This window comes from Triturus cristatus, chromosome 7, assembly GCF_964204655.1.
Source record: "Triturus cristatus chromosome 7, aTriCri1.1, whole genome shotgun sequence".
Classification (NCBI taxonomy): domain Eukaryota; kingdom Metazoa; phylum Chordata; class Amphibia; order Caudata; family Salamandridae; genus Triturus; species Triturus cristatus.
This window is the reverse complement of record NC_140590.1, coordinates 1,789,276,585-1,789,348,673: the sequence shown is the minus strand read 5'-3', so window position 1 is coordinate 1,789,348,673 and position 72,089 is coordinate 1,789,276,585. Positions and strand designations below refer to the sequence as shown.

General features: G+C 42.4%; 1 protein-coding gene across 1 annotated transcript; it reads right to left on the bottom strand.

Moving 5' to 3' along the window:
- Positions 1 to 36,264: 36,264 nt before the first annotated feature.
- On the bottom strand, positions 36,265 to 56,854 carry LOC146813134 (olfactory receptor 5J3-like). Its single transcript, XM_085615270.1, has 3 exons — positions 56,661 to 56,854; positions 42,305 to 42,327; positions 36,265 to 37,136 (listed from the first exon to the last, which is right to left on the bottom strand). Exons 1-3 carry the CDS (start codon positions 56,852 to 56,854, stop codon positions 36,265 to 36,267), a joined length of 1,089 nt encoding a protein of 362 aa, XP_085471396.1.
- Positions 56,855 to 72,089: the final 15,235 nt, after the last annotated feature.

Genomic DNA, 72,089 nt, shown 5'->3' with positions numbered 1-72,089 from the left:
AGACACTGTGCTTTTATGTCCAATCAGATCAGTGCACACATCATGCCCTTTTCTACCCTCCAGCCCACGATCCCTTCCCAGACTCTAGTCAGCCCTGTCCACTGAATACCCTCCATGCCCCTCGCCCATTTTCCCATTTCTTGGGGCAGCCTCTCATTGTATACACCACGTGTTCTGCCATCTGGCACCAATCCAGGTCTACCTTCCAATCAGTGTTTACACGCATGGTAGTGCCCCCTCTATTCTCTAGTTATATTTGGTTTCACCACTCCGGTCGCCAGTCTCAGCCATATTTCCTTGTACCTGAGCCAATCCTGCTCCTCTTTTATCCCTAAGAGTAACCATTTGGCTTCAAGTGAGACCTCTATCTCCACCATCATCAGCTCCCATTTTTGGAATCTATTCAAGCCCTCTACTTCTGACTGGTATGCGCTACACCAGAGCAGAGTCAAACCAGTACATTTCTCTTCCCAGCCTGCAAACTGGGTGGCCTCCTTCCATACATCAACTACTACCTGTGTGTGTCGTGGCTGGCGACTGCTTCCAGACGCCCCATAGAGAAGTTCCTCATACCCACCCCAGCTCATGAATGCTCTCTCTACCCTGTATGCCGGGTCTTGATGATCGCCAAATATCCAGTCATTCACAACCAGTAGCTGGGAAGCCCCATAATATTTTGGAATATCTGGGACTAGCAGTCCCCCGTCATATACCCCTCTTTGCAATTTGGACAGTGCTACTCTGAGGGCTCCCCATTTCCACAACAGTCTGCAGACTACTTGGTCGATTCACTGCCAGCAGAATCTTGTAGGGTGTGCTATGTACAATATAAAGCAGTCTCAGGAGACTCATCATCTTTCTCTACCCACCAGCATCAGCTAATGGAACTCTCATGATGTAGATCCTTAAGTATCGAAACCCTTCCGATCTCACCAGGGCTAGACAATCCAGAGGCAGACTGGGAGTCTCAACCAGACAGGGGATATATTACGGAATTAGACCAGTTAATCGTGTATCCAGAGTGCTCACAAAAAATGCGAATCACTTGCATAATCCTAACGATGGAACTCCGAGGGAATGCGATATATAACAGGAAATCGTCCACATAAAGGGTGATTCTTTCTTACCATCACCCCAGTGCTTCTACACCTCAGTTCAAGGGATCTAGCCATATCCACTTCACTAGTGGCTCGAGTGTTTGGGGGAACATTATGGGGGACAATGGGCAACCCTGTTGAGTGCCTGCCCGGAGTTCAAAACTGTGTGCTATTGAGCGTTTACCCTGACTTTGACAGTGGGGGCCTAGTAAAGTAATCTGACCTATGCTTTGAACTTTAGACCAAAGCTAAGCTTCTCCAACACCGCAAACATATATTTCCACTCAACCAAGTCGAACGCCATTCTTGCTTCCTGGCACGACTCAGTCAGGTAAAGCACACCATAGAGAAGCCTGAGGTTAAGCCAGGTACTTCTACTGGGAATAAAGTCTGACTGGTCAGGGTGAACAATCAAGGGCAAGACTCCCCGCAATGTGGTCACCATAGATTTAGCCAATACTTTTGCCTCCACATTAAATTGGTCTGTATAACCCGCAGTCAGCTGGGGGTTTACCCTCCTTAAGTATGACCACTATCATCATAATCCTTTGGTCAGTGGGGAGGCAGCCCATGGAGAATGCCTCTCAGTACATCACCAGCAGTGGCCGGACCACCCTTTCCACAGTTTGACCAGTAGACCTTTGGGCCCCTGTGCCTTGCCTGACTGTAGCTCCTGCAGTGCCCACATCAACTCCTCGTTAGTCAAATCAGCTTCTAGGGCCTCCTTTTCCCCCCGTTAGCTTCCAAAGGGCCACATTTGGAAGAAAATCCTTAAAGTCAGCTTCCGTCATAGAGGTTAGGGAGGCATACAGAGCCTCATAATAGGAGGCAAAGGCCTCTGCTATAGCCGTGTTGGCAGAATGGGTATCCCCCGCTCATTTCGTAACTCAAGTACCCATGACCTCTCTCTGTCATGGTTCTCCAGCCACACTTGCAATTTTGCTGCCTTATCCCTAACGTCATAGAGGCGAAGCTGTGTCGCTAAGGCATACTTTTGTGTTAGGTCCTCTATCAAGGCTCGTACGTCTTGTTGGCGCAGCAGTAATCGGTGTCTATTTATCTCTATCCCATCTTCCTGTGCTAAACTTTCAATCTCCGATCTCTCTCTCTCAATGTCCGCACATTGCTAACTAGATTCCTTTTTTCTATCCCCAATTATTGCTTAGACTCCCCCTCTTATCACCGTCTTGAAGGCCTCCGATAAGATCACTGCTGAGTCCACGATCACCGATTTTCTTTGAAGTACAGGCCAGTGCATTTGCGTACTTAATCGCGGGTTCCCATATCTTTTATATACCAGGCCTCTAGCCTAGGCAGGATCTGATGGTATACTATTGGGCCCAACAGCTGGACCTCCACAGGGAAATGGTCCGATATTCCTCTCGCCAGTTGCATGCAGCGGACAACCATGGTACCTGGGTTTGTAACGTTAATATGCGGACGATTCTGGAGAAGCTGCCATGAGGTGCAGAGAAATAGGTATACTGGCGACTCCAAGGTTTAAGTTCCCTCCATAGATCTACCAACCCCATTGCTGATGCAAACTGAGGCAGTGGATCCACTCCTGCCCTCTGTCAGCACCATCTGCCCTGTCCACATTTACGTCAAAGACTGCGTTTAAGTCACTGCCTATCTGGGGGGAGCTCCAACAACACGCTCCCTAGATCGAGGGAAGTCGACCCCCAGAGTCGGGGTAGGAATAGACCAATCATATGATCAGTTCAGTCCCATTCCACGTCACATTGAGGGCCACATAACAACCATGGTCATCCCGCCACACCCTCTGGGAGACGAATGGTAGTGATTTCTTAACCAGGATTCCGACTCGCCATGAGTCAGATGTGTATCCTGCATGTGCCTAAAGCCTTATAATGATGACCCCGGAGGTGTGTTTCATGCAAAACTACTATGTCGGGCGATGGCATTGCAAATGTTGCAAAACCAATGTGCATTTGATGCCACTTCCCAACCCATTGACATTCCAAGACTATATCTTCAGTCCTCAGGGAATATCACGTCTACCCTTTGTCTTTGTCCCTTAGAATGCTCACTCGCAGTTACTGCTGAATGTCAATACCCTCTCTCACTACCTAGGGAAAAACCAGTGTGTCCAAAGCCCCCATCCCCTCACTCCCAAAGTAAGAGACATAGGGCCAGAGATATGAAGAAACCGTTTTGCAATTACCTAATTGTGAATCCTTGAGAGGGACCCCTGCCCATTTGTGAATGGGTTACCACCTACTTGATGTAGGTGATAAAATGTAAATGTTTTGCGACTGCATTCACGGTAACAAAACATTCATACATACCATTACGATTCTCTGTTTGGAAGGAACACCCTAAACACACCCCTTCCAAACACTGAATCACAAACTAATTTTGCGATTCAGTAACAGGTTACTGAACTGCAAAATATGGTTTGAACGATGGAAAAAGCCTTTTTTGCATTTGCAAATGGGCTATGTCAGCTAAACGGACTGTTTATGAATGCAAAACCGGTTGATACATGTGGCCACAGTGCTGCAAAGCCTTAGTAAACATTAAACTAAACAGTAAGACCCCTAACCACCACACCCGGCTCCCCTGCTATGAGGAAATTGAACTACCCACACCTTGTCGCAGCATGCCTGTCAAAGGCATGTCGGATGATCAGCATTAATACAATTGAAACATCCCCCAGAGACATATGCGAAAACCAGCATATCTCAGCTCAAGGTAAGTCTGACCTCTCTGACGGCTTCATGCATGTGATCCGGTATACAATCTTTACAATGCAACTTTTACAACGCACTACACTTACAACGCATTTTTTACAACGCAACATCCACTATAACGCATTCCATTACATCGCAGGACACTACAACGCATTTTCAAAAACTACCTTTACAACGCATTCCATTACATTGCATACTACTGTTACAACGCATACCATTACAACGCATAATATTACATTAAAACCCCTACACTATCCAACACTTACCCTACTGTTGCACCCCCTGGAGTTAGAATAGTAATTTTTACCCCTATACTATCCAACACTTACCCTACTGTTGCACCCCCTGGAGTTAGAATAGTAATTTTTACCCCTATACTATCCAACACTTACCCTACGGTTGCACCCCCTGGAGTTAGAATAGTAATTTTTAACCCTATACTATCCAACACTTACCCTACTGTTGCACCCCCTGGAGTTAGAATAGTAATGTTTACCCCTATACTATCCAACACTTACCCTACTGTTGCACCCCCTGGAGTTAGAATAGTAATTTTTACCCCTATACTATCCAACACTTACCCTACTGTTGCACCCCCTGGAGTTAGAATAGTAATTTTTACCCCTATACTATCCAACACTTACCCTACTGTTGCACCCCCTGGAGTAAGAATAGTAATTTTTACCCCTATACTATCCAACACTTACCCTACTGTTGCACCCCCTGGAGTAAGAATAGTAATTTTTACCTCTATATTATCCAACAATTACTCTACTGTTGCACCCCCTGGAGTAAGATTAGTAATTTTTACCCCTATACTATCCAATACTTACCTTAAATGCAATGTAATATTATGCGTTGTAATGGTATGCGTTGTAAAGGTAGTATGCGATGTAATGGAATGCGTTGTAAAGGTAGTTTTTAAAAATGCGTTGTAGTGTCCTGCGATGTAATGGAATGCGTTGTAGTGGATGTTGCGTTGTAAAAAATGAGTTGTAAGTGCATGCGTTGTAAAAGTGTGCGTTGTAACGACATACATCCATGTGATCACAGCTCAACCCCATCACTTCCCCTTCCAGATTCCTGCATACTGCCATCAGTATCATACATCAAGCCATCCCCCAAATGTCCCCACTCCCAGGTGTTCTTATGCCCCTCAAAAGGGGGATGTGAATCTTGCTGGCTGTGCGGGGGGAGCGGGCCTCCTCTCTCCATGGCCCTTGGATCGACTTTTCTTTCTGTCACCGGCAGACCAATTCCCGGTCCCCCTACAGCCTTCCGGCCAATCCCATGCTTCCGGCCAATCCCATGCTTCGTCAGGTGTGGGAAAGTGCCATGTCTTTCCATCCGTGAAGACTTTCAACTTGAATGGTAGAGCATCAAGTATTTCAGAAGCTAATTGTACAGGTATAGTTCCCCCTGCACACATGTCACCTGCAGTGTTATGTCCCGATCTCTAAAGTTTAGTATGCGGGCAATTATGGTTCACGGAAAGACCCTGGCCTCGGACCCAGTGCCCAATGGGCTCTCTTCACTGAGGAAAAGGTTGAGAGATGTTTTGGCTTCAGCTTGTTAAGGATCAGAACCTAAAGAAACAGGTCCTCACTAGGGCCCTCGGAGCCCTCTGGAACCCTGACCGCTCTATTATTGTTTCTTTTCGCCCTCTCTTCCTGGTCCTCCAGCCTGGCAGACATGATTGTGTTCTGTTTCGTCAAGTTCTGTACCTGTTCCTCCAGGCATTTGCTTGTAGAGAGAAGTCAGTTTATTTGTGTTTCTGACATCGCCACCTTTTGGAGATTTTGTGGAAGCCAGCTCAAAGTAGATTAACATCCACTGTTAAAGCATCTAGTGTAGGTAAAATATGAGATGTGGAGCCATGCAGCTCCTGTATGACAGTCATAAGTTTGCGCAGGTAAGAAACATCATCCTGTTGCGAATCCCCCCTGGGGCCGGAGTCTCCACCCCATAGGCCAGTGTCCCAGCCAGGGATATCTTCAAAGTGTAATTGTCCAGGTTGTTCTGTTGTTGGGGCCTTGGGGGGGGGGCCTTCACCACTGCATGGGCCTCCACCTCTCTTGTCCCCTTCCATGCTTAAACTTCGACAGGACTGGGTAGGCCAATCTCCACCAGGCACTGCCTCTCCCACTGGGCTCACTGAGCTCTCTATTATCTAACTGACGCAGGCGTTAGGACCTGCAGCACATGCAGGCTCTGGTCTGCCACGTGCAGCTCAGGGATCTTAAGGCATCCCCCCAACTGGGGAGTGGGGCCCCCCAGCACTTTTCCTAAATCATATAAAACATTTAGTCAGCCCCCTTAAGCAGGAGCACATTAGCACCACCCAGCAGGGAGTGCCAAGCCAGCAGCGCCGGGGCTCCAAACAGCGATTCCAGGGTAAGCTCCTGCCCAACTACAACTGTCTGGTGAGCCAGCTGTCAGCAGGGAACTATTTACTTGTGGCTCCCAGCACCTTGTTGCTCCAATGTGTGGGCCTCAGCACAGGACTACCGCCCGCGATCCAGCTGCCCCTTGGGCTCAGGACTCTCTCCAGGGTTCGTGGGCCCCCACACGTTTGCAGATAAGGAGCAGAGCCAGCTCCACACTTCAGTATCAGGGCTCCTTCCAACAGCCCTCCTCAGCATAGAGCCCCACCAGGCCAGATACTGAGGGGCGGTGCACCCACCATCTCAACTTCTCAGACCTGCTCCAGACGCCAGCCCGTGGACCCCGGTCCTCGGCGATAACTCCAGCACTCCCCGCACCAGGTCATAATGTTTGAGGCAGGAGTGGATCACAGCACTCTGAGTATCCAAGGCAGGAAGGCCTTGGATGCCATCTTTTCTAGGCTTGCCAGCCCATTCCGATGTTGCTTAGCCCATCAGCAGGGCTGGACAGTCACTCCTGTTACCCTCCCTATGTCACATGGGAGTACCACTACACTTTGCCCGCTGACCCGGGACTGATGACACGGGATTTCAAGACAGATAGCCGGAGATTAGCCCAGGGTGACACAGAGCTCACTCACAAGGCAGCCATCTTCCCCGGCTGCAAGCCACGCCGCCCCTGGATAGTCATTATGTGTGCAAAACACAGTATATAATTAAAATTAAATTTTAAAAAAAGAACATGTTAAAATAATATAAGCAGCAAAAGACATGATGCAGGAGTGTGACAATTGCAGCAACTGCATGAACAGCCCTGTAGATAGTCTAATGCACCATTGTTATGTCCTATGTGAGGATATTCTAAATTGCCAGCAGCTTTGCCTGAAAAGATCATTTTGCAGTTCCATCTTTCCTAAATGTAGGAACTGTCAGTCATAAGCCATCACTTCTGCAAGCTCAGGGCACCTGCCACCATTTCCACCGTATCAGCTAGATCAGTGTGGTCAGGACATGGACCACTTTGTGATAAGGCAGGCCAACATGATCTGAATCTGTGCAGAGTGGGGGAGCAAGTCTCAGATCCATCCTGCTGACCTCACTCAGCAGCAAGGTCACCTAGGATATAGGGCATTTGCAGCCAAATCAAAGAAGGGTTTGACGTGTAAATTAAATGGGGACACTTTTGTCAATAACAACATTTTAATGGGTTTATGTGAATTTACCATTGGAATTTTACCATGTCAACAACCCCCCGCTGATGATAGCCCTGCACTGAACTCATGAGTTCAATGATAATAATTGGGTTCCTCTTTCCATTCCTTGGGCTGCGATGAGCAAAAGCACCTCAACTTTCACTAGCTTTCAGTCTGTAGCAATGCCTGCCTGCTGCCAGCTGTTTGCGTGTGGCCTTCCTGAGGTTGTAATGAGGGTGCAGATACCCTGGGCTGACCTGATTAAAGGGTTGTTTCCTGGTCCCCTCAGCGGGCCTCCTCTCCTTCAGGGCTGTCCCCCTAACAGCTTTCCCTGTGAGTTTAGCTCTTGTGTCAGATGTTCGCACATTGAGACACTGGCATTCACTTCTGCACAGCAACATATCCGCACAGAGTCATGAAAAGCTTGAGTTCAGTGGCAAAACACAAATGCTTTAGTGAAGTTGATCCAAGCCTCTCACAGTCCCCACAAAAGTCAGTTTGTGGTTCTGGTAGAGTAAAACAAGGACTATTTTAACATTCCTCCAGGCACGTTTGTCCACTACACCCCAAAAATCCTTTTTGATCAGATATTTCTCTGTTTGCTGACTACTCAGCAGCAATGTAGGTGGCATCAATATGCAGTGATTTGTATTTTCGTAGCTTCTACTTTAAAATGGGAGCTTGTAATCAATTCTCTGTTTTTGTGGTGCAAAGTTTCTGGATTGAATATTATTCTGTGGTCAACTGAACAGGATTTCCCCTGTGTTTACAGCCTCATCCTAGCCCAATGAAAGGTGAGAATGTTTTTGCTCCCACATCAAAGGACACTGTCTGTACCATGTCAGCAACAACATATTTGCTTCCTGTGCTGGCTGGAGACCAATGTAACACAATGTGGATATGGTGCACCAAATGGGGGCTTAATTCTACACAACTTCAAGGAGTTTGCAAACATATACTCTTTATGATTGTGACCCAATCACAAGCACAGTACTGTAAAAAAAAAATACATTATTTTTTGCCAAAACTCCTATTATTTTTAACCCAAGTGACAGATTTGGAAACTACTCTTGCAATGGGAACATAGTAAAATGACACTAGAAAAAACAAAGAAAAGTGTAAAGGACACACCTGAGAAGGCGACCCCTTCCACTGGTTTAGGGCTAGTGATGATCAGCCCCAAGAAATGTAGATACCTTGCAGTTTAGAAGACCTAGATATTCTAGTTCATGTGCTCCGCAACCATGGGGTGGACCAATTTCAGTGATAAAGGGGGACAAGGGCTTATCAATCATTCATTCAATCAGGGGTTTGTGTAGTGTGACTACTCACCCGTGCATGTCTCAGGGTACTGGTGGGGTGGCATAGGGGGCTGCTATGAATTGGGTCAGCATTGGGGATTGCCTGAGGTGGAGAGGCAGGGTGTTCCAGGTCTTGGGGGAGAGGTATGAGAAGGTTCATCCTCCAGTTCTAGTCTTGTGGATCCTTGGGATGGTGGCCAGGTCCAGTTGGGCAGAGCGGCGGTTCAGATCTGCTTGTCCTGTATCGTGGAGGGCTTTGTAGGCGTGTGTGAGGAGCTTGAAAGTAATTATTTTGCTGAATTAGAGCCAGTGGAGTTCTTAAAGGTGTTCAGTAAGTTAGCTGAAGCAGGGGATGTTGAGGACAAGTCTTGCTGTGACATTTTGAACATTCTGTATTTTTCTGAGTAGTTTATGACTGTAGAGTAAATTGGCATAGTTGAGTCTGCTTCTGATAAGTGCGTGGATGACTGTATTTCTTGATTCAGTGTGGATCCATCTTTTGAAGCAGGCGAAGCATGTGGAGCATGATGAGGAGACGGCGTTAATCTGGTGGTTGATTGTGAGTGAGGAGTCCAGTATGATGCTGAGGTTTTGTTTAGGTCTATGGGGATGGGCAGAGTTCCCAATGTGGCGGGACACCAGGAGTTATCCCAAGCTGATGCGGTTGGTCCCAGGATGAGGACTTTGGTCTTGTACGAGTTGGGTTTGAGTCAACTGTCTTTCATCCAGGTGGCAAAGGCATTCATTCCACTGTGGAAGTTATTTCTGGCACCTGTGTGTTCGTTGGTGAGTCTCTCGGAGACAAAGTTTGTGAGCTCACAGGTCAGGTGTGGTCAACTGCATAAAAAGGCATAAAGAGATGGCATGTTGGGTTTTGAAACAGGATCTCAGGTTGCTTTTAGAAAAAAACCCTTTCATAAAGTCTCATCAATGACGTCTAATGATTCTAAGTGCGGACTGTCCACAGGGAAAAAATGTACAACTGAAATTAAATAAAATGACCCCGGGTTATACCATTGAAGCACCACAACAAAACCTTGAGTTCTCATTAATAAACCAGAGACTAATAACTGGCTCATGTGATAATATAATGTGGCTCAAGCTATAGTTCTTGTCTCCTAAACGTGTTTTGCATTACCCTCTGCAGAGCAGATGTTATCTAGGAACCTAATACTTTGGAGGGGATTGGAATCTTCAGAATTTTTTAAGGAGGGATAAGCAAGTACCTTACGGGGAGGGTGGTGAGGGGAATGATGCGGTTTTGTGAAATTGGTAGTTTGAGTGGTATGGGTGAGTGTAGGGCTCTTTAAGTGTGTGTGGCTCTGCATGGGTTGAGGTGGAAGGCATCATTTGGGTGCATGTGTAGATGTGTGTTTATATGATTGTATGGGGGTGTGTGTGGATGTTTCTGTATGTGAGGTTTTGAGTGTTGATGTGAATGGACAGATGTAGGGTGTGGGAGAGGTAGGATCAGAGGAGGGTTTAGTGGCATGGAAGGAGCTAGGATTAAGAGGGAGCTTAAGGGTATGGGAGTTCTTAGGATCAGTATTTGGTTTAGGGGAATGGGAGGATTTAAGAGGGGTTTGAGGAAAAGTGAACAATTTTGAAAAAGGTAAGTATTTAGGGGTGAAGAATTGGTAAAAGCAGGGATGGGTATATGGGAATGGGAGAGGGTAGGAGCAGCTGCTAGTTTAGGGGCATGGGGGGACATTGTGATCAATGAGGGTTTATGGCAAGCCCAGCTCCAGAATTAGGGATATGGGAGGGCCATGAAAAACAGGTAGGCAATATAAATGAGTGAAGTTGTCCAGAGACTCCCAGGTGCTTGAGAACGGGTCTGGGCATTCTGGAAGGCCTTGTGCATGTGTAAGCTGCATACCATACCTACTGCAGTTTCTGTTTACTAGTTTTCAGTGTGTATTTATAGATGCTTACATTTATGTGATTGATGTCTTCTGCTCTCTACACCTCACCCTACTTTCTCACTGTCTCACCCTCCTCTCTCCCTACTTCACTATCTTTTTTCTCCTCTTCAGCCCACCTTCACCTCACCTTCTACTTCCTCTGACCTCACTCTCTTCTCTCTTCCCTTCATACTACTCTCTCTCCAATGTATCCACCTGTATCTTTACTGTGTACTTCTTTTTCTCCATCTCATCCTCCTCTCTGTCCACCTTATCCTACTTTCTCTCTCTCTTGACCTCACCATCTTCTCACTGTGTATTAGCTTATTCTCACTCTTCTTCACCCTTCTATATCCACATCACTCTCCTCTCTACATGTCACCCTTCTCTCTTTTCCTCACCCAACACTATTATCCACACCCTTTACCCTGTTTCTTAACCTCCTTTCACTCTTGCTCAGACTCTTCTGTCTTTCCATCTCACCCTACATCTCTCTCTTTCTCATCATTGTTCTTTTTTAAATCTATCCTCCCTCCTGTCTCAGCCTCCTCTCTATTACCCTGCTGTCTCTCTGATTCACATTCAGCTCTCTCCCTGTCAACCTGCTCACTCTCCAACTCACCTTGGACTCTCAGCCTGACTCTCTTTTGTCAGCCTTAACTTCACTGCTGCTGTCCATGGGGTAATGATTGTGTATATGTAAAAGAAAGAGAGGTGAGCATTTGCTTGTGTGGGGTTATGGTAGAGTACAATTTGGCTTGACATGCTACGTCCCAATAGTTGTTCCTCACTGGTGGCTCTCCACATTCTACACAGTGGCAGCACTTAGGCCTGTATTATATAGAACATACTCATGAGCGCACATGAGATCTACAAAGACCAGGGGCTAAGCGTATTTTAACTAAATAAGTGAGATAGCAATTGGAAGAGCAACAAAGATGGCATCCTGAGCAACAAAACAAAACCCGTCATCAAAAATGGGCCTTTCATACTCTTATCTGCCCACTGTGCATAGAGAATGTATTTCAAGGTTGACAACTGGACTTTGACATGTTGTGGCTACTTTCTCAGCTTTTATTTTGTTGTTACTCTTTTGATCATAATGTATTGTAAGGGAAAATGTAACTAACTCTTGTACTCCTATCTCCCACAAGCTTCTCCCATTCCCATCACCCCTTTTTTACCCATCACTCTCCCTGTCCATCAATTTTTCTTCTTTTTCTTATTCAGACACAGTCCCCCAGTCTCTTTACATCCCTCCAGTGGCCCCTCCCCTGCCAATTACCATTTGCTCATTACCTTCTTATATAACCACTTACCTTTCTTATCACCCACCTCCTACACACGCATCATCCTCCGTCTTCACCCGTCTGTATTCCTCACTCCCTGCTTAACTCTTATCACTCCAACTCAGGAAATACCTATCTATCCTCCTAGCTGCATCACTCATTTTGCTTATCAATACACTGACCTATCCATTGTACATCATAAGGCTACTTTTTCTCTGTCCTTCATTCACCTTTCATACCATCTTTATCTTCTCTAATTTATAACACACATCACCCCTTTCTCCTCACATATCAAGTCTTTTCTCTTCCCTTTTCATCACTTCTTGGCTCATGTTTCATCCACCTATTTCCTTACCATTCTTTCATCTTACCTTTCATTTTCATTTTTTCTTACTCATCTTTTTTATCCAAATGCTTCCCTCCAAACAACCTACATCTCTCATCCTCATAACCCATCCGCTTTTCTTCTTATCTCGATCTAGAATCTTTGATCGTGTTTAGTAGCCACTGGATTCTCAGTTCTAAAGGTGGCTGTGGGTTTTTCAGTACCTCCGATGAAAGGACACCACAACTTCCACAGCAGTGAGTTAATATTTCACTAATATCATTAGTGGAATGAGTGAGTTATGCATTCTACCTTTCGAAACACCCCAAAATACCAAATTAGTTTGAAGCTTAACTAAGTGTGTGTTGTTTATCTAGATCAGAAACACCTAGCAGTTCAGAAATGTTATGGCATTGGTAAGACATGAACGTTTTTTTTCTTACAGCATGTGTTGTCTGTAAGAAAGTTGAATATTATATGGATTGGGCGTCTGCCAACCTCAATGAACTGGCAGAGACGGAAGAGGGGCTTAACTTAGGGCAATGTGTAAAGTATTTATGAAGTACCAAAACTGTAATAAGGTCAAAGCACCAAGTAATACAAATCTTACACTAAATTAGAAAAACAGAATAAAATGTAATTAATAAAATGAGATGAAATGACAAAAATCAAATAAGGAGAAGAGGAGGTATGAGTTTTAAACGTTTTAGGCAACACTAGCATGAAAAAATCTCAACAAGCTAATGCCTGGTAGTCAATGGTCATCATAGACCTGATCTGGTCGTTATTTAAGGCCCACTTCAATGGACCTTGGGTCAGATACATAAAGTGGATTAGTCATGGTAGAAGCCTGTAAGTCAAAAAGTTCAAGTCCCATGTGAGAAAGCGACCTTGTCCAGTTTTGGAAGAAAACTCCTTTCCACGCAGGAGTTGCTGCCATGGAAATGACACTTGAAGCTGGTTAGTCCCGTTGGTGCTCTTACGTTTTTGAGAATTCTTGCTTAAATTCTTCAAAAGTCGCAAAACAGAATGGGAGTTTGTTGTTTTTTGCATGTGCAGAGATCTCTCCTGGGAATTAAGCTGAAATGCAATCCAACACTCTGGAACTGCTTATCTGATATTTTTCCTGGTGAGTCTTGCTGGGGCTTTGGAGGAAAACATGTCAAAAGTTTCTAAAATCTGCTGGTGCTTAAAAAACCACAGGAGTACACTTCGAAGCCCCCTCCAGCACCTCAGACAAAGGCATTTAGAAGCTCCAAGTGTGTCAGGAAACTGCTAAATCCAGTCCAGTTACCACTGGACATCTGGACATTTCAGAAAAAGGGCCTCTTTCAGCCTCTTTTGACCCTGTAGCTACAGAAGAGGTCAGCTAACTGACCCTTGGAGTCCACTCCATTGTCCTTTTACAAGAAGGAGCAGCACCAGTCCTTCAGATCTCCTTATCATAGCTCACAGACAGCAGATTTAGCCAACTTCCGATCTTCTGAATTCCAGACAATGTTTAAAGGAGGGAACCTTAAGATGCCAGATTTATGGTTGGCTATAGCTAGTAGACGGGGTTACTCCTGGGTAAGGTGAAAGCTGCTAGGTCCTGGCCTAGCTACTTTTTTTTAGTATTTCTTGTTTGCCTTATTGTAAACTGGCCCAAAGTGGTATCACTAAAAATCCAAGATGTCTAAACTTTTCAGTCTCAGAAAACTTGGGCTTAGTTGAGGGTGCGCCCACATTTAACCCTCCACTCCAGGACCTGGGCTCACAAAAAAAAATAAGACAGAAGTCTTGTAAGAGTAAGACAAGCCAAAGTCTTTCAGCAACCAGACAGAAGATATACAAGAGTTGTGATCTAGACTTGCTTGAACCCTTTCAAAGTGAAAAATGTTTACAAGTACCTCAGACAGACCTTTCAGGTAAGATTTGACACTGTTTTACCAATGGAAAGGGCAGCAACCCTCATCAAGAATGTACATCCCAGCTCACCAGACTCATTACTGCCTATTTATGGCAACTTGTTTATCAGTGTGTCTATTATGTGGCTCCTAGAAGGAATTTCCCTTCTCATTAAAGACTATATATCAGCTGGGCAACTACTGGAGAGCAAATGCAAATTACCAACCAGGAGTTTCAAACAAGTTAAATGTAATGTCCCAAACGTTACTTTTCCTTAATACTTATTAAAAATCTAACTTCGCAATTCATTTGGATTATTAATAACTATACAATATAGGGGCTTAATTATTTTCCTTGCTGGTCCCAAACCTGAGATGACAGTGTTAATATTGTAATCTGTATACGACAGCCAGGCCTGTGACAATGAAAATTGCTTTGGACCTTTGTCACTGTAGGGAAATGGTGATGTCAATTTTCTATGTGTCTCGCTTTTAAATACTATGCACCCCATCTTGTAGGCTCCAAGGCCCAAATAAAGGTGGCTTTTTCAATTTTGTAAGGGATGAGTTTGTCAGTAAAAAATGTTTTTTACAAGGTTGCACTGCAGGTTTTAAGTGGGGACCTGGGTGTGTTTTCTAATGGTAAGTTCAACGTGCCAATTAGTGATAGAATAGTAATGCAGAGATCCAACCAAATTTTGCCCATCACAGCGTGTCAGAATATGTTTCTAGTGAGGCTCCAGAAACGCAAACTGGCAATTATGAGTGAGATTTGGCATCCCCTAGTGTAATTTTTGAATGCAGGTAGACATGAGCAGTCCCAGTCAGAAGGTTGCTTCTTCAGTGCATTTTTTGCCACTTGAGTAGTTTTTCTATTCGAGTGGTGGCAAAATCAACTTGAATGGGTGACCTTGCTTGCACACAACATGGTGCCATACATGTTGTTTTTATAGCGCCACTCAAGCTACCAGGACTAAAATACAGCACAAGCAGCATATTATGCATATTTTCTGCACTTTGACAGAACCCAATGAATTTTGCTGACTTAATATGTAACTCAGCAAAATTTCATGGAGTGAAAATCCACAACTTCAGCCCACCCCTAGTTAAATGGGGAGCACAGGCACTTTATTCCTGCTCAGCAGGGATAACGTTTATGGAGTTCCGTAACCAGCAAAAATATGTTGCAGAAAAAGTTAAGAAAACTCTGGGGTGACCATGCAGAAAAGAAGGATATCCTACAAAGCCCCACGCTTTTTTCAGAAATGGAAGGCTGAATAGCAAATTTGAACTTGTGAAATCATTGATTGTAGGATCATCTCAGCAGCAAGTGCATTGGCCCAGGATATTATCTTATCAGTTTAGGACCAGAGGAGTAACAGCAGTATTGTAATCAGGGCCACTAGAATTATGCAGCAAGGTAAGACCAAAATAAGTAGAAGAGTTGATTTAATATGCGGCGTAAGGCAGGTATCACCATTTTATTATTTTATCATTCTTTACATATAAACACTGCCTGCAAAAAGGTTTCACTCATTAGTACCAATTTAAAATGCAATTACAGCAATAAGCAGCTAACAATTGACGAGTAAACCTTTGTGAAGCGCCTTCCACTGTACAGAAAGTCACTGTGTTTTTCAGTGAATGTTGATTGTTTTAAGATGGCTTTTTGTTAACATCTGCAAATTATGCAACAGATGATGAATTAAGTGGCAAATATGGCAAATTCATAAATATGTGTAAAGCCCTGCACCTGCAGAATTGCAGAATTCATGTGGCCCTGTCTATTCTTGTGACAGAGAATATGCTTGGAGATGCACAGTCCCCAGTACCACAAAGTGGGTTGTCTATTCTTTAACCTCTTCTGTGCCCATGACGAGATAGTCTCGTCATGGAGCACGGTTGCGCTGTGCCCATGACGAGACTATCTCGTCATGAACCCCACCCACTAATGCAACGCCCGGCACAGGAGGGGGAAAGGGCGTGGCACTGAAGGGGTTAAGTTTCTTTTAAATATATGAGTGAGCTTCTCGGGAGATTGAGAGTAGGGAGGACAGCACCGAATGTTTCCACAAGATTGTTACCACTTCTTTTCTTTTAATAAAATGTGATTGCACTACTCTTCCTCGTTTTGTTGTACCAGTGTAACTTGACAAGTTTTTTCACTTGAGAAGAGTTGAAAGATTTTGTTACTGCAGCATATTCTGCACAATTATGGATTTCCTACATTTGTACTTAATCAATCATCAGCTGCATGATTTGCAGACTTTACTAAAAAAAATATCTTTTTTCTCAAATGGATCCAAAGTGTCTAAAACGTTGGGACGCACGTTGCTGTGCAGTGAAGGACCCTTCATAAAGGTTGACTGGTCATCTTTCAGTTGTCTTTTGCAGTATGTGGGTTTTAAACTGGTACTTATAAAACTTAACCTTTGGCAACACAGTATTAATGTGTAAGAATGCAAAAATAATGAAGTACTTCTATCACAAAATATTTAGCTTTTTTGCCACATATTTTTAATCACCCATGTTGCATAATTTGGTTTTGCCAGCCACATCATTCCAGTGGCCCCAGCCATAAGTTAGGAATAGCAAAATAGATGAAAGAAAATAAAACAAACCACTAAGATATATATGCTGATTGTATGTGCATTTTAAGTTCCTAAAATCCTTCACACTGATTCAGCTTTGAAACTGTTTTCATCTTTCATTTATTGTGTGACAGAGGCTTGCCTTCTCAGTATAATGGTAGAGTCTCAGGTGGCCTTTGAGAAAGTGGTTTATTATGTGGAGTTGTTGTGCGATCTCACAGTGTAACAAAAAACCTTGGCACAAACCTGGATAGCTGTGATTCTGAGAAGTCAGGCTTTATCAAACAAATTGTAAAGCATTAAGAAGTACCAAAACAGTTGAATAAGAAGAAAATGGAACAGAATACAAGTTCAACACTGATTTTTGAATAAAAGTAGTCATTTCATCTTTAAGCAGACACCTGAATGACAAAAATCCACTGCATGGTTTCGAAGATATTGATATTAATTTTTGGGGGCACAGATTTTCACTTAGCAGAATAAGTCATTGTAACTACCGCAACTTGAGATTTAGGGAAGTCACAACAGGAAACTTTAAAATAGCTATAAGGGCACTCTTGCGATGACCAACTGTGGCAGGGAACCAGTCACTGGGACCAATAAGATCAGTTACATAACAGTCAACGCAGTCTCCAGTCCAATTGCAGGCACTGTGGGTGAACAACCATGAACTTTCATGGAGTGGCCTTGATGCAAAGTATATAGGATTCTGAAAATGCTTAAGGATACTGAGCTGGTAACGGGGATCTTCATGAGGCCTCCCCTTAGGCTAAGAACACAGTGGGAGGACTTCGGCAACCGGGTTTATGTCCCTTGAAGTTGGGGTAAAGAGCAGCCAAAAAACAGTTGCCAATGGTCTACTAGTCTATGGTTACTGCAAAAGCAGTGGGTCCCTTCAACTGGTGGCAACTTCCTTGCTGAGTGACCAAACCAAACTGCAATGACTCTACCAGATCCAGTAGACTCAGGTGCAATGTTTGAGGGTAGGGACATGATCTCTCAGGCTGCACTTTAGGGGTCAGCGGTGGTCAGCGTTCTTGCTTACCAACTCCCCATGGTAGGTTTCTTCACCTATTGTGTCCCTGTAGCTGTAACAAGAAGTCAGTCAACTGACACTTGGAGTCATGTCTGGGGCCCAGGCACAAAGTTTACTCAAACAGGGCACAACAGGTACAGTCCTGTCTTTTTTAGCCCAAGAAGCAGCAGATGCAGTCCAGTCTTTGGTGTAATCTCTCTTTGTAGAATCCAGGGAACATCAGAGCAGTCCTTCTTCGGTCCTCTTTCCAGTTCATTTGTGAGGTAGGTAGTGAGCCAAATTTGTATTCCCTGTTCTTGCCCTTGATAATGCGGTGACTATCAGCCATGGGTTTCTAGGTCCCTGCCTGCCTAGTGGCTTATTTCCGGGAAGAGTGGTATCTATCTGACCCAGAATGCACCATTCTGCCCCCTCTCAAAATGGCATAATTCTTCCCTTGGCATGTAAAACACTCTAGGTGCCATTGCAGAGGTGTGGCTGCCTGAGGCTATGCACCCCCAGAGAAAATTGTTGTGGCAACAGCTTGCCCCTCTCTGTCACTGATGCCCGGCTGTCTGCAAAAACAAAAGAGGTGCTCCTTTCATGTGTTTTCACCATTTTTGCTTCAGAAGTGACTTCCCCTGTGAAGCTCCCCTTTTAGGTAAGCCTGGGCAAAGCACTACGCTACGCTCGCGTAGTTTGCGAAGTTTGCGCTACTTCGCACTACGCGAATTGCATGTAGCACAGTGCAAACATGCGTAGCATAGTGTTGCGTAGTGCAGCGGTCATTTTTTGCTTGCTCGCGGTCCTCAACGTCAAGTTGGCGACCGCTAGCAAGCAAAATGACATCCCGGCGAGACTTTTTCCTCGTTCGCGATCAGCAACATCAAGTTGGCGATCGCGAGCGTGGAAAATAAACCTCCCGGCGAGTTTCTCAACGCGAGGAGGTCAGGTTTCTCATTGCGAGTGGTCGCGCATGCTCGCGACCGCTCTCGATGAGAAACTACCAGTCCGCGTTGAGAAAGCTGCCGCTCGAGTAAAAATCTACTCGAGCGGCTGAAAACTACAGCTCGCACTGTGCAAGATGCCGTTTTCAATGATTGCACAGTGCCGGTTGCTTGTCCGCACTGTGCAATCATTGAAAACGACATCTTGCACAGTGCGAACATGTTACTACGCAGTTCGCGAAGTGCTACGCGTAGCGCGAAGTGCACTTTGCGTAGCTACGCGTAGCCCTGCTTCACGAACTACGCCCAGGGTTACTTTTAGGCTCATGCCCTGTTTGGCCTTCCTGCCGGGGAGAGGTGACACCTTTTCCAAATGCAGGCTCTTTGTGTTTCTTCCTGGGAGATGTTCACATCTACCCATTGGAGGACAGGAGGATATCTTGTGGCCAGCAATCATAAATTGTCACAGGAAAACTTTGTGTAAAATAAGTGACGGATTTCTAAAGTTGTGTCAAAGTTACAATAAATTTGACTTGAGCATCAAGTCAGATCTAGTGCAATAATTCTTTTGAAACCTTGAGAATTCATATTTAGTAGTCCCTCTCAAAATTTAGCACGCCTGTGTTGTTAGCATGTCCTTAACAATTAGGCTACTAGTGCTTCTATATTAAAAAACTGAAAAGTGGTATTTTTACTGCCAGAGAATGTAGAAACATATGCACTACTTTTTCATATACAGCATTCTGCCTTAGGGCTCATTAGGACTTCCTTAGGGGTGAAGTACACATGTTAAAAAGGAAGGTTTGGGCTTTGCCATTACCTTAAATGACAAAGTCAGTTGATCAGTTTAAAAACTGTTCTGCCAATCTGCAGTGGCAGACTTGGAGTCATTCTTTGCTTGGTCACACTTGTGGTAGCACAATAGGTGCTGCAGTCTACAAGGGACACCTTTCCTTGCAAGCCATGGGTATCCTTAGTATCATATACTAGGAACCTTTGAATATGTTAACGTGTGCTAATTTTGAGTGAGCCAATTGTACATAAACCTTTGGAGGGCCAGAACACTGTCACTGAGGCCTGTTTGGCATGATTCAGTGCACCTTCAGAGTCGAAAAGCCAGCCACATCAGTCCAAAAACTTGGGGGTGATTATGCGAAAAGAGGTATTTCCTTACATACCTGTGCTGTTTACAATTGTTTACAGTAATAGCAGCCAATCCCCTGACCTCACCCTCTTCCCCATGCATTTAAAGTAACCAAAAGCATTGACATGGAAGCTTTACTATTAGGGTTTGGTGGAAAGGCAGTAGCCCTGTGCGATTTTTCATTTAGAAAAAGAACAAAAGATGGTTTCTGCTTGTTAATGGGTCTTGGGTGGGCCACAGGGCTATCATAGGAGGTGCTGGCCCACCAGGTCCACCCTCTAGAACCAGGCCTGTGTTACAACAGCCTTTCAAAATGTGATCCACTTCAACCCACAACATCCCCTGAAAGTGTAACCCCACCTGGCTGCTGGCTGAGCAACAAGTCAAATAGGACTCTTCATCAGAGTTCTGGAAATAAGGAAAAGTAAAAATAAATTTGCATACAAAGGTTCATAAAAAAGCAGCACTGATGTGGTAGTCCATATCAGCCCAGCAACATTGAAAAAAGGGGGTGAGGTCGCCAGTACTGTGTCTGCTAGGGGCTAGTGCCTAAATACGCACCAGTCAAGTTTAGAGCGCTCTCTCTTGACTTGCTAAAAATAAATGGCACATAGGAACTTGGGATAAATCTCCAAATAATGCATAGCTGTAGCGGAGCTGCCTCCCAGTGGTGAGAAATAGTGTGAGTGTGCTACTGATTGTTGAATTTAGGTTACAGAATGATGATCAACAAAAAGAACCATTGATTTCTCAGACTATTACTTGACGTGTCTGAGGCAATTTGTCTGTTCGCGTGAATGGAGGTGCCGTTTGTCAGAGCTTATGTGTGAAGGATTATTGAGAAAAAAACTAATGCAAACAAGTCAAATTTAGAACTATTGATAGAAGTTTAAAGAAGTTTCCACTACTAGCTATATATGATTAAATGTCATAGGTGGGTTCAAAGCGTTGTAGTTTCTCAATGAAATTGATACAGGCATATGGGACAAGAGTATTAAACGTTTCTCTAAGCAAACAAATATTTAATAAATAGGTCCTAAAACACATAGTACAATGACCGAGTGGATGGTGAATTTTCAATTCATTTAGTGCTCGTTGACTCAGGATAGTTAAAATAAAATATTAAGGAAAAAAATAAATGCCTCGCTTATTCCTGAAAATTGTTGCTTTTTAAAAAAAAACATATTGAGCACTTCAGGCTAATTTTCACAGGATTAACTAAGTAAAGATGTCTTATTACCACCTGAGATAGCAGACCATGTATATATTTTTATCAACAGATATCTACAGCTGTACAATTAATCATAGATGCCAACATCTCAGGCCACATATTAGGAAATTATTGGAACAAGCAGGATTTTTACCATGCCTTTTACGCACAGGCATACATACAATTCAGAAAACCCTTCTTTACCATCTTCTTAACTACTGAGCCAAACATCTTGTCTTCTTTCAATCACATGAAGAAGCACTTTCATGTGTATACCTCTGGTCCACATAAATGTCACATCATCACTGTGACTGGTAGGAAGGTCTTGGTAGGAAGCACAACGGAAAAGTGTATGTAGTGGTATGGCCAAAATGAAACAGAAATGGAAAGAGGCTTAAATGTGTGCCTGTATAAAATGTAAATGTCCAGTTGTTGAATTTTTTAATCAGAACATTTTCAGAGATTGGTACATCTAAAAAGGATCATTCAATCCACAGGGTTGCCAGGACATGTTTAAACTAACTTTTGGAACTCTAAAGCTATACACCCATTTAACTCTCTCACAGTCTGTTAGCAGTTATTAGTCTAAACTGGTTGCTTCACTCTGGTTGATACTTAATATTAGCTCCAATTTCTTGAACTACTGTGTACTTTGTATTTACAGTCTAATACGCATTTCAAACATCAAAAGCAGTACTCACGAAAAAGAAGTGTGTTCATCTGGTGGCAATTATGCTTTTTGTATATTGTAATTATAAAATGGAAGAATAATGGAAGAAAGTGAACTGTAAAATGTAAATTAAAAAGCATATATCAGCATAGTACATTGAGCAGACAACCAATTGGTGTATGATTGTTTGGAGTGCCAGTAAGGCAGTGATAGATTTAGATGTAAATGAAGCTGAATTAAAAATAAACCATTCAGGATAAAATACAACATTTTCCTACTGAATACAATAAATAATGTAAACAAAAATGGGGGGAGGTGGAGGTAGCCGTTAGGTTCATCCTCCAGACTGTGAGGAGAGGAGAAACTACTCTTAAGCCTATGTTTGATAGCGGGGCAGGAGGATTTAGACTGTTGCTTTGTGTGGTTGTGGATGCGGTTGTTCAGTAATTGCAAGTTCCTTGCATCATGCCAGTGGAATTACAAAAGCAATTTGAGGTCTCACGTGGGAGTCTGTTTGTGGAACGTTTTCTTGAAGGTGATTTGAGTACCGTCCAGTCTTCTCATCTGAGATGTACAGAAATGCTGACAAAAAAATATTATTTACTCATCCTCCAGTTTTACAATGCCACAAATTTAATTTAAAAAAAATGTCCAACTCTGAAAATGATCCTCCTAAAATGGTGCGGACAAATTGCAGATACTAGGCGGCCGTGGTCTAGTCCGCCCGGGTACAAGTAGGTGTCATTGACGGAGGAGTGCTGAGCCAAGTAAGATCTTTTCTTCCCTAACAGGAACCCAGGATCCATGATAAACGCTTGTTTTTTCCTCCAAGCCACGTTATGGGAAATAACTAACCAGTATTTCGCATTTACCCATGGCCCTTCTCTTGACCCAAATACTCTATATACATTCTTCTAGGGTTGCTACAAGTCCTTCCACCCTGGCAGTCCATGAGGCACAGTGTTGAGAAAACAGAAGTATGTTATTACAAATTGTGAACAGTATGTTTATATGTTGGTTTTGTCGTGTAATGTTTGCTCACGAGTGTTCCTTTCTTTTTACCAATGTTTTTAACAATTAACCATTTTTTCTCACAATAGGGTAGTACGATGTGTTCCAAGATGTCACATTGGATACAAGCACTAATTATACATTTGTACTACTAAGGGTACCAACACAAACTATAGAGGAACACATTGATTTAAGCACTGCATATGGTTTGGACCTGCCCACGTGAGAGGTGGGCAGGCAATATGTAGTAATCTGTTTGTCACTTTATCTCCTTGAACAGATACTACTAGTCTGATTTCAACCGTATGTATTTAATTTTGGTGCTCACACATTAGGTGTGCATCTGTTCTTTACTATAATATTTCTTTAGTATAGGAGTGGCACGCATGGGGTTGGACCCCATGTGGTCCTGAAGAAGTGGTGTAGGGGACACCTCGAAACATGTCGACCAAATACTAGGGACAGTATATACATAACAGTTACACTTCCTCCCTACTAATAACCCCTTTTTATACATACCAAATGGGAGCAGGAATAAATTAATCACTCACTAGCTAGGTATTTTTAGCATCACCATCACCACTCCCCCAAACACTGCACTACACATTTTTTCACAAAAAGTGCTCCTATGTAGTTCCGCAAGTTGCAGCACGCCTCAGACAGTAGCTGTCTGGGAAGGCCCCAATGATGAAGCATGTCACCTAGGGGCAACCCTTGGTGAGTGAGGGGACTCAAGATGAGAATCTTCTCTTCTTAGAATCGGGGCGTTGTTTCGCACATTTAGCGGAAGCACTTCCCTTTGGTTAGGTTCTCCAAATGTCATTTGCAGTTTTGTTAATAACTATACATTAAATAATGGTCACATTTTACACAAAACGTCCTGGAGTTAATTTACATGTACAAAAATATTTCAAGAAATATATGTAAAAATCATTACAAATGAATCCTATGTTAATTTCTGAAAAATGAAATATAAAATGCATTTGCATATTTATTTTGTTTGAAAAATACTGTTCATATCATCCCACCATGTTGAAATGATTCAGTGAACCCCATCATTTTCTTGGGAACTTGCTTTTAAATGCAATTTAGTACTCCACACATCACTGAACACAATCTTAAATGGGAACAATGCAAGTTTTTGTCTGTTGACCTAATACGTTTTCCTATACTATATTTTTTTTTGCAAAACGTTTTTAAATTCTCTGTTGTTCAGACTGTCTATTGAAGTAACAACAATATACAATAATAACAAAACTGTACTTTCTTTTGTTGAATATGCGGAAGTTGGCCAAAATAGCGGTAGAATACACAGACCCACTAAATAACATAGCCACGGTATGCGGGTGGTACGTAAAGAAAAAGAAATCCAACTCCCTGTAACAGGCAGAATTTTCAAAATGACCACGATGATAATGATTTAAGATGCAATGATTAAAATTAATGACATTAAATATACCATACCACCAATTATATAGGGCCATGCCTCTATGATGGTAGTGCTGGTGCAAGGAAGCTTCATTAGTACAGTATCACAACAGAAGAAGTTATAGATTGTATGAGGCAAATAAAAGAAGAGCTGGGATATTAGCACGTGTGGTATTGTATTTAGGATGCTAACACCCAGTATGCGATAGACAGACCGATGCAAAAAGTATAACTCTTTATGGTTCTGTAATGTAAGCGATGGAAGATGGCCACTTAGTGATCCCAATAAATGACAGAGAGTAGAGGAAATTCTGTGGAGATCATGGACCTAAATATGTGCAACAGAAATTGAGTTAGAGAAATGTACTTACCGACTAGAAAGAGTTGGGATTGTGACTGAGGTGCAACTGATGTCAAGAAAGGAAAGATGTGTAAGAAAGACATACACGATAGTGTGCAGACAGGGGTTGCAATATAATATTACCATTATAAGAATGTTTCCAGTCAATGTGGTCAGGTAAACTAGTAAGAAAACAATAACAATTGGAACTTGTGTCAGAGCATCCAACAATTAGGGATTTATAAGGTGAAGTTAGAGATGATGATTTCATTTGTTCAGCCACACAGACTGATTCAAAATGAAGAAAAATAACTTGAATACAGGAGAACTGTGAAAGGATTTGCTGTTAACTGGGTTGCAGATGAGTGTCGGAATCATTACTCTTGCTCTATATTCTCTAGAAGTCAATGAGAAATTGTGGAGCTCATTATGTTTTCAATGTTGTGGAAGCTAGTTCTCTTACAGTATTCAAATTAAATTCAGGAGGCACGCAATGAAGAGAATATTTCATAATATTGTGTCACAAGTTTCCAACACACCAACATTAATGCCATAATGTCTTGAAAGAAGTAGCCAAGGGAAAATGAAACATAGTCAAGGAGTATAAAGAAGCAGTAGCATTAATAATATATATAATATATAAAACGTTCAAAGTAACATGTTTTAAACTATGTGACAAAACATATCACAGTTTCCAATTTTCTGAGCTATTTTTATTATTTATTTATATATATTATTGGGTACTTATTAACAAGCCTCCCAGTATTAGAAATAAAACCTCTATAAACTAAAACAAATTGATTCCTTTTCTCAGGAGAGCTTGCTATGAAAGGCATTTTTAACACTTCCTAAATCACCGGACACAATTTCAAATAAGAAACAAAATATCTATGTTTTGTCTATTAACCTATTACATTTTCCTATGCTCTATTCTTTTTTTTCTTTGGTAAAGAATTTTACAATTCTGTGTTGTTCAGACAATATATGACTTTATAACATAGTGGTGTAACAATGATATAAAACAATAACAACATTTTGAATTATTTTATTAAATGTGCGTATGTTGTCCACATATAGGTAAAAGACACAGATCCAGTGAATAAAATTACCACTGTTATGTGGCAGATACATGTAGAAAAGGCCCCAGACTCGTGGGGACTCAGCTGTGGTGGTCCGACCATTTCCTCACCGGTGATCCGAACAGTTGTATTGCAACTTTGGTGGTGGGATCACCGCAACTGCCAGAGAACCGCATTCCATGGCATCCTGCAGTGGTCAGGGGATCATAATGTGCTGGTGTGCCACAGAGACACCACCATGCATATTACACATTTCAGGACCACCAGCAGTGTAACTGCTAGCAGTCATGAAACAAAGGGGCCCCTACATGGCCACCTTGTGCTCCATGAGTGGGGGTGTATGAAGGGGGCATATGCCGAACTTGAACACACTGTGGCGGTCCTGCAGTGGTACCTTTCTAAGGCATATATAGATGCCTTTGAAAGGCAGTGCCACAGGACCGCCACACTGCCCACTGGCAAATCAATGAAAAACTCATAACCTGGAGGGCAGGATGTGGCCCTGTTTGGTCGTCATGGAGCGGGGTGGTGTTGTTGCAACTCGCTCCAGGACCACCAAACATGTAATCGGGCCCTTAATGTCTTGAGAGTTGAATTGGCAGGAAAAGCAAACACATTTGAAAAGTGCTAGAAAGCAGTAACATTGAATTTATAGACAGTATCATAACATGGTCAATGTGCACAACAAACACATAACCCAATTTACAATTTTCTTAGCTTTTGGTTTACAACACAAACAAACTTTATTTAATTTTTAGTAGCAACTATCCCAAAATCGTTAGTACACAAGTATAATTTTAAAAAACTGAATCCCATATTTTTCTTGAGAACTTGCTTTTTAAGGCTTTCAACACCCCCAAGTCACTGGACACAATTTCAAATGAAAACAACAACGTATTTTTTTTCTATTGACCTATTAGGTTTTTCTATGCAGTATTGTTTTTCTTTTTTAGAGCATTTTTAAATTCAGCGTTCTTTAGTCTGAATATGATGGGCTTACATAGTGGAATAGCAACGATATACAACAGTGACAACATTTTGCTTTCTTTTATTGAATATGCAGATGTTGGTCGAATATAAGTAGAAGAGAGGGATCCAATAAATACAATGACTACAGTAAAGTGGGAAGTACATGTAAAAAAAGCCTTCTGCCTCCCTGCAACAGAATTAATTTTCAGAATGACTGAGATGATCTTGATGTAAGATGTAATGATTTAAATAAATGAAATGATGAACACAACAGCACCAAATATGTAGGTAAGTGCATCTATAGTGCTAGTGCTCGTGCAAGAAAGCTTCATTATGGCAGTTACATCACAGAAGAAGTGACCGATTGTATGTGACTCAAAGAAAGACAGCTGGCATATTAATACTGTTTGTGGTATTGGATCCATAAGGCCAACAACCCAGCATACAATCGACATATGGATGCAAACAGTCTCATTCATGATTGTTGTGTAATGTAAGGGGTGGCAGATGGCCACATAGCGATCATAAGCCATGATCAAGAGCAGATGAAATTCTATGGAGATCATAGACCCAAATATATATATTTGCAGCAGACATTGGGTTTGAGAAATGTTATTGTCCTCCAGGAAGAACTGGGCCAACATTTTTGGGAATATAACTGAGGTACAACAGATGTAAATAAAGGACAAATGTGTAAAGAAGAAATACATTAGGGTGTGGAAACAGGAGTTTGGATATACTATTAACAATATAAGAAGGTTCCTAGTCAATGTTGTAAGGTAAACTAGTAGAAGAGCAACAAGCATTGGAACTTGTATCTCTGGAAAATCTGAAAACCCAACAATTAAGAATTTATTAAGTGAGGTTCGATTTGATGGTTCCATGTGTCCAGTCGATTTGATTGGCTTAAAATAAAGAAAAAGGGAAATGAATACAAGAAAACTTTGAATTTGCTGTCAACTAATTCACAGATAGATGTTTTCTTTTCGGAAACACAATACTTGTACTATAGTTTCTAACAAATGAAATAAAAATTGAGGAGATCATTATATTTTCCCTGTGCAGAAAAGAGTTACCATAAATTATTCAAATGAAGATCAGGAGACACTCAGTGAAGAGAATACTCAGAAGTATATATATAATGCTTTTGTGTAGCCTTTGCACCCTACAATGGGGCACAAGAGCGACACAGATTTATGAAGTCACGCAAGGCCACCTTGTGTGGCCCTATATGGCTTGGTAACTCTAGAGTAATGCATGGCAGCACAAATCGATGACTTTCAATACTGTGCCCCATTGAGGCATTACTTGAGTGGAGCTTGGTTGCTTCCACATATCCACCCATGGATTTTGGTGCATTCCCAGATTTACCAGTAGGGTAGACATGGAAATTAATCAAAATGCTGTACCTCTTCAGGTGAGTCGTAATGAGGAGAAAATGCTGCACTGTATTGTTTTCGTGCAGTAAGGTATCACTTTCTGCACAAAACAATCCTGCCTAGGCAACCAAAAGTGCACCAGTGCTAGGAAAGGACAGGAATGTGCCATGTAACATTAAATACTGCCCTGTAACGCAGTGCAGAGCAGCAGGGTGGCTTTCTGCATTGCGTAAAAAAATGACAACTATGGGCCTTAATGTTTTGTCACAAGTTTCCAACACACCAACCTTAATGTCATAATTTCTGGAGAGATTCAGTTGTGGAAAAAGGAAACATATCCAAGGCATACAAGTAAGCCATCGTATTAACTATTTAGAGCCTGTTGAACATGTTTTACACTATACTGCAAGCATATCACAGCTTATAGTATTTTGAGCTTTTGTTTTACAATAAGAAACATGACTGTATAGTCATAATAACTGTTTAAAAACTGTTAATAAGAATGTATAAATAAAAAAAACACGTCCACTGAAACATTAAGCTTAAAAAATACACAACAAACACGATCAAAAGTGTTTTGTCTCAATTATGAGAATAACCTTACAAGTTTGAAATAATAACTCAGTTTCAAATATTAGTTATTCTGTCAAAAGGAGGACCCCTGCACATGCTTGCAAGATGTATATAGTGGGGCGGTGAGCACTGGTCCATTTTGTTCTTTAATGTCAAACTGAAGGAAGCGAGCCTGGCATAAGCCTTGTACAAAATCAAGAACAGGGCCTCTTTTAGATATTTTTAGAGGCAGCCTTCTGTGTATGGAGATAGTAAGATATCATGATGTTTTGATATTTAACATGACATAATGTCCTATTTGAAATTAGGAGCGCACAGTCGCCTCATTATAATGGTTTTGAAATGCTGCAAGGAAAGTGAGGATTCCCAGTTGCTGTGCATTCGCAAAAGGTTAAGCGAGCTGGCGAAAGTGATATAATGACGAGAATTACTTGTTGGACCATACAATATCTGATGATGGTTTGTTTCCACAAGTGTTTCCCCTTTAATGTTGACAGCTGTTAAACATGCTGGATTAAGCATATGAAGTTAATCACGGCATGTGATGAATTGCAGTATGGGTGAAAGTAAAAATCTGTGTCAGAGTACACACCAAAAAATCAACAATATGCTTATTGCAATCATAAGCAGTGAGAAGAACATTTCAAACATTTAATTCAGTGGGAATCCATTGTAAGATATTCAAGCAAGCTTTTTTTCAAGAGGAACAGCTTTTTTTAGCATATTGAGCATCACAGGGTGTGAAGAGCTGGCTTCTGCATGGGCCCATCCCTACACATTGGAGTTTGTTTCAACATGTGCTTGAAGTATGTGGGCTTCATGACAGTTTCCAAATTAGCTCTCTCCATTGATTCTTTAGTCAATTTCTCCTAACAGTAACAAGTGCATCAGTTATTTTTCACTGCACACTGTTACTAAAAAATGTAGGGGTAGGTGTTTTTCACATAATTTCACGTAGCTTAATTATGCAAAAATAAATCTCACATTAAAAAAACTGCCCCACTGGCCTACTCAGATAAACATTCAATTTGAAAATGTAAAATTGGTTTGACTTCCAGTTGCTCACTTTCAAAACACTGCTGCTCCCATTCAGGTTTGTAACAACATTTCTCAAAAAGGTCCATATGCGCAAAATATCTACCTGAAATGTTTGCTGACTGCCCACATTAAGGGAACTGCTGTTCACATTCAAAATACTGCTGTTCGCATTTGGTTTATAGTTTTGCACTCAAAGATCATATGAACAGTCTGCTGCTTTATAAAATCTGCCTGATATGCTGCTTTTGTTAAAGAATTACATACATATTACATCTGGCATTAAAATGTCTCCTGAAAATTTGCAAAGTGTTGTAATAGCATCATCTTGGTTGTTTTGAAATAATTTCAATATGCAAAACTACCAAAATTATGCCAATTACTAAGCATAATCCTAATTTTGCCCAGGCCTAGAAAAAAAGCTCTAGTTAGCAGCACATGGTGATCTAAGTCAGCACGCCCTGCAGAGAAAAAAAGCAACACATTTCACAAAGTGTGATGCAGAGAAAAGAATGAAGCAAAATCTTTGGCTGAATGAAACCAAGATAGAGGTCCTATCCATAAACACATTTTTATGATTACACTTTTATAAGTTTATCAAAAAAATCAAGTTATGCAGAATCTGCCTGTCATGCCATTGTGGGGTAAAGTTTACTGAATTGACATGAGCTCTAACTGAAAATTCATTATTTCCAGACACAAAGAACCATAGTTTGAAACCATTTTTAAGGAAAGGGTAGCACAATTAAAATGTATAATCTTGCTTTCAGGCTAAAAAGGGTTCAAACAATAATTGTTGTACTTGCAAGCATGGCACGTTTTAACTTCAAGGGATGGGAGGCAGTGAGGGTGGCCGGAGCTGGGGTGGCGGGGTGTTGAATATGTGTTTTATACTGTAAAGATTTTAAGTAATCGCATGGTTATTAAACTACTTTCTTACTTACTTACACACATGCACAACTCATTTTCCCAAATATTAGAGTTTGCTTTCAACTTGCTATTTGACAAACCTTGACGCATGTAAATTATGATATTCAAGAAAACAAACCAAAAAACATTATAAGTAAAGAAATTAATGAAGTGAATTTAAAAATTAAACTACATATACAAGATAAGATTTTATAAGCCTAATGAACAAAAATATGACAAATAGATATTAAAATTCCTAGAAGAAACAATGGTAAAACAGACAGTCAATGATAATCAATAGGAAAAGGATAGTGATCTAAGAAAATGTTCCCCTAGAGAGGTTTAAAAAGATCTAAGGACCAAACATGGATGACTATTGAATACAAGAGTCAAAAAGATGCTAGAGCTTGAAATAGCGAAATAGTGTAACTTTCAATTTTGAATCATTTTCAGAAGTACAAACAATCAAGATGGTTGAACCAGGAGCCTGCATTTGTAGAGCCAACATCAATCTCAGAAATAAAGATTTCAAAGTTACGAATAATCAAATATGGTTGCAGTGAAAAGTTCTGATGGGTGAAGGTGAAGCTTTCCAGCTGTGTGTTTGGCAAATGATTCTCGCCCATTCCATCTGTCCTTCATTGGAATTCTACAGTGCTTTAATAGTATGACGGGTAATTGATATTTTCTCCCGACAGCTGGCACTCATTTCAAGGGGCTGCAACTTTCTCTCTTCAGACTGCATGAGTAGACAACACACAATGTTTTGTATTCCACAGCAGACCAAATCTCCAACCTGCCATGGAGGTATCTCAAGAGACATAATCCACCATTTTTAGAGCAGGGTATTTCATGTGACAAATAGAACAACTATTCTGGTATTTCCTCAACAGGTAAAGTAGGTAATATTGTTTTTCTTTGTCTCTCCTTTTAATGCTTTAACATAGGAACAGTAGGTCCATCAAGGGGTTTTAAAGAGGACAGGCTAGCAGGCCATTTATCATCACCCTAAACCAATCCCTTGTTACCCCTTCACTCTTCCTCAACTGTATGATGTCACATCTGTGAGATATGATGAAGGTTTTTCAATATCTCATAGAGCACATGCTTCAATATCCAAGTTGTCAAAATCCTTCTTCGAAGTGCTGAAATAATACACTCCCATGGTCACTTATTGGACCTCTTTGCAGTACAAAGACATCTCACCTTGCATTATGTTGTCTTATGTACACAGTCCCAGTGAATCATATTTCTGGCACAGTTGGAATGAATATTATGCAATGCAAATCAAGGCGGAAAACCCCTATTTATTACATGGAGTATCACATAATGTTTTTTTTTTTGTTTACTTGATAATTCACTTGTGAGAAATGGCGTTGCTTGTTGACTGGGGTGTGAACCCCGGTCAAGCAGCAACCATAATCACTGGCATGGTGAACCAATTAAACTCACTAAATTAAACTGTGCTTAACCCTGAGTTGCTTGGCACACAAGCATCCAGGTGCAACTAAGAGACAGTGTGAAAAGTATTTATGCAACATACAAACAGTATTAAAGTGAACACAGAATACAAGAAGAATCCCAAACCAAGTTAGAAAAATAGATCATAGTTTGATAATATATTTGACACCAAAACAAATAAATTCCAATGAGTAAAACCGGAGAATTTTTAAAGAATAAACTGAACATTGTGCAAAAAAGCACCAAGTGCCAACAAGGTACATCTGTGCTTTCTCGACTCGGACAAAGTCAAAAGTTCAGGCTGACGGTGATGGAGCGTGGGTCAGCTACCAAGTGCAAAAGTTCCTTTGTCTGGGTTGCGTTGACTTTGAAGATCCTGTTGAAGGGGAGGTTGCTGAGCAAAAAAGTGGCGAAGTGCCAATGTCAGTCCACGTATTGGCGGTGATGCGCTGGCCCTAGTTTCGCAACAGCCACGATGCATCGGCTCCAATAAGCAGGTTGCTAATGTGAAGCTTCGACTTAGACATTGAAGTTGTTGTCGACTGAGATGAGAGGAGTTTTCATAGATGAGTGTTCACAGTGGTGATTCCAAAGGTGGATCATGTCTCTGAGCAACGCAAAAGCAGTGATGTGCCGGTTCTGCACCACGCAACATGGGGGCAATGCACCATGATGTGTCAGTGCCGACCCATGCAGTGACGGCAGTGTGCCAGTTTAGTCTCTGCATCAGCGATGGTGAGTTGGTTCTGCAGTGGCACCACATGACAGAATAGACTAACAGGTGGCATAGTCCAGGTACAGAAGCAGGTTAATGGAAGTTTTTATGTCCCTGATACTTAATTGAGGCCAGCCAACTACCCTAGGAGTCAATTTCTGTTTTGTGGGTCAAAAGATGCAGTTACAGTCCTTCTTACCCAGACCAGGAGGGCAGCAGGCAGCTAGTAAGCAAAGGACTAAAGCAGTTTCTCCAGAGCAGCAGCCGAGCAGACTGGCAGCCCTACAGCAGCACAGCAGTCCTTCTTCATGGCAGAGTATCCACATATCCAGAAATGTACTGAAATGGTAGGAGCTGAGGTCCAGTTTGTATACCCAGTGGTGCCAATGAAGTGAGGGAGACTTCAAAGAAGGGTCTTTGAAGTGCACATAGATCCTCCCTTTCTGCCCTGGCTCTGCAATCACCACATGGGGTATGCAGCTCAGTGTGTGTGGACAGGACACAGGCTATTCATGTGTAAGTGTGAGTCTGTGACCAGCTCATCCCTCCCATCCTCAGAGGATGGCCCATCAACTCCTGATGTGTGCCCATTGTGTGTGGCTGTCTAGGGAGAATAAACAAAGTCCAGCTGTCACCCTTCTCAGACGTGTATCAGAAACATACCTCAGTCACACTGGGATAAGGGCAGGAAAGTATTATTAAATTCAACTTTTCTATAAAAGGGAGTTTATCATAACAAGTAACTAGGTACCAAACATGATGGATACACTCCAGCTCAATTGGGAATTACAGTTTATTAAATGTAATAAGAAATCCCCAATGCTAGCCTATGAGAGGGGTAGGCCTCACAGTAGTGAACAATGTATTTGGGAGCTGTTCACTCCCAGGACATGCTGAACTTAAAAGTACATGTCCTACCTTTTACTGACAGAGCACCCTGCCCTATGGACTACCTAGGGCCCACCTTCACGATGACTTGTATGTATTAAAGCTGGAGTTAAAGGCTTGGCAAGGCATTTTATATGCCAAGTCGGCATGGTAGTAGAACTCTGCCTTCAGGCTGCAATAGCAGGCTTTGGACAAAAAACAAACAAAACAGCATTTGTATAGCACATCTCTGTTACTCCTAAGAGTACCTGGGCACTGAGGGTGCTGTGTCTCCGTCTAAAAGCCAGGTTTTGAGATTCTTTTTGAAGTCTTCCAGGGAGGTCTCTGCTCGAAGGTGGAGGGGCAGAACATTCCAGGTCTTGGCTGTGATAAAGGAGCTGGCATTGCTGCTGCTGCAGTGGATGCAGTTGGTCATGTGGAGGGCAAGTGTCTCACAGGCAGATGGAACTTCAGTCGATTGTTGATGTATGATGGTCCTTCATCATGGAGAGCTCTGCATGCATTCATGAGGATCTGAACTGAAATCTCATCTGGATGAGGAGCCAGGGGAGATTTCTTAAATGACGGTGTGATGTGAGTCGATTTGGGGAAGTCCAGGATGAGTTGGTCTGTGGTGTCTGAAGTCATTTGAGGAGGTGGGTGGAGACTCCAGCATAGAGAGCATTGCCAAACATGAAGCAGCTGGTGATGAGCTTGAATGATGGTCTTTCTGGTTTTGCTGGGGATCTATCTGAAGAGTCTGTGGAGCATGCAGAGGGTGTGGAAGCAATAGGAGGTGACTGCATTGACTTGGTTTTTCATGGCAAGTTGGCTGTCAAGGATGATGCATAGGTTGTGGGCATTGTCTGTCAGTGTAGGAGTTGGTCCGAGTTCTGCTTTCAACCAGCTGTTGCCCCATATGGAGGTGTTCTTCTAAAGATCAGTACTTCTGTATTGTTGGAGTTGAGTTTAAGGCAGCTGCCTCTCATCCATTTTGCCACATTGGTCATAGCATTGCAGAAGTTGGTTTTTGGATTGTGGGTATCCTCGTGAGCAAGATGATTAATTGAGTGTTGTGGGTGCAGGAGATTATGTTAAGTCTATGAGATCTGACAACATCTGCGAGGGGGGTCATGTAGATGTTGAACAGTGTGGGGCTGACGGGTGAGCCTTGGGGTATTATGCAAATGATGATCTTGGGTGCAGAGATAAAGGGGGTAGTCTGATGCTCTGAGTGCATCCTGAAAGTAAGGAAACTATGCACTTGAGGGTGTTCTGCTATATGCCAATTTTAGAGTCTCTTGATGAGGGTGTAGTGGAAGATGGTGTTGAATGCAGCAGAGAGGTTGAAGAGGATCAGGGCCAGTTTCTCTGCAATTGAGGAGTGTTCTGATGTCATCTGTGGTGGCGATCAGTGCGGTCTCAGTGCTGTGGTTTGCACAGAATCCTGATTGTGAGGCGTTGAGTGGGTGGCTTTAGTCCAGAGGTTCGGTGAGTTCTTCCTCAAATCACTCGGTGAGCTGCTCCTCAAATCACAGGAAACAATTTCAAATAAAAAAAGTAAAAATATCTATGTTTTGTCTGTTTTTTCCTATGCTCTATTCTTAATTTTCCTTTGTAGAACATTTTACAATTCTGTGTTGTTCAGTCAGTATATGAATGGATAACATGGTGGTGAAACAATGATATAAAACAATTACAACATTTTGCTTTCTTTTATTAACCCCTTCTGTGCCCATGACGAGCTGGACTCGTCATGGGCCGCGGTTGCGCTGTGCCCATGACGAGTACAGCTCGTCATAAACCCCGCCCGCTAATGCAACGGCCGGCACAGGGCGGGCAAAGGGCGTGGCACACAAGGGGTTAAATGTAGGGATGTTGTCCTCATTTAGGATTAAGACACAGATGAAGTGAATTAAATGACAATTGTTATGTAACAGATATATGTAGAAAAGGTCCCAGACTCACAGGGGCATGGCCATGGTCATCCAGCCATTGCCGCACCAGTGGTCCGAACAGATGTATTACAACTTTGGTGGTGGGACAGCCATTGCACCGTTGCAACCGCCAGAGAACCACATTCCATTGCATCATGTGGTGGTCAGGGGCACACAATATGCTGGCGGTGCAGCTGCAGCACTGCCACGCATATTACATGCTTCAGGACCATCAGCAATGTTGTAGAGGTTCTTCCTCCATGAAACTGCTGTCCGTCACGAAACAAAGGTGCTCCTACATGGCCACCTTGTGCCCCATGCATGGGGGTGCATGCAGGAGGGCATATGCTGTGCTTGAACACACTGTGGCCGTCCTGCAGTGGTTCCTTTCAAGGGCATTGATAGGTCCCTTTGAAAGGCACTGCCGCAGGACAGCCGCACTACCTGCTGGCAAAACCATGAAAAACTCATAATCTGGAGGGCAAGAGACAGCCCTGTTTGGCCGTCCATCCAGGAGCGGGGAGGTGCTGCAGCTCGCTCAAGGGCCACCAAACATGCAATCGGGCCCTTAATGTCTTGACAATTGAAATGGCAGGATAAGGGAACACATTCAAGAAGTGCTGGGAAGCAGTAACATTGAATATATAGACAGTATCATAACAAGGTCAATGAACACAACAAACACATATCCCAGTTTAAAATTAAAAACTTTATTGTGTTGTTAGTTGCAACTATCCCTAAACGGTTAGTACACAAGTACAAATTTTTAAAAAACAAATTCCGTCTTTTTCTTGAGAACTTGTTGTTTAAGGCTTTCAACACCCCCCAGTCACTGGACACAATTTCAAATGAAAACAACTTATTTGTTCTCTGTTGACCTATTACGTTTTGCTATGCAGTATTGTTTTTCTTTCTTAGCGCATTTTTAAATTCTGTGTTGTTCAGACTGTATATGATAGGGTTACATATTGGAATAACAACGATATAAAACAGTGACAACATTTTGCTTTCTTTTATTGAATATGCAGATGTTGGTCGGATATAGGTAGAAGAGAGGGATCCACTAAATAAAATAACTACAGTAATGTGGGAAGTACATGTAGAAAAAGCCTTCCGCCGCCCCACAACAGACTGAATTTTCAGAATGACTGAGATGATCTTGAGGTAAGATGTAATGATTAAAATAAATGAAGTTATGAACACAACAGCACCCAATATGTAGGTAAGTGCATCTATAGTGCTAGTGCTGGTGCAAGAAAGCTTCATTATGGCAGTCACTTCACAGAAGAAGTGATTGATTGTATGTGACCCACAGAAAGACAGCTGGGATATTAATATTGTATGTGGTATTGGATCCAGGAGGCCAACAAGCCAGCATGCAACAGACAGATGGATGCAAACAGTCTCATTCATGATTGTTTTGTAACGTAAGGGATGGCAGATGGCAACGTAGCGATCATAAGCCATGACTGAGAGCAGAAGAAATTCTGTGGAGATCATAGACCCAAATATATATATTTGCAGCAGACATTGGGTTTGAGAAATGTAATTCTCCTCCAGGAAGAACTGGGCCAACATTTTTGGGAATATAACTGAGGAACAACAGATGTCAATAAAGGACAAATGTGTAAGGAAGAAATACATTGGGGTTTGCAAACAAGGGTTTGAATATATTATTAACATTATAAGACAATTTCCAGTCAATGTTGTGAGGTAAACTAGTACAAAGGCAACAAACAGTGGAACTTGTATCTCTGAAAAATCTGAGAACCCAACAATTAAGAATTTGTCACGTGAGGTTTGATTTGACGGTTCCATTTGTCCAGTAAAGTTGATTTATCTTAAAATAAAGAAAAACAAAAATGAATACAAGAAAACTTTTAATTTGCTGTCATGTAATTTTGCAGATGGATGTTTGCTTGTTGGAAACAAAATGATTGTACAATAGTTTCTTAACACATGAATGAAAAATTGTAGAGATCATTATGTTTTCCCTGTTGTGGAAAAGAGTTCTCATAAATCACTCAAATGAAGATCAGGAGACACTCAGTGAAGAGAACAGTCAGGGGTATATATATCATGCTTTTGCATCGCCTTTGCACCCTGCAAGGGGGCACAAGAGCGACACAGATTTATGAAGTCATACAAGGCCACCTTGTGTGGCCTTATATGGCTTGATAAAAGTAGAGTAAGGCATGGCAGCACAAATCGCTGCCTTGATTTACTCTGCCCCATTGAGGGATTCCATGAGTAGAGAGTGGTTGCTTCCACATATCTACCCATAGATTTTGGCGCATTCCCAGATTTAACATTAGGGTAGACCTGGGGGTGAGTCAAAATGCTGCGCCTTTTCAGGTGAGTCATAATGAGGAGAAAATGCTGCACTGGATTGTTTTTGTGCAGAAAGGTGTAACTTTCTGCACAAAAACAAACATGCTTAGGCAACCAAAAGTGCACCAGTGCTAGGAAAAGACAGGAATGCGCTATGTAACATTAAATACTGCCCTGTCACGCAGAGCAGCAGGGTGGCTTTCTGCGTTGCGTTAAAAAATGACAAGTATGGGCCTTAATGCTTTGTCACAAGTTTCCAACACACCAATCTTTATGTCTGAAGAGATTAAGTTGTGAAAAAAAGAAAAATATACAAGGCGTACAAGTAAGCTGTAGTAGTAAATATATAGAGCCTGTTGAAAATGTCTTACACTATCCAGCAAATGTATCACAGCTTCCAGTTTTAAGCTTTTGTTTTACAGGAAGAAATCTTACTGAATACTCATAACAACCATTTCAAAACTGTTAATAAGCATGTATACATACAAATAAAAAAACATGTCCACTGAAACATTAAGTTTAAAAAACACATAAAAACACAATCACAAGTATTTAGTCTCGATTATGAGAATTACCTTACAAGTTTGACACAATATCTCAGTCTCATATATCAGTTATTCTGAGTGAGTTCTGTCAAAGGGAGGATCCCCGCACAAACACTTAGAAGGTTTATATAATGGGGTGGTGAACGCTGTTCCAATTTGTTCTGTAATGTCAAACTGGGGGAAGCGAGTCTGGTATAATCCTTTTACAAAGTCATAGGGAGGCCTCTGTTAGATATGTTTAGTGGCAGCCTTCCATGTATGGAGATAGTAAGATATCATACTGTTTTGATATTTAACATGACATAGGGTCCCATTTGAAATTATGAGTGCACACTGGCCTCATTTAAATAGTTTTGAAATGCTGCAAGGAAAGTGAAGATTCACACATTTTGTGCATTTGCAAAAGGTTAAGCAAGCTGGCAAAAGTAATTTAATGAAGACAATTACTTGTAGGACTATACGATTTCTGATGATGTTTGTTTTCCACAAGAGTTTCCCCTTTATTGCTGACACCTGCTAAACATGCAGGATTAAGCATAAGAAGTTTAAAACTGCATGAGATAAATTGTAGTATGTGTGAAAGTAGAAATCAGTGTCAGAGTATACACAAAAAATCAACAATTTGCTTATTGCAATCATAAGCAGGAAAAGAAAAGGTCAAACATTTAATTCAGTGGGAATCTATTGTAAATATTCAAACAAGCATCACAGGGTGAGAGGAGTTTGCTTCTGCATGGACCCATGCCTCCACATTGTAGTTTGTTTCAACATGTGCTTGTAGTACGTGTGCTTCATGACAGTTTCCAAATTAGCTCTCTCCATTAATTCTTTAGTCCATTTCTCCTAACAGTAACAAATGCATCAGTGATTTTTCACTGTTACTAAAAAATGCAGGTAGGTGTTTCTCAAATAATTTCACGTAGCTTAATTATGTAAAAATACATCTCACATTCAAAAAATTACCCAACAGGCCTGCTCAGGTAAAAAATCTGGTTAAAAATGTAATATTGGTTTGACTTCCAGTTACTCACATTCAAAACACTGCTGCTCCCATTCAGATTTGTAATTTTGCACACAAAAAATTACCCGAACGATCCATATGGGTAAAATATCTATCTGAAATGTTTGCTGACTGCCCACATTAAGAGAACTGCTGCTCACATTCAAAACACTGCTGTTGGCATTTGGACTCAAAGATCATTGGAACGGTCTGCCCCTTTAAAAAATATACCTGAAAAGTTGCTTGCATTAAAAAGCTGACCTGATCATTACATCTGACAATAAAATTTCTCCTGAAATTATGTAACGTGTTGAAATAGCATTGTCTTGGTTATTTTGCATTAATTTTGTTACACAAAACTACCAATATTATGCCAATTACTCCAGCATACTTCTAATTTAGCCCAGGTCTAGAAAAAAGCTCTACTTAGCAGCACATTTTGATCAAAGTCAGCGCTCCCGGAAGAGAAAAAAAAAAGCAAAACAACACAATTCACAAAGCATGATGCAAAGAAAAGAATGAAGCAAAATATGTGACTGCATGAAACCAAGATAGAGGTCAGTATCCATAAACACATTTTAATGGTTACACTTTTATAAGAATATCAAGAGTCAAGTTGTACAGAATCTGCCTGTCATGGCATTCTGGGGTAAAGTCACTAAATTGTTGTGAGCGCTGACTGAACATCCATTTTGCCCAGAAAGAAAGACCCACAGTTTTAAACATTTGTTAAGGAAAAATTAGCACAATTAAAATGTATTTTCTTGCTTGTAGGATTAAGGAGGGTCCAAGCAATAATTGGTGTCCATGCAAGCATGGTTCTTTTTAACTTCAAGGGATGGGAGGCACTGAGGGTGGCCAGAGCTGGGGCGGAGGGGTGTTGATTATGTGATTTATATAGTCAAGATTTTAAGTATTCGCACGGTTAATAAACTACTTACTTACATACAAACATGCACAATGCATTTTCCCAAATGTTAGAGTTTACCTTTCCTTTTGCACTTTGACAAACCTTGACACTTGTAAATTATGATGTCCAAGAAAACAAGCCAAATAACATTATAGGTAAGGAAATTAATAAATTGAATTTCAAAATTAAACTACATATAAAAGATACGTTGTTATAAGCCAAATGAACAAAAATATGACAAGTAGATATTAAAATCCCTAGAAGAAATAATGATAAAACAGCCAGTCAATGATAATCAATGGGAAAAGGCTAGTGGCCTTAGAAAATGTTCCCCCAGAAAGGTTTAAAAAGACCTAAGGACCAAACATGGATGACATGTAAATACAAGGATCAAAAAGATGCTAGAGTTTGAAATAGTCAAATAGTTTAAATTTCAATTTTGAATCATTTTCAGAAGTACAAACAATCAAGCTGGTTGAACAAGGTACCTGCATTTGCAGAGCCAACATCAATCTCACACATATAGATTTCATAGTCACAGAAAATCAAATATGGTTGCAGTAAAAGTTCTGATGGGTGAGGGTGAAGTCTTACAGCTGTGTGTTTGACAGATGATGCTCGCCCCTTCCATCTGTCATTCACTGGAAGTTTACAGTGCTCTAATACTATGACAGTTAATTGTCATTTTCTCCAGACAACTGGCACTCCTTCTAAGGTGCTGCAACTGTCTCTGTTCAGATTCCATGAGTAGACAACACACCATGTTTTGTCTTCCAGAGCAGACCAAATCTCCAAACTGCCATGGAGTTACCTCAGGAAACATGATCCACTACTTTTATAGCAGGGTGTTTCATGTGAAAGATAGAACAGCTATTCTGGGATCTTCTCCACAGGTAAAGTAGGTAATATTCTATTTTCTTTGTCTCTCCTTTTAATGGTTAACTTAGGAACAGTAGGTGCAACAAGGGGTTTTAAAGAGGACAGGCTAGCAGGCCATTGATCACTACCCTAAACCAATCCCTTGTTGCCTCTTCACTCTTACTCAACTGCATGATGTCACATCTGTGAGATTGACGAAGGTTTTCAATATCTCATAGATCACATGCTTCAATGTCCAAAGTCTCAAAATCCTCCTTTGAAGTGCTGAAACAATAAACTCCCATGGTCACTTATTAGACCTCTTTGCAGTACAAAGACATCTCACCTTGCACTATGTTGTCTTACGTACACAGCCCCATTTAAACAGATTTCAGGCACAGTTGAATGGATATTAAGAAAAGTAAATCAGGGCAGAACGCCCCTATTGAGAATCACATAATGTGGTTTTCATTTTTGGCTACTTGATAATGCACTTGTGAGATTTGGTATTGCTTGTTGACCGGGGTGTGACCCCTGATCAAGTAACAACCACAATTCCTAGCAGGCTGAACCACTAAAACTCACTAAATTACCCCGTGCTTAACCCTGGGTAGCGTAGCACACAAGTAGGCAGGCATAACTTAGAGGCAATGTGTAAAGTATTTATGCTAAAAACAAAAATAGGGAGATATGGAGGTAGACTTTAGGTTCATCCTCCAGACTGTATAGTTATTAACAAATCTGTAAATGACAGATCAGAGAACCTAACCAAAGGGAAGGGCTTCCGCTAAATGTGCGAAAAAATGCCCTGAATCTAAGAAGAGAACATTTTCTTCTTGAGTTCCCTCACTCACCAAGGGTTGCCCCGAGGTGACATGCTCCATCATTAGGGCCATCCCAGACAGCTACTTTCTGGGGCATGCTACAACTTGCGGAACTACGTAGGAGCGCTTTTTGTGAAAAAGTGTGTAGTGCAGTGTTTGGGGGAGTGGTGATGGTGATGCTAAAAAATACCTAGCTAGTGAGCGATTGATTTATTCCTGCTCCTAGTTGGTATGGATAAAAAGAGGTAAATAGTAGGGAGGAAGTGTAACTGTTATGTGTATACTATCCCTAGTATTTGGTCGACATGTTTCGAGGTGTCCCCTAAACCTCTTCTTCAGGACCACATGGGGACCAGCCCCCATGCATACCACTCCGTGAGAAAAATCTATCCTATCCTCAAGAAATAATATAATTAAGAACAGATGCACACCTAATGTGTGAGCACCAGAATTAAATACATACGGTTGAAATCAGACTTGTAGTATCTGTTCAAGGAGATAAAGTGACAAAGAGATTAGTACATATTGCCTGCCCACCTCTCATATGCAGTGCTTCAATCAATGTGTTCCTCTATAGTTTGTGTCGGTGCCCTTAGTAGTAAAAAGTATATTTAATTAATGCTTGTATCCAATGTGACACCTTGGAACACATCGGACTACTCTATTGTGAGAAAGCATTGTTAAGTTTTTTTAAAAATTGGTGAAAAGAAAGAAACACTCTTGAGCAAACATTACAAGACAAAACAAACTTATAAACATACTGTTCACAATTTGTAAGAACATACCTCTGTTTTGGCAACGCTGTGCCTCATGGACTACCAGGGTGGAGAGGCTTGTAGTAACCTTAGAAGAATGTATATAAAGTATTTAAGTCAAGAAAGGGGCCATGGGTGAATAAGAAATACTGGTTAGTTATTCCCCATAGCGTGGTCTGGAGGAAAAAAACAAGCATTTATCAGGGATCCTGGGTTCCTGTCAGGGAAGAAAAGGTCTTAGCGCTCCTCTGTCAATAACACCTACTCGTGCCCGGGCAAACCGCATATTAGCGTGTCTTCAGCCCAATGTTGTTTAAATACTGGCGGGTAAAAGCCCAGTCATGCTCATATGGGAGTAAAGACTAGACTGCGGTTGTAAGAAAATGGCGGCCTAGTTTTGGAACTTTGTCCGCACCATTTTGGGAGGATCATTTTAAGAGTTGGACATTTTTTTAAATTAAATTAGTGGCATTGTAAAACTGTGGAATGAGTAAATAATAATTTTTTGTGAGCATTTTTTGAGGTGATTACCACAACTGAAAAAAGACTATGACAAAAAAGGGAACATGAAAAAAAGACTAAGAACCAAGGTTAATGGCTATTTCATTAATGGCAAGGTTCGAGCACCATATTGGAAGTAGAGACCTGAATTGGTCCACCTCCAATATTAAGTTAAAAGATTATCAATTGAGGTTCATAATCTTTTTTGTCATGTTCCCTTTTTTGTTATAGTCTTGATTCTGTTGTGGAAATCACCTAAAAAAATGCAGACAAAAAATTATTATTTACTCATCCCCCAGTTTTACAGATTGGGCTTGGTGAGCAAAAGTACCTTTGTCTGGGTTGCGTCAACATCAAAGATCCTGTCAACGGGGATGCTGCTGAGTGAAAAAGGGAGTCATGTGCTGTCCCTGGTTGCACAACAGCTATAATGCATCTGCTCCAATTAGCGGGTTGCAGCGATGTGGAGTATCAGCCTCAATATTGAAGTTGTTATCAATGGAGATGAAAGGACTTTTCATAGATGAGCATCATGCAGTGCTGGTACTGAATGCAGAGAGTGTCTCTGAGCAACTCAAAAGCAGCAGTGTGCTGGTTCCGATCCACACAACAAGGGGCGATGCACCCGTTCAAATCTGCGTGAAATTGATGATGAGTCAGTGCTGACCCATGCAGTGATGGCAATGTGCCTGTTCCATCTCTGTAGCAGTGATGATGAGTTGGGTCTGCTGAGCAAACACCTTAGGTCGACTTCCCTCGATACAGCACTGGTGTGGCACCATTTGGTAGGATAGACTCACAGATGGCAGAGTCCAGGTGAAGAAGTATGATAGTTGGAATTACTTTATGTCCCTGTTTCTTTAGATCAGAAGTTGTCATCAATGGAGATGAAAGGACTTTTTTCATAGATGAGCTTCATGCAGTGCTGGTACTGAAGGCAGAGAGTGTCTCTGAGCAACTCAAAAGCAGCAGTGTGCTGGTTCCGATCCACACAACAAGGGGCGATGCACCAGTTCAAATCTGCGCAAAATTGATGATGAGTCGGTGCTGACCCACACAGTGATGCCAATGACTTTGCACCCGAGCCCTGCGGCGACGTCTGGCACCTGTGTGTGCTCCCTCAGAGGCAGAGGGCACACTGGCATGGCTACCATCCAGTGGCACAGTGGATGTTTCCGCCCCCCTCGAATCTTCAGATGAGGACTCCGAGACATTTAACCTGGAAGCAGCACGCCTCCTCGACCTGAGCAATGCAGGTGGTGTTGATGCCGGTGACTCCAGCAGGAGTGGCGATGCTGGCTGGGGTGGCGATGCTGGCTGTGGTGGTGAGGCTGGCTGTGGTGGTGAGGCTGGCTGTGGTGCTGATCTCTGCCCAGAACTTGTGTTGGCCTTCTCTGAGCTGTCATTCCGGGGTGCCCTCTCTCCCTTCTCATGTTCAGTCCTGCGCAAAGTATCGTCTGTGGACAGAAATGCAACATCAGCTCAGTGTACCTGAAGCCCTGCATTGCTAGCATCACAATGCATTTCTAAAACACTCTCTCATTGTCCTCTGCCTGCTTTTCGCTAATGTGTGGAACATGCCTTGTTGTTCTGTGCTATTCTTCTCATGTTTGGGGTTTCAGAGACTACATCTCCCATAATGCATTGCTAGTATGCACTAACACCTGTACTGGAGTGGGATTCTCATTGCCCAATTGGGGAGTTGGGATAGGGGTAGGGGGGGCCACATTGCTGTGCATACGTCTTACCGTGTTTGGTGGCGGCTCTGGCAGAGCTGTCTGCATCCCCAATCCCCACGACACTCTCGGGCTCAATTGTTGACTCCACGAGCTCCTTAAATTCTGTCAGGGCAGGTGCCATGTTCCTTCCCCCTCCTGTCCGGCTGGCCTCTTTCTTCAGTTCCGCCATCTTCCTCTTCGTGACGATACGGATGTCGTACCACCGCTTCTTCAGCACGTCTATGTCCCAGGGGGTCACTCCTATTGCAGTCACCTGCGCCTGGATTCCCAGCCAGATTTCCTTTTCTCGGACTCAGCCACTTGCAGGGACTGCTTTCCGAACAGCTTCTGGTGCTGCTTGACCACCTCCTCCACAAGTACCTGCAGTTCCTTTGGGCTGAATTTTTGTTTTCTCCTCCTTTCCCCTCCATCTCTCTCTGTCTCCTGGCTGGACATTGTGTCAGTTTGTTGTTCACAATCAGGCACTGGCTCTGTTGCTCTGCTCTGCACTACCAGCCTCTCCAGAGTCTGATGATTGTGTGCACCTGCCTGGGTGTGGCCACTTCCTGGTTGGCCTTGCACAGGATTGGCTGATTCCTCAAGTGATGTATATTTGAATTACCGATTCGGTAAAATCCGATTCGGTATTTACCGAATCGGTAAATACCACTTCGGTATTTACTGATTCGGTAAATACCGCTTCATGATTCCGGCCGGTATTGTGGATTCAGTATTCATTTACCGAATTTTACCGATTCGGTAATTTATACCGAATGTTTACCTACATACGATTCATAAATACCGATTCGGTAAAATTCGGTATTTATGAATCGGTAAATATAATTTATCTACATATGGCCCTTAGTGTATGTGATTTGGCTTATAAGGATACCCAAAGGGGATTTCTGTTTTGACTGCCGTTTGAGATGTCATCAGTGATGTCATCAGTGATGTCACTGACCATGTCATGAATGATGCAATATGTGACATCATCAGCAGTGCATTGTGGGCGCGTGAGTTATAGTTAGCAGAACTAACTATAACGGAGGAATTTCTATGTTTTGTACGAGTGAAATGTCCAGCTAATTATAACACCCCTGAAACCTATGGATTTTTCTGTGAATTTCTAAGGTTTTTTAAATGCTAATTTCTAACTATAACGTCTCTGAAACCTAAGGTTTTTTCAGTGAATTTCTAAGCTTTTTTAAATGCTAATTTCTAACAATAACGTCTCTGAAACCTATGGTTTTTTCAGTGAATTTCAAAGGTTTTTTAAATGCTAATTTTTAAGTGCAATAGTAGTTATACCTATTTTTTTGTACTGATTTTCTACAGTTTTGTAACTGTTTATTTATAAATATTTTATTCATTAAATAACATTATATATTTTTCTGAAAATTGCAAAAAAAACTAAAAAAAATTAAAACTGAAATATAGTTTAATTTTTTTGTTTTCTTTTTTTCTTTTAATATATTTATATTATTTTCTTTTCTAATTTTATTTTTCTAATTTTTTTTGGAGTCACACACCCAAAGCGTACACATCACAGTGGGTGCACGGATTCTAGCTTTCATTTTAGAAACGTCATGAAGGATCCGGGTACGGTGTGTGACGGCTGCGTGTTTTTCAGTTACATCATATACATTTAAAATTACATGATGTGCGCGATTGGTATGCGACCAGTCCGTGACTCCTGCTCCCCTGCATTTGCGACACATGCGTATTACGGTACGCGACGCTTGCGCGGTGGCGGGTCCCGCGTGACGTCATATACGTGCTGGGGTGCACAACTCCCACAAAAAAATTTTACGTTCTAAAATTATATGTATGTGTGTTTAATATACATATTAGGGCAAGAGACTATCTAAGATATTCATAAAAATAGTATATTTGTACTTATAATAAACTTATATTATTTTTAAATATATTTTCGCCAAGTCGCGTCGGGTGCGTGCTTCATGAGCGCAGAGTGCGTGGATCCCATGTGACCTCAAAAAAAAGATTTCATTGGTTCATAACATTTCCCACTGTAACCATTGAAGTACCCCACTCATTTTAATCATTCTTGTTGGAGCATCTTTAGAGAGACATCTCTTTACCTACAAGAACCCTTTTTGCTTGTTTTTTTTGGTATTTTATAAAAAATAACAAACAAAATGGCATCTGGACAGCAGCAGCAGCAGGAGGAAGTATCTTCTGAAGAAGCATTCTTGCAGGAGGCACCACATCCACAGTGGCCGGAATCTGTCGTGTGGAAATTCCTCACTTTTCCACCTGGAGAGAAGAAAGTAAATGCGAGAAAGGTGACGTGCAAAATTTGTGACCGAGTCCTGTCAAGAGGCAGTGAAATAAAATACTCTTGTGGCACTGCTTCTATGTACAAGCATCTCCGGACCACACATCCTCTCAATCTTGCTCGGGAGGAAATGGGGCGAGCTGCTTTGAACCCCTCACCTGTTTTGGCAAGTACATCTGGAGTGTCCTCAGGAACACCTGCAATGGACATTAGGCCAGAATTCGCCTTTCTCAAGCAACACTGCTTGAAGTGTAAGAAACTTATATGCTTCGGTGGATGCAGTTTGTGCTGCGCAACGCAACAATCATTGTTAATTTTTTTGTTTTAGGAATGAGAAGTAATTCCAAATGTTTCCTGTTTTATTCGTTCTTTTTTTGTTCATTTTTGGAAAAAAAAAAAAAAATTCAAAAAAATACAAAAGAAAAAAGAACAAAAGAACAAAAAAAAAAGTTTGTATCAGAACTACCTTATCTGGTTAAAGAAAGAACTATAATTGCAAGGTAATGTGTGACAGTTTGGTTGAATATATGTATACAGCATGATTGATTGAAAGAATGCATTAGTAGTGTAAGGTGAATTTATAGGTGAAGATTTATGAGGAAGTACTGTAGCGTGACACTGCAAGCTCTTTAGCTGCACTGCACAGTGGCACTTCCGAAGCACAGGAATGTGACATATGTACATGAATATGTTGCTACTCTGTGCTTCCCTCTGCACTGCTGCACAAACTGCAGCCATGCGGTGACACAGGCACCCTTGCACCATGGTGCAAGGATGTCTGTGTTGTGTGGAGATTGTTTTTATGCAGGAAGGGACACCTTCCTGCACAAAAACAATCAGTACGGGCGTTTTCCTCTTTCAGTGTATGCTGTGGAATGCAGCATGCATTGAAAGAGGAAAAAATGAGGAGAAATTAAAACAATTCTCCTCGTTGCGCCTTGCTACACCAACTCTAGGATGGCGCAGCATTCACACACATCTCCAGATTTATGATTTCTCATAAATCTGGAGATGTGTCTTGTTCTATGGGTGTTGCGTGGGAACACCCACAGCAACACCTATGGGACGCCCCTTCAACGCAAAGTTCTGTGTATGAAGGGGCCGTATTTACAAGGAGAGGAAAAACCACGCAGGGTGGCTTTTCCTCTCCTTGTAAATATGAAGGAGTGCCTGGCGCCATCACTACGTTACAAAAAGTGACGTACTGGTGGCGCAGGGTACTTGTAAATCTGCCCCATAAGTGCTAAGGTATTGGCAGACTGATACAATAAGAACATAGTGCTGGATGGGTGATTGAAGAATTGCATGAGACTGACAGGAGGTATCCTACGCTGCATGGGTACTACTTCAGTATTTAATGGAGTGGACCAATAGTATGTATCTGCTTAGAGATTTGTAGGGATTATGCACAGAATATTTTATGTGTACGTCTGTTGGTGCCTAGGTCATTTTATAAGAATACCTCTAGTAACTGGAATGATGTCGGTGCTGCAAACAGAGTAAACACTTAATTTATAAGTGCTTACGTATTGGTGGAGTGATAGGATAAGTAGCTAGTGGTAGATACGTGATTAAAGAAGTGCATGGGACAGACTGGACGATTTCTACACTGCATGAGTACTAACTGGGTATTTAGAAGAGTGTATCAATAGTATGTAGCTAATTAGAGGTCTGCTTGGATAGTGCACACAATATTATAGATGTACTTGTGTTAGTAGCAAGGCCATTCCATAAGTTCATGACTAGTAAATAGAATAATTACAGTATTACAAAGAGAGTGTATAGTGAATTTATAAGTTCTTAGGTATTGGTGAAGTAATAGGATAAGTAGATAGTGCTGGGTGGGTGATTGGAGAAATGCTTGGGACAGACAGGAGGATTCCTACACTGCATAGGTACTAACTGGGTATTTAGAAGAGTGTATCAATAGTTTGTAGCTGGTTAGAGGTGTGCATGCATAGTGTACAAAATATCGTACCTGCACTTGTGTTTTTGACTACGCCATTCCTTAAGTATACGACTAATAACTGGAGTAATTTCAGTGTTGCAAAGAAAGTGCATGCTGAATTTATAAGTGCTTAGTTATTGGTGGAGTGATAGGATACGTAGATAGTGCTGGATGGGTGAATGGAGAAGTGCATGGGACAGACAGATGGATTCCTAGCCTGCATAGGTACTAACTGGGTATTTAGAAGAGTGTATCAATAGTATGTAGCTGGCTAGAGGTCTGCATGCATAGTGTACAACATATTGCACCTGCACTTGTGTTAGTGGCTAGGCCATTCCTTAAGTATATGACTAATAACTGGAGTAATTTCAGTGCTGCAAAGAGAGTGCATGCTAAATGTATTAGTGCTTAGTCATTGGCAGAGTGATTGGATACGTAGATAGTGCTGTATGGTTGAATGGAGAAGTGCATGGGACAGACAGAAGGATTCCTAGACTGCATAGGTACTAATTGAGTATTTAAAAGACTGTATCAAATCTATGTTTCTGATTAGAGGTCTGCATGCATAGTGCACAAAATATTGTAGCTGTACTAGTATTGGTGTGTCTATGGTTTCGAGAATGGTAGTCTGTATTTTAGGGTGTGAGGAGGTGCATCAGATGATCACGTAGATGATGTCCTCAGTGATGTCATTTGAGATGTCATCAGTGATGTCATCAGTGATGTCACTGACCATGTCATGATTGATGTAATATGTGATGTCATCAGCAGTGCATTACTTTAGTCCAAAAAGCTGGTGGCCATATTGGCTTGGTCACGATGTGAAAATTCAGGAATTGATACAATAAGAAAAGAAAACAAGTGTTAATACGCACACCATGTCATTTCAGCATATCTTGCCCCGTGACAGCCATACCTGTATGTTCGTCAACGTGACTTATTCATAATAAACATACTTAGAATTGCAAACACCAACATAAACAACGGACTACATATTACTTTAAAGTGAAAGGCTATCGGCCATATTAATCTGTGCATGTTGCGTATTATAATGGTTCTTACATGAAAGAAAAGGAAAAAAAGGGGTGTTAATATACATCCCTAAATAAAGTTCTAGCGATTATAGTTCCATTCCATTCACAGCTCATTAGAGATGTCATGAGTGATGTAACTGACCATGTCATGAATGATGTAATGTCTGAGGTCATTAGCAGTACATTGCGGGAGCGTAAGATATAGTTAGCTCAGTTAACTATAGCTGCTGAATTTCACTGGTTGTGCATGAGTGAAATCTGAGTCTAACTATACCGTCGCTGTAAAATGCATATCACAATGGATGGTCGGGGGTTGGAAGCAGGGCCTGTCATTGTGCTGCCCCCACCCAAGCTTGCTGCTCCTGCCTTCCCTCCTCCTAGCCATCCATTGTCCAAGTCCATGTCCCTGCTCCCTTATTACAGCCCTGTGTGGCCGTTGTTCTGCCACTGGCCTTCCGCCTCCTCTGAACAGTTAGCTTGCTGCCCCATCCACCTCCTCCCTATCCTCTGTTGTCTGAATCCATGGACTAGCCTCCTCCCTCCTGCCATACATGGTCTGATGTGCTGCCACTGCCCTCCATTTAGCATGATGTACCAGTCCACTCCTCCTGCCCTCCATTGCCCAATTCTATGCCCCATCATTGACCTCCTGCTTAGCCTCTGTGCTTAGCTTGCTGCCCCTATTCTCCTTCCCCCTGCCCTCCAATGTCTTTGTGCATGCCCCTGCTCCATCCTTTTTGCCCACCATGTTCCATGGACCTGCCACTCCTATCTACTCTGAGTGTTCTGTTGAGCTGCCACTCCCCTCCCACCTGTCTAGCATTGTCAGATGACTAAAACCTGTCCCTGCTACCTCCACCCTGCCTGTCACATTCCATGCCCCTATCCCCTTTCTCCTGTCCTCCATGGTCCAGTTTACTGCCACACCCTTCTGCCCTACCTGGTCTGTTGTGCTGCAACTGCTTCTCCTGCTTGCCCCGTGTGGTCTGTTGTGTGGCCCCATCCCCTGAACTATCTTGTCTGTGCCCAGGTCCTGACCCTCCCTTCTATCCTCCATGGTCCTTTGTGCATGCCCCTGCACCCTCCTTCTCGCCCATCATAGCCATTGTGCTGCCACTAACCCACCCACTTGCCATGCATAGTCTTCTGTGCTGCCACGGCCCCTCCCACCTTCCCTGTATGGTCAGCTAGCTGCCCCTGACCCCCTCCCACCTTCCCTCCATGATCTGTGTGTATGCCATCACAGTCTCACTGTTGCTCTCCATGAAGTGTCTTCTTTCTAGTGCCCATCCTGCCTGACCTCCATGGTCATCTTGCTGCTCCTGCCCTGCCCCCTTGCCCCCTTGCCCCCAGCCCTCTGTTTCCATGTACAGACCCCTATTCCCTCCCTCCTGGCTTGTCTATTCCATTGTAATGCCCCTGATCCGGCCCTTCCTGCCCTTTATGGTCTGTTATGCTGCAGCTTTTGCTCCTGTCTGTCCATTATGGTCAGCTAGCTACCATTGCCTCTTTCCCATCTTTTCTCTGTTGTCCATGTGCATGGTTCTGTCCCCTCCCTATTGCTTTCTATGGATTGTTGTGCTGCACTCCCGTACCGTATGCCCTGTGTCGTGTATTGTGCTGCTGCAAACCCGGATGTCTGCCCTATAGGGTCAGTTTGGTGCACCTCTCCATGTCCCTCCTGTCCTCTGTTATCCGAGTCCATGTCCCTATCCCAATTCCTCCTGCCTTCCATGATCCAATGTACCATACTTGCGAACATTTTGAACTTGGTAAGAAGTAGATTTTGAAAAAAAACTAGGGTATTGATTTTCCTCTTTGAGTTACATTGAAAAAGATGAGATTGTAGACAGGAGACAGATCAAATAAAGCCCATTTGAGCTTAAAAACATTGGACATTTCCTGGCTGAATCCGGTCTGTTGACATGTATGGTTGTACTACCACTGACTCTTCCTTCTGCCCACAATTATATTGCCACAGCCTCTCTTGTCAGTCCTGTATTGTTGGTTTGGTGCCCCTGCCCCCCTTTCCACTGCTCTCCATAGTCTGTTGTGCTGCCACTGCCCTTCCTGCCTGCCCAGTGTGGTCAAATTGTTGCCTCTGCACCCTCCTACCTGCCTTCAATTTTCAGAGTCCGTGCCCCTGGCCTCTGCCTCTCAACAGTATCCTAATGAACAACTAGATTGCTAACATTCTACATTTATTACAAAAGTGTGGAACGCCTGATGTCATCTTGGTGTAATCAAAACTGTAATACCTAGAGCATTTCTTTTAGAAAATACATATATGAGAGGGTCTTAATTGCATCAAAATTATGGTTAGTGCTCTAAAAAACAAAAATGAGGACATATTTTCTGAGTTTTCAAATAGCAACAAAGCACTTTTAAATTATTTGTTATCTTTATGTTTTTTTATCCAGTTGACCACTTGATTAAATGTTGCACTTAGGGGAGAGAATGTGGTGTTACTCACAGAGCTGCAGACTTTGCAACTGGGGAACCAGGTTGGAGTTTCTGCTTCAGCACAACATTCCGTGATTGTGGTCAAATCACTTAGTCTCCCCATGTCTACAACCAAAATGAATTTGATCTTGTGTGATGTAACCACTGCTCATGTAAAGCACTCCAATACCTGACAAGTCTGCACTATATAAAACTGCAAAAACACAAACATATTTAGCATTCCAATAAACATGAAAAAACTACATATGAATAATACAATTAAAATACAAAAAAATAATATTATGATATAACAATAATTAAGGTTTAGATATTTAAATATATGATATTATTATAGAAAATACACAAACTGGTATACTTGCCAACAATACATACTTTCTATGAGATAAATATACTCACAATATTCTGGCTTTGACATTAAGTGCCATCAATATCCTGACTTTGATAATCAGGTTGCACACCAGAGGCCTATCAAACACATTAGGAAACAAATCAATAATTCATGGGATCCAATTGTGGTCATCCTCAGGGCCCTGCACTCCCCAACAGGTTGTACACATGGCAGCTGAATGCAAAGAATTTGAAGAAAAAATGTGGGTACAGGCCCCAATCCTCCCATTCGAACCCACACTCATTCCTCCCATTATGGAAATATGTTTATCAATTATTATACGTCATGAATGAGGACCAAGCCTACAGTCAAAACCCAACCAAAGGGGGAACTGCTCACAGTGCTCCAGCAGGTAAAGTGTTGAGATAACAGAGGCGGCCCTGAGTCCCAGTAGACACATCAGGCATGATTTCAGGAGGCCCAGCTATCCTGATGCAGCTTGTAATTATGGGCAGCTCTATGTGACATGCAAAGTGATAAAATCACAGCAACACCACAGGTCATGACATTTCACCTGTACATTTCAAGTAGTCAAAACGCCTGGGTGACAAGGGAAGTGGGGCAAAAACACAGGGGGCTATTCATGAGCCCCTCGCACCACTGTAACATCACTTTTTGTGAGGCTCCGGCAGGGCAAACCACCAAATCATACACGAGGCCACACATGCAGCACACATAGAAAAAGGAACACGGTTTAATTGATTGTTTCTATACAGGAAGGTGCCCCTTCCTGCACTGAAACAATCCTGCCGAGAACACATGCACCTTTGCAAGGGTGCCTGTGTTGGTTCTAGGCTGCCGAAAAGACGCCAGCACAGGGGGAAAGGACATAAATGCACCATACTGTATAGGTTTAGTGCATTCCTTCCCTTTCGCTTTGACGTAGGGCAGCGAAGCAAGGTGACTTGCTGTACTGCCCTACTTCGAATCCCCATAAATGAGTGCCACAGTATCTTGCACTGCCTTCCCCATCCCAGTGCCAGACGTTTGTCATGGCCCATTAAAGTGCATATTAGTAATACCTGGTGTGATATTACATATGGGACAAAGTGACCCCGCTATACATTAGGAGGATAAGGCAAGCCATTGAAATGTTTTGTGACCACATAAAGGAACGTGGTCAAAGGTTAAGTTCACTCATAAGGTCAAAGACTCCACAGTGACTTACAATATCCTTATAATGTATGGCAGGGGGGACTCCATTCTTATAATTCGTGGTCACACAATCCCCATTCCCACAAACCACTCACATCAATGGTACACTGCTAGCTATATCATATGAAAGAAGTAGCATGTTTGCCCACATGAAATATATATATGTAGAATTTCTAGTGCAAATAAACGCCAAAAAGGCTTTTCCATATTTGTTGTAAAAGAAAATAAAATTGAGGATTTGAAAAAAAAACCTTCAGCCCGGAATGTGTAAAAGCATGCAGGGAATTTCTATCGTTTGTTTATTTACCTCAAAAGTGCGAAAAATAAACATGTTGTCATAAATATCTCCATTCTGCTTATCACTGTCCATCTCAGAAAAGAGAACAGAAGGAAACGCCACGGTTCGTTTTCGTTGTTATGCTCTGTGTCCTGCCTTTCAGTCAGGCTCCTTGCAGGCCGCATGCAGTGCGGTGTCAGAACACAACTGTAGTAAGTTATTACAGCTGAGCAGCTATGTGATTTGTACAAGGATTGCAGGATCCGTTGCATTACAGTGATGTAATACAGCAGCGCACTTAAGAAGGGCCGCAGTAATGCACTTCAAAGGATGCGCACCCCATGCAGCCAGACACCGGCCCTTGTTTGGGCATGGGCCGGGAGAAAATAAAAGAGAAAAAGAGAAACCATACCTGGTTGGTGCAGCTAATGGCCAATGGAAAAAAAGAAAACATTCCAAAAAGGAAGAACGCACCTGCTTTTCACAAAAGTGGGGGCAGCAGGGAAAAGACTCTTTGATGTTTCCCTAAGAATGTTCAAGTCAACACTGATGAACCCAGGGGCCAGGTGATCAAGTTGGTCATGTAAGTACAGTAGAGGCAGAGCCCGCTCCTCTGAATGACTATTCATTTGAGTAAAAATGAAGTGACTGAGTCATGTGATTGGACAGAAGTTCACACACGTGCTTTTCAACGCCAGTTCCTTTCAAGAACGCAACCAAAACAGAGACTTTTAAGAAAGTAGACATGTAGGCACACAGGTTTGTGCACATCTGTCCAGCGGTGCAAGGAAACTCGCCACCCTGCCTCCCTTTTGTGTAATAACACAGGGCTTTAATTGGGGTGCAGTCAGAGACGTGTTAAGGCACAAAGTGGGCGCTGGCCAGGGCCCCAGGCTTTCAAGGGGCCCCTGAGACAGCCAGCTCTGCTCTGCAGAGAGTCTTGCCCCCATGATTTTAAATAATTCTTAAACAGATTGTTTTAAATAACGTTTTCCTTCAATTTATTTTTAATGTGGGGGAATGGGTGGGTGTCGTGTTAGAGACGTTTGGCAGAGAAACGCTGGGGCAGATTTACGTTCCCTGGCGCATCCCTGCAAATCAGCAGGGATGCGCCAGGGAAGATGCGTCACGCAAGTTTGCCCTTGCGCCACCGCAGATGTGCCGCATTTACAATGCGGTGCATCGTGGCGCAAAGACAAGCAGATGCGTGATGCATCTGCCGGCGTAAGGTTGGTGCAGTGCTGACGTTGTGTCGCAAGCGCGACGCAACTCCAGCACTGTTCCAACCTGGCATCTCCTTAACATGGTGCGTCACGCCTTACGCCTGCTTGAAGTAGGCGTAAGGATTTGACGCACCAGCATTGGAAAAGTGATTGCGTGAAATCTTGTAGATTTCACTGCGTCACTTTTCCGAGGCCTTTTCCGACGTAACGCCCACCCTGCATACATTAAACCTGACGCAGGTTTAATGAGGCGCAGGGCTTTACAACGTGACGCATCTCCCTAGATGCGTCACGTTGTAAATCTGTCGCAGCATGGCGCTAGCTTTGCGCGGCCGCTGCGTCACAAAAGTGACGCAACGGCAGCGCAAAAGTGGCGCACGGGCTTGTAAATCTGCCCCTCTGTGTTTATGTTTCATGCAACATTCATACAAAAAGTTTATTTTAGATCAAAACAGAACCTCACATATGAGAAATGAAGGGGGGTTACAGAGATTATTTGCAGCATTATTAGTGACCGGGTGCTCTGTTACAATATTGCCCAAAGTCACCATTGCTGAATGTTAAGCGTAAACACATTTCGAATGTGGACCAGTGTCCTTGTGCACTGTCAGTCACCTGGCCGGAGGGTAAGACAATGCTGACACCTGAGCATAAATTCAAAGATGTTCCGAACAGGGGACCCCAAAATATGTTTGACTCAGGACCCCCCAAAATCCTTAAGATGTCTCTAGGAGCAGTGGGCTCCTCACGCTCCTTGTCCCGGTGCCACTGCACCTGCTGCACAGCTGATAGCTTTGCATCTTAATAGATCCGGTCTCACCATCAACAAGTAGAAAGCAGGAAGCGCATAGGTTCGATTCTAGGGGAAAACAGAAACTGCACTTTCACAAATGTCAACAACTAACGTCTTCACAGATCAGTTTGCAAAACCAGGATTGGACTGGAGAGGTGAAGCCACATTGGAATGGATTGCACTTTGCACATGCTATCATTATTACCACACTCATACAGTGAGGCCCTTGGAATGATGGCCTCAGTGTCAGACAGAATAACCCCCTCACCTTTCTCTTGTCCAGCCCACCATACACAGGTCCTCGCCCACCTTGGCCGCATGCCTATGTCCAGACTGGCAATGCCTGCTGGAACTCTGCTGCCGGCAAAGGGCATCCAGCCCGGCGTGCAGATGTTCACCAGCAGGAGACTCTGTGGCAGCTGCTTCCACATCTTCTTCATTGAAGCGAAAGTGAGCAGCCATGCCCGGGGTGGTGAGTGCAGAACCCACAGTCCAACCACCTCCAACCTGAGCAAGGCATCACTGCAAAGACAATGACACGTGTAACCACTTCACATCCACAGAAACACCTCATCCTGCTGCTGGGCCTGGTGTGCTCACTGGCTGACCACCAGGAGCCACACACTGCATTAAAGCTGGGGGCTGGGACCCCGGACCACACGTTGGACACGATGAAGCATTCATAGCAGCACTTGTTTAGAGGAGGGAGAGTGGTGGAAGGCGAGTGGTGGAGATACAAGGAGACACAGCTACCTTGGAAAGGGATTATTGAGAGGTGTGTGTAGGATCAGTGGAAGGCGAGGGAGGGGAAGAAGGATTGAACAAGCTGCCACTTGCCTGAAATAGTTTTGCTGCAGCATGTTGGTTATCCAATCAGATTTCATTAAAATATATTTTATTTGGGTGTGATATGTACCTTCACAAAGAAAATTTGATTTTCTTCCCCAGGCTTGCGTTCTAATTTTAAAGTGTTAATCTGTGGTCATTGCTTGTTTCTCTGTAATTTACTGTGAAGTCTGAACAAAAACCACATAGGGCAAGTGAAGGTAGCAAATGAATCAATTTATAAACAAAAAAGAAGGACTCCATCCCAACGGTGTCTCAAATATGAGACCAGTTAAATGTGTGACTAACATCTTTTAGACACCACATTTGATTTGCAAAGAGCTTTCTTCTAGATAGATGTTGCCTCTCCCCGTGTTTTAAACCTATGTTCAATTTCTCACTTTTTGTTCCTCAAGATGTCGCTCTGATTGGTTAGCCACGCCTTTCTTTAAGGTAAGAGTTCTATAGGATCCTGCATTCTTGGGAATATCTCTTCCAAGTCCTGCTTACCACCGCCCTCGTGTTCAACCCTTAGTTGGATTGTGTAAAACAGGCACCGTGCTGTATTTGGGGATTAATGTGAGTCAGAAGTGCCGCCACCATCCTCTACCACTGATACCTGTTAACCTGGTTAACCTGGTTAGCCTGATTACAAGCCCTTGCAAGACTCATTTCAACATGTGTATTCTGTCATTAGCTGCACTGCTCTGACATTTATCAATACAGCAGCACAGTTACATGTGTCAGCAGATCAAGACTGGCTTTCCAAAGTAGCTTTCTTTTTCTCTACAGAAAAGATGAACAGCCTTGCTTCATCAGGCATGTCATACTGCAAGGATGCAGCGAAGCAGTGATTGAAAGAAAAGCCTATAGGTGTTAGCACACCCCTCCCTTTGTAGGGAACACAAGAGGGTAGATCACAAAACATGTTTCACTGGTGCTATTCCATGTCCTTGGTGGTAAGTTAGGGCAATGCCTGGGCTTGGTACACCGTGGTGGCATAGAGACAGGATGCCGTAGGGGTAATTTGTGACGGGAATGTTTGGGCATGTTGTTTTGTTGTTTTTTCATTCTACTGTAGCCCTGCGGTGCATTATTGAAATGTGATTTTGTTGTATTTTGCTCCAGTAGTTGTGTCGCATTCTGTTTTAACTGTTGTTTTGTGATTTTCTCTGATATGTTTTAAAAGTGTTGCTCTGTTGCTTTGTGTACATTCATTGTGTTCGATTCTGTTATTTAGTTTATGTATGTCAACAAATGCTGCTACATTTCCTGGCAAAGCAGAACATTAGTCCTTTAACAAGCAACCATTCACCAATGTCTATTGTGGTTAAACAAAAAAGTGCCACACCAGCTCTTCAACTCCTTAGGACTTCAGTCAGCCCAGAACTGTGACAGATAGGGTGGGGTCGATTTATTAATATTGTGCAATGGGATTGCAATGGAAAAGTGATACAAACAAAGTGCAACATTTTTGCATTATTGTACTCTTCAGCACAACATGTGTTTTACACTGCAAAGATGCCTGGAATAATGCACAATTTTACAGCAAATGACCTTCTATGGATGGTATATTCCTACATGACCATCCATGGCTTTTAATCCATCTAAAGTGGGAAAGGTTTTAATGTTTGTCTAGGCATAGTGCTTTGTACTGGAATTTTGTACAGCAAAGGTAGCATTTCACACAAGACATGATGCAAACACCTTGTTGTGCTGGGGCACCAAGGTGTGTGCTTGGCACTAGGCAGCCCGAGAGCGCAGCAGCTCTAGGGAGCGAGCGGGAGAGCACCAGATCTTAGTAGACACAGCCCTGTCCTGCTCTCCCATGCAATGCAGCCCAGCAGCTCTAGGGAGCCAGCAGAAGAGCACCAGATCTTAGTAGGCATGGCCCTGTCCTGCTCTCTCCCTCTCATGCAATGCAGCCCAGCAGCTCTAGGGAGCCAGCGGGAGAGCACCAGATCTTAGTAGACACAGCCCTGTCCTGCTCTCCCATGCAATGCAGCCCGGCAGCTCTAGCGAGCGAGCAGGAGAGCACCAGATCTTAGTAGACACAGCCCTGTCCTGCTCTCCCATGCAATGCAGCCCAGCAGCTCTAGGGAGAGAGCAGAAGAGCACCAGATCTTAGTAGACACAGCCCTGTCCTGCTCTCCCATGCAATGCCGCCCAGCAGCTCTAGGGAGAGAGCAGAAGAGCACCAGATCTTAGTAGACACAGCCCTGTCCTGCTCTCCCATGCAATGCAGCCCGGCAGCTCTAGCGAGCGAGCAGGAGAGCACCAGATCTTAGTAGACGCAGCCCTGTCCTGCTCTCCCATGCAATGCCGCCCAGCAGCTCTAGGGAGAGAGCAGAAGAGCACCAGATCTTAGTAGACACAGCCCTGTCCTGCTCTCTCCCTCTCACGCAATGCAGCCCAGCAGCGTTGGTTGCTGCGCTGCAATGCATGAGTGTTCATCACATCTACCGTGAGTCTAAACCTGGTGCACACAGTCCTCGCTATATGATATACAGCCCTGGGGCTTAACTTAGCGCTCCCAGGGCTCACTTTATATGCTAAAGGCTTGCGTATGTACCATGCGTGACCAGTCAGGTCTTACACAGGGCACATATAGACACTCTGTTGGACATGGTCTATCTAGTTATCCTACTGACAGCACAAGGCGGCTGGTAAATTGAGCAGCCATTTATAACCTGCTCTCAGTTTCATTGCGCCTTCTTCCTCTTAACCTGACCTAAAGCCTCTGGGTTTAAAGTGAAATGACCTGATGGGTGACAGGATTATATGTACGAGATATGTGCAGCATAGGTACCATTCAGTGCAGACATTACATGGGTGAACCAGACTGAACAGGACCCGAAAATCTGCATTCATGAAGCACCTAAAGAAAAGCAAATTCAAGTAAACAAACAACAGCGACTATTCATGGTATGTCTTCCACAGCTGGCCCCCTTACCTGTCAACATACAGCACAATGAATTCAGTTTCACGAGCAACCCTGCCAAGGGAATCCAGGAAAATGGCGATGCCAGTCACTTTAAAACTCCATGTACACAGAGAAGAAGAGATGATGCATCAGGAGGGACTTTATTTGAGTTAAGTCAAACTACACACAGAAGAACAAAAAACACCTTTGAAAAGAAAGTTCTCAGTCCCAGAGCCTTGTTCACTGGCAGTTTATAAACCATTTCTCCATGTGCTGGTGAGCATTGGACATGCATCTCCATGGAGGCAGAGGTTCAGCCATTAACGTTGGATGTTCATCTGGAGACATGACCTCTAAGGGGTACACAAACTAAGAGGCAAATATTGACAGGGGAATACATGTGCAGCTTTGATTTATTTTATTTATTTCTAAATTAGGATTACAAGGTGTGAAGCAAAATCAAAAGGAAGATTCACTATGCAAACATAATAAACAAATACAAAGTCAAATACATTTTAAATTGTATCCAAGGGCAGATTGAACACTGAAGCCATAACAGTAAAACAGAAGAGCGGGGTGTAGTTCTTAAGTTCACTTTGAACATCCATAATGTAACAGAGACAAGGTTACTTTACAATTCTGCATCTCTGAGGTCGAGGACCCTGTGGTCATGAGACCCCCCCCACTAGCATGTTTGGGATCTTGGCGATCATTAGATGGTTTTCTCCTCATACAAGTTGGGCCCCCTGAAGTGTATCTGTGAAGGTAGTAGTGGGAGTCAGTGTTTGGAAGGAATGATACATTGGATAATTCTAATCCATGGAAGCAGCCTGAAGTAAAGACAGTGGTGTCCATAGTGGTGAACAACCTTTACAACGCAACTGTTACAACGCACTACACTTACAACGAAATTTTTACAATGCAACATCCACTACAACGCATTCCATTACATAGCATGACACTACAACGCATGTTTAAAAACTACCTTTACAACGCATTCCATTACATCTCATACTACCTTTACAACGCATACCATTACAACGCAATCCAACACTTACCCTACTGTTGCACCCCCTGGAGTTAGAATAGTAATTTTTACCCCTATACTATGCGTTGTAATGGTATGCGTTGGAAAGGTAGTATGCGATGTAATGGAATGCGTTGTAAAGGTAGTTTTTAAACATGCGTTGTAGTGTCATGCTATGTAATGGAATGCGTTGTAGTGGATGTTGCATTGTAAAAAATGCGTTGTAAGTGCATGCGTTGTAAAAGTGTGCGTTGTAACGACATACATCCGTCCATAGTGCAATGTAAATCAACTAAAGAGGGTTTTGGCCCATAAACAGTAAGGCTAGGCCAATATTACAAGCACACAACAGCACACATGCCTGTACTGATATCAGTTGCTCATCATTTCATTGGCTCACACGTGACACGTGATATGGGCAAAAAAAGTGGGTTTTATTTCTTTTCAATCATTTTGAAAGTTCATTTTCTCATAAAAAATCAATCAAATGCAATACGCTCGAGTTCAGTGCTTCAAAAAGAGTGAACACAACAAAGATCAGAAAAGATAATGAATAAGTGAAACAAAAGAATAAAGCCCAAACAGGATGACATTTTGCAAGACAGAGTCTTTTACCCAGCCTTCTTAAGTGCAGCGACCAGACAGTGAACTATTCAAGGCACCCAACATATTTTCTAGGCTATTTGACAGTCCTTCGCAAGATTTTTAAAAAAGAGGTGGTTTCTGAAGCTCTGAACTCAAGCTTATTGTATTTGTTACGTGGAATTTGTTGTCTATGTCATGTCAATGTTTTGTCCAAGGATACAGTGTGGGATGTACATGTAATATGTGCAAAATCAAGTTTGTGGTCTTTTGAAAATTTGTTTCTTACATGCTGTCCATGTGAAAACCGATGAAAACCTCAAAAAATTGATTGAAAAGAAATAAAATAAATGAAACCCACTTTTTTTGGTCACATCAAGTGTCATGTGTGATCCAATGAAATGATGAGAAACTGATATCAGTACTGGCATGTGTGTTGTTGTGTGCTCATAGTCCAATGAAGGCAAATGTAACAAAATCTGGACTTGATTCTACACCAGGGCTTTCAACAGTTAAGAAAAATCGCCATCTGCAATCAGTGAGTTCAAGCAGTGTGACAAGCAAAAATGATCATTTATTTTACTAACAATGTCATGAATATTCAGCGCCAAGCACACAGACATTTAATTGTGTGTTGTTGGCAAATGTGTTAGATGTTCTCTAAATAGTTTACTTGTCCATCCAATATGTCACTGTTATTTATTTAGCAGAACATAGCTACCTTTACTCTTGTACATACTATCTTATCTCACTGCACCTATGAAAACCCTACTTCTAATTTATTTCTATGTAATGGCTATTGACATGATCATTTAAAATACTCAGTAATAAAAGTAGATGAGCGGTAACTGCCTCAATCTTAACATTGACAATAGTCCTATTCCAGCAATCACAACTCTCTATTCTAACATCTGGTAGCCTGTAGATCAAGGGCTACCTCCTCAGCTGACTCCATTCACTGGGAATCAAGGCATCATTGTGAACAGCCAGCTTACATTGACCAATCAGAATTCAACCAGCCTTATGAAGCACAGAAAATATCCAAGCGCCTATTACAAGGAGGCTAGATTACTGTAATGCCCTCTGTCTGGGTTTCTCCTCAAGTGACTACAGTTGCTTCGGAACATGGCACCCAGGCTAGCACTAAATCTTCATTATCGTGCCTTAGTCTGGAATCATCTTCAAAGCCTCTACTCACTTAGCATTCACAAGCGGCTCTTTTCAAACATCTCTGTCATATTAACCTTGCCCCTCTGCCTTAGTAATAAAATACACTTTGATGTTCCATCCAGACACCTGCGATCTACCTCTCTCCTGCTTGCTCAGATGCTTTGCATACACCACATCACAACTGGGGATCACTCCTTCACCTCTCGAGCCACAATGACCTGGAACAAGCTTCACTAATTCATCCTCTCTACATACTCTCTTCATGACTTCAAAAAAAATGTAAAACCTGCGAATACTGCAGCAACCGGAAAGAGCGGCCCTATTTAAAATTATGGTTTGTCCCACATTCATATATGTCCTAAAGAACACCTCTTTTAGGATACCTGCCGAATTCTCTCAGAACCTAGAAACAGAACTGAGGTTGCACCTCTGGAGCAGTGTCTCTGTGCTTAGCACTCCAAAATCTTACATGGGGACCTATGCTGTGTGACGAGCTGCACCTGGCTATACAATGCACTACTGGGCTGTGCAACTAGGAACCATTAATGGTTGGGTGTTTGCTCCCCAAGACGTGCTAGCGCTAAGGGCAAATAGGCACACCATGGGTGCCAGGGGATATCCCAACTCGTGTACAGGTCCCAGCCCCTGGGAAGCCGTCATTCCACACAAATACAGTGGTCTCTATATGGAGAGAGGAACAACTTGTCTGGAGTGGAAAGATATCCTTATGGAGCAAAACCCTCTGTGGGATAATGACACAATTAAGGAGGTGGGCAACTTCAAGTTGAGACACAATTGGGATCTGAAGGGTGGGCAACGTGTGATCATGCAGGTAGTTGATCTTAGTAGCGACTACCAGTAAGTGGCCACAGAAAACTATAGATACCTCCAGAACAAGCACGCTCTGCATTCTCATATTGCCCATGGCACACAACTGGCAGAGTCAACCCCCTCAGAGTACCAGTTGCTGCTACACCCTCTTAAGAAAAATCTGTATCCTCAGTCTACAAAGAATACTTACTAACTCCATGAAGTTACAAAGTGGAAGCGCAAACCAGGTGAGGTAGAAGAATAGGAATGGGATGAGGCACTTCAGGGCCCACATGATATCAACATGAGGAGGGGTTTCCACATGGTGCAGTCCCAGGTCCTACACATGTTGTACAACTCATGAGCAGACCTACACAAAATGGGGATAAGACCAGCACAAGGGTGTGCAAGAGACTTTGGTCAACAGTACTCCTTCTTTATATCCTTTGGGAGTGCCTCCAGATTCGGAGCTATTGGAGGGCGATAGAGAGAGTGCTGACATAGGTGACACACTGCTGAATGGTTTGCGCTCAAAACATGGGGAGAAGACATGTCACCTAAATACAAACAACTGTGGCTTTCACTTGGCCTGGCACTAGCAAAGAGAAACATTGCCAGGGGATGTTGGTGGTAAAATTTACCATCTGCTACAGACAGGGCACAAGACATTGACTGGTGTATGATGACTGAAAAAGTGGTAGATCATGAGAGAGGTTGGCCTAAAAAATGCAAAATGATATAGGAGGCATAAAGGACTTACAAGGATATTTAAGACAATGAACAGCACATCTCTGACAATGAACAGCACATCTCTGATACCAGCTTGTATTATGCCTGGATAGAGGGTGGTTAGCGAAAAAAAGTGCTATACACCTTGGTGGGCAGATAATGGTGATTCACTCTGCAGACTCTGTAGGTATAATTAAAATATTTGTTAATGCATTCAATTTTAAACTGAAAACCCCAAAATTGTAGTCACTGCTTCTATGATAAGGCCTACGGCAATGTCTTTCTTACTAGGCTTCAGAATAACTCTTAGAGGAGATGAATGTAATATAAACAATATTTACCATTAACACATAGCAAAACGTAACTCAACATAACATAACATAACTTTTTAACAGCAATGTGCTTGTAACTTAGATCATGGAGTTTGCACCCAATAGAAATTCAGGGGCAGAGATAATATGCAGACACATAGAGATGATGGATGGAAAGATGACACTTTTCAGACACTCACCCCCAATCATAGATCAAGGTTGAATCCATGAATGGGGGTGGCGAAGTGAGCTAAAGAACGATGATGGATTCAACCCAGATCGGTGACTGGGTGTGAGTGTCTGAAAAGTTGCGGAGCTCCATTTATCATCTCCTTGTGTTTGCTTTGTTCGCTCTCAGTTGTCAGGGTATGCCCAGGCATGGGTCCCTATATAACTTGCCACTGGATTCAAGCTAGCCTAGCTGATGGAGGGGGTTACCCAGAAACCGGTACCAGGATGCTTGTTTCTGGTCCCGGGACATGGCTTGGCAGTTGGGGGTGGACTTTTCCCATGAGGAACAGGATGAAGACTGATTTGCATCTGGCTGGGTCTGAACTGGGGTGGCAAAGTGAGCTAAAGAACAATGATGGAGTCAACACCGATTTGTGACTGGGGGTAAATGTCTGATAAGTTTTAGCACTCGTCCTTCATCTCCTTATGTTTGATTTATTTGCCCTAAGCATGTAGGACATGCACAGATGTGGGTCCCTTGCTTACATTGCTACAGTATTCAAGTTGCCTGGCTGATGAAGGGTGTTACCCGGAAACCGGTACCACAATGTCTGTTTCCATTCCAGGGAAGGCCTGGCTTGGCAGTTAAGGCTGGACTGTTCCCATGAGGAACAGGGTCAAGACTGATATGCATATAGCTGGGTCTGAACTGAGGTGGCGAAGTGAGCTCAGGAATGATGATGGATTCAACCCAGATCTGTGACTGGGAGTATCAGTAAACTCTGCTTTCTGTGTGGAATCACATGCTGACTACTGGTAACTTGTAGAAAGAAATAATGCTTTCCTTACAATATGCACATTAGGAACATGAACAGGAGTAGCAAATCATCATTACAGTTATGAACTAAACAAGCTAAAGCTGTAAAAATCTATTTAAGAACAATATCATGGTTTCATTGACACAAAATGAATATATGTGATGTAGGAATCAACAAAAGAAATGTGGATGCTTGTATATCTAATGCAGCCTGTGAAAGTTCAAAACATAAACTCACACATTCTTAAAAAAACATCACTATGGTACAGCAATACAATCATTTAAAATGGGCAGAAAGGGGTGCCCCGGAAAAAGTTCTGTCAAAATGTTGCCTTTTGAAGTACAATAGCATATCTATATATACATATATATTCACTGAAAAAACCATAGGTTTCAGGCACGTTATAGTTAGGAATTAGCATTTAAAAAACCTTAGAAATTCACTGAAAAAACCATAGGTTTCAGGGGCGTTATAGTTAGCTGGACATTTCCCTCATACAAAACCCTTGAAATTCCCCTGTTATAGTTAGTTCAGCTAACTATAACTCGTGCCCTCGCAATGCACTGCTGATGACGTCACATATTACATCCCTCATGACATGGTCAGTGATGTCATTTGAGATGTCATCAGTGATGTCATCAGTGATGTCACTGACCATGTCATGAGTGATGTAATATGTGACATCATCAGCAGTGCATTGCGGGGGTGCGAGTTAAAGGTAGCTGAACTAACTATAACAGGGGAATTTCTAGGGTTTTGTACGAGGGAAATGTCCAGCTATCTATAACGCCCCTGAAACCTATAGTTTTTTCAGTGAATTTCTAAGGTTTTTTAAATGCTAATTCCTAACTATAACGTGCCTGAAACCTATGGTTTTTTCAGTGAATTTCAAAGGTTTTTTAAATGCCAATTCCTAACTACAACATATCTCTAAAGATATCATGAAAAGCATTATTTTTTAAAAGTAGGGTGCACATTAGTTTTGTGGAAAAGCATCTTTGTGATTGGTTAAGAAAAAGCAGTTTCAACGTGGAGTACATATCATAGGATAAAATTTGCTCAGCTCAACCACACCTGCTACTTGCATTTGGAAGGCAATGTTCGAACTTAAAACAATTGTCTACTTTTAACCTGCACGTGTCGTTAAATATTCAAGAAAATGGTACAAAAAAATATCGTTAAGTTTTAAAAAATCGATGAACTTTTAACCTGCACGTGTTGTAGAATGTTCTAGAAAGTGTGTTGATAGAATATGTTGCACTTCTGACTTCTAAGTGTTGTTGAATATTAAAAAAACGGTTCATATGGAAAATTAAAAAGAAACCAATAGAGAAGTTTTGAAACCTAAAAGAATCAAGGAACTATTCTAATGTATTCTTTACATGTATTTATGTGTGCAGCAACATAATTATAGACACAACAGCACTAGGAAGAGGAAGAAGCAGGGAGTGGGGGGAGGGGGGATATGGGCAGAATGGCACACATGCACAATTAAGTACAACACACATATAGACTAACAATGGCCAAAATGAAACACACCAACAAGGAGCACAATTCACACAACCCGCCAACATCACACCACTGAACGAGCATAGAAGTGAAAACCACGCTGCATTCATACAGGATGTGTACAAAGGCCAGTCGTTGGTGTTGTGGGATGTCTGCGACCGTGGTCATCATGGATGAGATGCCCAGCATGTGGCACATGGTCGAGTTCACTGTGTGTTATGTTGCCAAACGGCTGCTCCTCCCTCCCACGAGCCCCCACACTTTTGTACGGTACGCTGTTGTATCTCGTGCACCCGTACGGCACACCATTGTAATGCATATTTACGCATGTCCTGCTACATTCCAACTACAACATCACAGTGCCGTTTGGAGGTGGTGCATGCCAATTTACAACATCGACTGCTGCGGCTCTTGTAGCAGGCCACACCAGAACACAGAGACACACTTACCGCACGTCCTGTACACGGACATGTCTGAGACACCCCGTTCCCCTTGTCGGATAGGCACACTCCTGCACTGACCTGTGAACCCCAGACCAACACACACCAGTTGTGCATGCAGGAGGATTCGTGCGTAGCTACACATCCAGGCTCACTGCCAACGCTGAGGTGACAGCACACTGTGATGTTGCAGGGCTCGTGCCTATCATGCTAAGACAATGACCACAGGGACACACTTACTAAGATGTGGGTTTGGAGGGCATTGGCGGTCCTGGAGTTGTTGAGATGAGTCTTCTGGCCCTCATGGGTATCCCTGTATCATGCTCATTGAGTCTATGGCACCTGTGGGTGTTCTGGTGTGGATATTGGCTGTGTTCCCTTTCATGGTGCAGGTAGTTGTCCTGCTTAACACCAGCAGAAAGCAGGTGTAAAATCCCTGGTGCTAACGTGTCTTATCGCCAGAATTTGTTTCGCATTGCAATTGGTGTGAAAGATGTGATGTGATTTTTTTCGTGTGCAGAACAATATACGAACTGAGCAGTATATCTCGTCAAGATCCAGCACCTGTCGCACTATTCCCAATCAATATAAATACAATGAGATTTCTTAATAGATTTTGTGTGTACACTGTAAGTGCAGCCAATACCTCAGTGCAATTCAATACAGGATTTTAGTATTTAGAATAAATCGGAAAGGTGCACCTCGTGTCTTTTTGCACGGGAACGGCTACTCTCCATTTCATTATCAGCACTTTAACGGAAGTAAAGTTGAGATAAATCTAACACACTATTCAGAAGTTGGTGCAAACTGCAGATATCACCAGTATTCTAGCGATAAGTGCACCAAAATTTAACACCATGGTGGACTCCATCAAACAACAGTAATAAGAACAAGAAAGAGTCACACAGCAGTTAAGAGAACAACCAAAAACGATATAAATTTTTTTTCCAAACTTTATTTTTTATAATAATAAATATATAAACGATAAACTATTTTCAAACTTTATTATTTTATTAACATATATATGAACAATAAACTAATAAACAAAATGTAACAACAATAATACAAAACAACAAGGCGCAAAACTCCTGTGGGGACCATGGATGTCGACGACAGACCTGGAAAATCAGAAAGATTGTTAAAAAAAAACAACATGGTATTCTCTAGGGGTGGGCGGAATTTGAGAAATTAACTTTCGCAAATTATCGTGAAAATGTTTAAAATTACCGCAAACAAGCGGAAATATCGCGAAGATGCGGAAGTTTTTTTCCGGCATGTTCGCGATATTTTCTGCATGGTTGCGGGTCGCCAACTTACCCAAGTGGTTGCTTGCGGGCGCGGCCATCTTGTTTTGAGTTGTCTCGCGGTGCATGAACGCGAGAAGAAAGACGTGATCGCGCGACGCATGACGTCACTGCGGGCGCGAACTGTCGCGAGACAGCGCAAATGGCTAAAAACAATACAACATCTCATGGAGAACGCGACCGGATCAAGATAACTTGTCGGCGAACGCAGGGATTCAGGTAAGGCGATCGCGCGCGCGCGAGAATGTATTAGTTTACAGCGCGAGCAAAAAAATAATTATCGCCAAGCTGCGGAAACCGGAATTTTTTTACATTTTCGCGCTCTCCGCGGAACGCGAAAATGTCAAATTATCGCAATTTCCGCGAACGGAACAAAATTTTCGCCCAGGCCTAGTATTCTCAACAAAATTCCACAAGAAACAAATCACAGATATATAAAATGCATATAGCCAACAAAATGTTATAAGTTTAACTTACAAAAACTGTAAATGTTGCCGCTTTAAAATATTTACCGAATCTGAGGAATTTTTTTTGCAGAAGGCACCACGCCCACAATGTTTTTCTTCAGTGGTGAGGACATTTTTTACTTTTCCCAAGGGGCAAACAAAGACCAATGCCACCTTCGTCACTCGCAAGATTTGCCAAAGAGTTCTGTTACGAGGGGATCCTAACAGAAAATACTTGTGCGGCACAGCAAGTATGATGAAACACCTAAGGACCCTTCATCCAAACAATCTTGCACAAGAAGAGAGCAAACAGATGAGAAACACTCCTGTTCTGTATCTGTAAAAAAGAATCACAAAGAAATGTATATTAATAACTTTCAAATTTATACTATTCCATTACTATACAAACACATTTTATATAAAAACAGACTAAGAAACTATAGCCCTGAACCACAAGTGTGACGATCGTTAAAACACTACATGCATAGTGCATACTACTTTGAAGCAGTTCATGCCCTAAAGCCTACCTCACTAAAAGACTACATGCTAACTGACTAAATGATGACAGTACTAATAATAGGAGACACTCTGGGTGAGTGACAGGGTGTTTGCAAGAAGAGTATGAATACTAACTAGGGAATAAAAGCTGTGAAACACAACTGTGTAGGTGATTAGAGGACTGCATCCATACTGCATAGGCATTTAAATCAGTCCATGTGCCAAGGCCTGGCTCACTGCATGACTACTTGGGTACTGACTGAATGATTAGAGTACAGCAAGGAGAGTGCCTAGGGGAATTTATAAGTGCTAGGCTTTTCGCACAGGGAATGGATTAGTACTTGGTACTGAATGGGTCACTAGAGGAGTGCAAAGGCAGTGACAAGTGCTGGACTGTATGGATACTGACTAGGAAATTGAAAGTGTGAGAGACAAGTGTCTAGGTGGCTAGAAGACTGCATGCATAGTTCATAGGGGTTTGAAGCAGTCCATGTGCTAAGGCCTGGCTCAGTGTATGAATACTTAGGCACTGACTGAATAATTAGAGTACTGCAAAGATAGTATCTCGGTGAATTTATAAGTGTTTTGGTTTTAGCACAGTGAATGGATTAGTACATGGTGCGGAATGGGTCACTAGAGGACTGCAAAGGGAGTGACAGGGTATTTCCTGGAAGTGTATGCATACTGACTAGGGAATTGAAGGTGTGAAAGACAATTGTGTAGGTGGTTAGAGGACTGCATGCATAGTGGATAAGGGTTTGAAGCAGTCCATTTACTAAGGCCTGGGTCACTGGATGAGTACTTGGGTACTGACTGAAGGATTAGAGTACTGCAAGGAGAGTGCATTTATTAGGGTTTGGCGCAGTGAATGGATTAGTACATGATGCTGAATGGGTCACTAGAGGAGTGCAACTGCAGTGACAGGGTGTTTGCTGGAAGTGAACGGATACTGACTGGGGAATTGAAGGTGTGAAAGACAAGTGTGTAGGTGGTTAGAGGACTGCATGCATAGTGGATAGGGGTTTGAAGACGTCCATGTGCTAAGACCTGGCTCAGTGCATGAATACTTAGGCAGTGACTGAATCATTAGAATACTGGAAAGAGAGTGTCTTGGTGAATGTATAAGTGTTTGGGTTTTGGCACAGTGAATGGATTAGTACATGCTGTTGAATGGGTCTCTAGAGGACTGCAAAGGAAGTGACAGGATATTTCCTGGAAGTGTATGGATACTGACTAGGGAATTGAAGGTGTAAAAGACAAGTGTATAGAATGTTAGAACACTAGATGCATACTGCATAGACATTTGAAGCAATCTATTTGGTACTTAGAAACTGACTAAATAATCAGACTACTTCTAGGACAGTGCTTAGGTAAAACTTTTAAATTTTCAGTTCTGCCACAGTGAACAGAATAGTACATGGTACTGCACCTTAGTGTCAAACCCTGACTCATGTTATCAATGCATAACCAAATACTAGCTTCCAATGCTACTAAAACTTGACAACATGAGAGGTTTTAAATTAGTTATCTGTCAGCAAATACACAATGTTACCAAATGCTTCTTTCACAGTGGTTCCCAAATGCACACAGACTCACAGTGTGATTCTAGACAACAACCACTATCCCTAGGAGTTTACCAAAAATCATTCACTACTGTGGAAGTGGTAAGGGAACTGCACACAATCTTCATATTTCAGGACTGCACTTTTATGTCAAAGCCTGACTCATATAATCAAAGCATAAGCAAGGACTGGCTTCTAATGCTACTAAAACTTGACAACATGACCGGTTTTAAAACAGTTATCTGTCAGCAAATACACGATGTTACCAAATGCTTCTCTCACAATCCTTACCCAAATGCACACAGACTCACAGTGTGATTTTAGACACGCAACACTATCCTAGGAGTTTACCAAAACTCATTCACTAGTCTGGAAGAGTTAATGGTACTCCACACAATCTACATATTTAAGTCGAGCACATCAGTGTCAAAGCATGACTCATTTAATCAACGTATGAGCAAAGACTGGATTCTAATGCTACTAAAACTTCGCAACATGACAGGTTTTAAAACAGTTATCTGTCAGCAAATACATGATGTTACCAAATGCTTCTCTCACACTGATCTCAAATA

Coding starts and splice junctions, on each gene's coding strand:
- LOC146813134 (XM_085615270.1), bottom strand. CDS start 56,854: ATGGCTGCTCACTTTCGCTTCAATGAAGAAGATGTGGAAGCAGCTGCC. Junction 42,328..56,660: donor GTGGGCTGGACAAGAGAAAG/GTGAGGGGGTTA, acceptor CTCCTTGAACAG/ATACTACAAGTCTGATTTCA. Junction 37,137..42,304: donor CTACAAGTCTGATTTCAACC/GTATGTATTTAA, acceptor TTGGGTTCTCAG/ATTTTTCAGAGATACAAGTT.